Source organism: Hemiscyllium ocellatum, chromosome 25, assembly GCF_020745735.1.
Source record: "Hemiscyllium ocellatum isolate sHemOce1 chromosome 25, sHemOce1.pat.X.cur, whole genome shotgun sequence".
Lineage (NCBI taxonomy): Eukaryota > Metazoa > Chordata > Chondrichthyes > Orectolobiformes > Hemiscylliidae > Hemiscyllium > Hemiscyllium ocellatum.
The window spans coordinates 22,558,678-22,630,766 of record NC_083425.1 but is presented as its reverse complement, the minus strand read 5'-3'; the positions used below and the strand labels follow the sequence as shown (position 1 = coordinate 22,630,766).

General features: G+C 40.1%; 1 protein-coding gene across 1 annotated transcript; it reads left to right on the top strand.

Moving 5' to 3' along the window:
• Positions 1-18,093: 18,093 nt before the first annotated feature.
• On the top strand, positions 18,094-62,314 carry fscn2b (fascin actin-bundling protein 2b, retinal). The gene is made up of 5 exons (XM_060844510.1): positions 18,094-19,545; positions 46,322-46,478; positions 48,689-48,810; positions 52,902-53,069; positions 61,944-62,314. Exons 1-5 carry the CDS (start codon positions 18,723-18,725, stop codon positions 62,147-62,149), a joined length of 1,476 nt encoding a protein of 491 aa, XP_060700493.1. The 5' UTR covers positions 18,094-18,722; the 3' UTR covers positions 62,150-62,314.
• Positions 62,315-72,089: the final 9,775 nt, after the last annotated feature.

The following is a 72,089-nucleotide window of genomic DNA, read 5'->3' as shown; positions in this document are numbered from 1 at the left end:
TGATGAAGAGAGTGAATATTGACTATGTCAGATGGAGATGCCAATCAAGCAGGCTGCTTTATCCTGAATGGTGTAGAACTTCTTGAGTATTGTTGAGGCTGTACCCATCCAGAAAAGTGGAGAGTGTGCTATCACATTGTTGATTTTAGCTTTGTAGATGATGGTTGGGCATTGAGGATCAGGAGGTAAGTTAATTGCTATGGAAATCCCAGCATCTGACCTGCTCTTGTAGCCACTGTATTTATATGTCTGATCCAGTTCAGTTCCTAGTCAGTGGTAACCCCCAGAATATTGGTCGTGGGGAATTTTGTGACAGTAATGCCATTGAATGTCATGACGAAATGATTAAGTTCTCTCTCATTGGAAATAGTCATTGCCTAGCACTTGTGCAACGTAAATGCTACTTGTCATTTATCAGCCCGAGTCTGGAAATTGTCCTGTTTTGCTGCATATGGATAAATGCCTTCTCAGTGTCATAAATGGTGCTAACTACTGCGCAGTCATCAGCAAACATCCTTTTATTATGTTTCAAAAAGATACTTTATTTATAAAAAAAACTTAATATATATGTATATAGTCACAAATGCATTCGGTTCTGTACAATAGCAAATGAAGAAAGCAAGCAAATATTGGAGGTTGACTATAACCAACAAACATACCAAAGGCAACTCTGACTTGTAGAAGATTATATTGACATGCATTTGAGGCATCAGGAGAGTCCGATAACGGATTTCCATCTAACTTCAGCTGGAAGATCTCAGACAGTGGTCAGCAGCCACCCCAAGTTTTAGTGCCTGGCTCAGCGTGTAATCCGGGTCCTTGAAATTTGCCAGTCTGCAACATTCAGTCGGGGTCAATTCTTTATTCTGGAAGACTAACAAGTTTAGGGCAGTCCAAAGAGCGTCTTTCACTGAATTGATGATCCTCCAAACACTGTTGATGTTTGTCTCAGTGTGCATTCCAGGGAACAAGCTATAGAGCACAGAGTCCTGTGTCATGGAGTTGCTCAGGACAAGCCTCGACAAAACTACTCCATCTCTCTTCAGACTTCCTTTGCAAAGGCACATTCCAACAGAAGATGTGTGACAGTCTCAATGTTCTTGCAGCTGCTTCAAGGGCAGCGTACATGAAAGATATCATAGGTAGTACCCTTCTCACCACCAGCCAAGTGACGTCTTGATGCATGTTAGTAAGTTCTGATGATGAGGCATTCTGCCAGATGACATTGACAGTCTGCTCAGGGAATAATCCGACAGGATCCACCCTCTCCTTTCCTGCAGGGTCTCAAGGACACTGTGTGCTGGCCACTTCCTGATGGAATGTGGTCAGAGGTAGTTTCCTTTACAAATTTCCCCACGAAGGACAGGTGATACATGGATCCTTCCGCAGCAGCGAGGCGAGTCCCCATCCTTCACAACACCGGGGACAGGTAGAACCTCAGTACATAGTGATACTTGATACTTGCATACTGAGGGTCTACACACAGCTTGATATAGCCACACACAAAAGTGGCCATCAGGATGAGGACAAGGTTAGGTGGTTCTTTCTCCCCTTATCCAGAATTTTGTGCATGGAGTCCCTGCAGACACGGTTCATCTTCGATCTCCAGCTGAAGTGGAAAAAGTCTTGAGTGACTGCAATGGTACAGTTTCGAGGAATGGGCCAGACCTATGCCACATACAACAGATGACCTTACACCTGATGACCACAATGGAGAGGGAGTGGCTCTCCCAAAAGATCAGATTCTGCTTCAGCGTGGCGATACACTCCCAGTTCCTTCGGGTAATCTGTCCTGATAGTAAGGGGATAAAGGATCAGTAAGATGATTAAAAAGTTTATTTGTCAAAATGAACTGAAATAAGGCATCTACAGGTGGCATCTTTGCTTTTATGGGTCTTACAACAATCATAAGCAGTATACTATCTGACTTAAATGAAGCAGCTACGTGGAAATGTGGTAGAATGCTGCATGGTGATTTACTCTCAATTTTTTTTATTCTTCCTTAGTGAAAATGTTTAGGCAGATCTTACCAGGATAAAGCAAGAAATGGAATTCCACCTAATGGATAATTCCAGCATAAAGCAAATACTTTTTGCATCAGTGTCAATTTACTTAGCAAAATGAGTAACAAGTGTAATTTCACCCATACAGTGATACAATCAAGATCATGAACTCATGAATTCATGGGTATGAATCCAAAACCTGCTCTGTGCATACCACTTACCATTCTCAATGTTCTATAAGATAAACAATTGCATTGGCAAATCTCCATTGGTTTCAACGATTTCTTAATCTTTGGTTCCCACATTGTGAGTCATAACTCTCATTGGGATCACAGGAACAGTCACTGGAAACGTAAGTTCCCACTCATCTGAGGCTATGCCCAATAGCAGGACCAAGGGCCTGTAGTATTTGGCTCTGCCCTTAGCCCATTCATTTCTTGGCCTCTCCTCCCCCCACATCCCATCTCAGTCTGGGCCATAAATTTCCCTCTACTGAATCTTGAAACCTGGTCCTGATGATGAATCAAATGCCTTTGCATCAGATCTGCACTTATTTATTTATGCCCAAACCTTAGGAGCGTGGAGTGATTTAAGCCCCAAAGTCAGTCAACACAAGTCCCACAGCCTGTGCTTCTAATCCTTCCTGGCCAAGGTCCATGAGCTGAAGTGGCTCAAATGAAACAGTGGGTAAGTGAAATAATGGTTACGTAAAAAAATGGATACATAAAAAAGCATCAATTTACATGCTTACATGGTCTATAGCACACAATTTTAGAAATTTTATGCTGAATGTTACTTTGCTGTTTTATGTTCTTTTGCTGTTGTTGGTATCTTGAGACATGTTAAAATGGGGCCAGAAGAGGAAAAATAGTTTGGTCAGCATTGTTCAAAACTTAGTCAATTTTGTATCGTATATGTATCACTAACGTCATGTGGAATACTAAAAAGATATGCATGCAAATTGAGCAATGATTCTGAGACATTTGAGAATGTTGTTTTTATGCTTTGTGCAATTGACTGTAGAACTTGGCGGTACTTCAGGCCAGAGGATAAATTGGAATCAATTGGAAGCTCTTCCTTTCTGAACCGGCCTACAATTCCATCCTTCTGGCTTTTTCCTTCTATTGGATACCAGATGTTTGATTATATTTAAACAATTCTCATCTATTGACTAAATCACATTATGCTAATCAGCCTTAAGCAGCTAACGTGTAAATCTGAGGTGGAAGGTAACAGATGGAATCCAAATCCCTCATGAGATAGTAGAAACATTAAAGATACTGGTTACATAGCTCAGTCAGCCAACATTTTAACTATATTCATTTCAAACAGTTTTCCCTTCCCAAAGCATCAATATCACAGAATTTTTATACCCCTTTTGTAATTTTGCTTAATATTACTTAATTTTCGGCAAAATAATTCATTAATTGTATTGCAACCTCTTCACTCATCCCATATATCCAGATGGAACACTTCTTAAAAAAAACAAGACCAACCCTGCTGTCACTGCAATTAACATAACTTTTATTATGAGTGTCAAGTCAGCCATGATCCTGTTGAATAGCTGAGCTGGCTTGTAGGGCCGAACAGCCTATGCTTGTTTCTCTTTCTTATGGTTATTAATGTCGCACCTCCAAAAGCAGGGTCTCCCAAGTTAGCAACAAAATTTTCACTGATTGCATCACTAACAGCAGTTCCTTCAGCTAAGTTTTATGCGGAAGGAAAATGGGATAGGGAAAATTGCATACTAACATTGGCTTCAACAGTACTGTCTGGACCCTTGTTCCTCCCAGTCCTGTAGGAAAATTAGTTTAGAAGAAATTCACTTTTTCAAGACAGATGTTTCTTAGGCTGCAACAATCTTATCAAAATGCTAGTCAAGCCAACCCAAAGCCTGCCAGTCAATGCTAACCAATATTCCTAAGAAGCCCTCAAATAGATATAAGGCTCATTGTTAGCATATACAAGGAATATAATGACTGTTTATTTAAGGTGGCCACCCTAAATACCTTAAAATTCTTTAATGCCTCTATAGTGTCGGGCATATTTCACATGGAGCATAAATTTGCAAAATTAATTGTTGGTTTTCCAAATTTCTATTTGGTAGTAATGTCTATCATTTTCTGCCCTGAGTATTTTCATGCATTTTGTAATGTCACATAAATTGACTTTGCTTTCATCTTATAATTTGATTACCTTTTAGAAATGTATCGATGTTAAAAACAATTACAAATCTGAAATGCATTTTAACATTAAAGTCGTTTATATCTGTTTTGCATTTTACGAAACAACATGAAATTTAGTCCACTGAAGTGTACAGAAATTTGAAATTGTTAGGAGGAAGCATTTTTTAATGTGGACAATGCCCGAGCTCATTGTTCAAATTTGAAAATGTGAAAATTTTAATACAGACATTGAATTATACAACAAGAACATGTCAGGTACAAGGGAAGTACATCATAACTGATTTGCTATCTCAAGTGTTGGTGGATTGAAATATCAGCACCTTTGGCAGTGAAAAAGATCAATTGAATTTTTAAACCTGGTCCTACTTATACATATCATCAAGTTAAACTCAATCTGAATGTAAGGCTGTCATACTTAAACTTTGTAATTTAAAGTCAATCATGTTAATTTAAAAAACACTGCAATCAAAACTCATTACAATTGCAATTTAAAATAACTAAGTAAGTTTTGTTGTAATGGTTTGTAAATTTAACTCTGGTAGACTATTAAAGCAATTCCCCAGTGAGAAACAATGCTTGCAGAGAATGCTGTTGAAAAATTGCAATGCTTTGTTTTCCATGCATTATTTAAATTTAGAAAATTACAATTCATTAACAGTTCCTGGGAGAAATTACATAATTTTAAAATTAAAAGAGTTCTTAAAGTGAAACTTTATAAAATTACTGTCTTTTTAATTCAAGGTAAAATGGAGCAGTGAAGAGAGTCGCATGAACTGTTCTGAATTCTGCCCAGCAACAAGTCTGGAGTTCTGGTTATTAAAAGCAAGGCACAGACTGTTCACACCTAAAAAGTAAGAGCAGCTGTGGGTTAACTAGGCAGACCTTCTGGCTAAAATTTTAGAGTCAAAAAGGCAGTGATAACACTTCACAACTTCAAGACAACATAAAGAGTGCAAAGGCCAATGGCATACTTTTGAAATGTGCAGGCTAGAGTTCACTACAAGCTTCTTAGATTTCTCAGTAGACAGTTTTTACTTCGATAAATCTGTGGTAAGTTCTAGAATTACCCTCTTTGTTCTTGAAATTATTTTGAGTTATATCTTTCCCAGTCTTTGCAATATCATTGTGTGTATTAATGTTTTAACATTTTTACTTTACCTTTCTGATATGTGGAATTTATGTGTTTTGCTTAAACTTGCATTGACGATGAAGATCCTCATATAAATTGAATGTTTTTAATTTTTGGATTAATGCATTTATTTATCATTCCAATTTCTTACCTATTCTTCATTGAGAGTGTCCACTCCAGCAAATAAACATTTTTTATATTCTGAATAAAATGTTTTCATTAGTTTAGGGGATGAAGGCATTATAGACAAGCCCGGAGTTTATTGACCATCCTAATTGTCTTTGAGAAGGTGGTAGTGAGCTGCCTTCTTGAACCACTGCATATGGTATAAGTACACCCACAATGCAATTAGGGTGGGAGTTCCAGGATTTTGACCCAATGACAGCGTAGTTCTAAGTTAAGCTTATATGTGGCTTGGAGGAGAGCTTGCAGATGAGGCTGTTAACAGGCATCTACCATCCTGCTTCTTCAACGTTGTAGAGTTTGGGTTTGGAAGGCTCAAATGAGCCTTGGTGAGCTACTACAATGCGTCCCTGTGGATGGTATATACTGTTGCCATTGCACACCAGTGGTGAAGGAAATGTTGAAAATAGTAGATGAGATGTCAGTAAAGTAGACTGCTTTATCTCAAATGGTGTCAACCTTCTTGAGTATTGTTAGAGCTACACTCATCCAGGCAAGTGGAGAGTAACCCATCACAGTCCTGACTGTATTGTATCGATGGTGGACAGGCTGTGAGGAGCCAAGAAGTGCATCACTTGCCACGGTATTCCTAACCTCTGACCTTCCCTTGTTTCTATGACTGGTCCAGTTCAATTTCTGGTCAATGGTAGCCCATGACCTTGTTAATAGGGGATTCAGCGATGGTAATGTCATTAAAGTAAGTTTGGAGATGATACTATATAGTATCTTTAAAATAATAAAATAACCAAAGCACTTCACAGCAACATTACAGGGCAAAATTTGCATCAAGTCATATAAAGTCGTCTTTGGACAGAGACAAAAGCTTGAAATGAAAGTGAGATTGTAAGAAGTATGTTATATGAGGAAGGAGAGAAACAGAAACTGATATGCTTAATGCTGTGGTTACATTCATGGAACGTGCAACTTGAAATGAAATACATAGTGTAAATCAGATTTCCCTTTTCAACCAATGTATAGACTGGGTGACCACTTCGCAAAACTTCTACATTCTGTGCACAAAAAGACCCTGAGCTTCTAGTTGCCTGCTACTTCAATAGACTGCCTGTTCCCTGGCTAACACCTCTGTCTCAGGCTTGCTGCAGTACTCCAGCAAAACTCAGTGTAAGCTGGAAGAACAGCATCTCATTTTCTGCTTCGGAACCCTGCAGCCTCCTGGACTCAATACCGGGTTCAAAGATTTGAGGGGTTGAGTCACCTTTTCCGATGTCCTTACCCAACCCCCACATACCAGGCCTTGTTATCGCATTGACTAAGGGTCAGCTTTGACAAAGGGTCAGTTAGACTCGAAACATCAGCTCTTTTCTCTCCTTACAGATGCTGCCAGACCTGCTGAGATTTTCCAGCATTTTCTCTTTTGGCTTGTTATCGCATGGTCTGCTATTACACACAACCCATTGTTAGCCATTAATTGTTCCCATTCATAGCTATTCATTCTCCCAGGCTGATCGTTATCCACTCCTTCATCTGTCCAACTGTTCTTCTCTCTTTTGGGCTCTATGTTTACTCTTTACAGCCTGCTTTCACCCTAACTTCTGCATAAAAAAAACGAACTTTTTCCTCGCTACCATCAGTTCTGAAGATGGGTCATTGGATCCAAAATGTTAACTTAGATTTCTGTCCACAGTTGCTGCCAGACTTGCTGAGCTTTTCCGGCAATTTCTGTTTTTGTTTTTGATTTCCAGCATCCGCACTTCTTTCAATTTTTATTTTATAAAGACTGTGTAGTTCAGTTCTGTGGGACCTTTATCATCAGAAAAAGGTTGAAACATTGTAGCTTGTAAGTTGAAATTTCATCTTTCTAAATTCCTTTATACATGAATAAAATAACATTTAAAGTAAAGTAACTTTAAAAATTCGAAAAGAAATATGCTGACTCTCTACTTTTCCTTGACTCTTATCTTTCCCACTTCCTGGTCATTAGAAATAATTTTTGCTGACTCTTCCACTCATTGACCCTTCCTACTGCCAATCTTTCCTCCTATTAACCTTCTGTCTCCCCCAGCCTCCCTCTCCTCATGCTATCCTCTTGCTGAACTTCCCTATCTCTCCCATACTTTCCTCTTGCTGCACTTCCTTCTTACTGCTTCCATCTTGTCAACTGTTGTGATGTGCAGTGAGTGGTGGGGGAAAGCTTTGTGCTGCCAGGTGGCATAGTGATCAAGGGGGCTTTCAATATGCAGGTGGACAGGGAAAATCAGGTCAGTAGTAGATTGCAAGAAAAGGAATTTGTGGAATGTCTACAAGCTGACTTTTTAGAGCAGCAGGTCAGGCAGCAACCAAAGATGCTGCCTGACCTGCTGTGCTTTTCCAGCAACACATTTTCAGCTCTGATCTCCAGCATCTGCAGTCCTCACTTTCTCCTAGAAGACTTTTTAGAGCAGCCTGTTTTGGAGCCCATAAGGGAACTGGCAATAATGGATTTAGTGTTGTACAATGAAGCAGACTTGATAAGGGAGCTTAAGGTGAAGGAATCCTTAGGAGGCAGTGATCCATAATATGATTACGCTGCAATTTGAAAGGGAGAAAATAGAATTGAGCAAACGGTATTCCAGCTGAATAAACGCAACTGCAGAGGCATGAGGGAGGAGCTACGTAAAATTGACGGGAGAGGGCCTAGTAGGAAAGATATTGGATCAGCAATGGCAGGAGTTTCTGGGAGCAATTCAGGAAACACAGCAGAGATTCATCCTGAGGAAAAAGAAGCATGGTACAGGGAGGATGAGGCAACTACGGCTGACTAGTGAAGTCTGGTATAGCATAAAAGCAAAAGAGAAAGCAAATAATGTGGCAAAGGACACGAGAAAACAAGAGGATTGGGAAGCTTATGAAGACCAACAGAGGGCAACAAAAAAAGAAATAAAGAGGGTGAAGATTAAATATGAGGGTAAGCTAGCCAGGAATATAAAGACTGTAAGAGTATAAAAGGGCAAAAGAGAGGCAAAAGTGGGCACTGGGCCACTGGAAAATGATGCTGGAGAGATAATGGTGAGGAACATGGAATTGGCTGATAAACTGAATAATTACTTTGCGTCAGTCTTCATATTGGAAGACACAAGTAATATCTCAAAAATTGAAGAGAGTGAGAGGGCAGAGCTGAATATGATGGTCATCACCAAGAAGAAGGTGCTTGAAAAACTGAATGGCCTGAAGGTGGATAAATCACCTGGACCAGATGGACTACATCCCAGAGTTCTATGGTAGATAGCTAAAAAGATTATGAAGGCGTTATGAATCTCTTGTATCAGGGAGGGTCCCAAGGACAGTAATGTGACACCCCTGTTTAAAAAGGGAGTGTAGCAAAAGACAGAAAATTACAGATGATTAGCCTAACCTCGGTTGTGGGTAAGATCCTAGAACCCATTGTGAAGGATGAGATTTCTGAATACTTGAAAGTGTATAGTAAAATAGGGCAAAGTCCACATTGTTTCATCAAGGGGAGGTCATGCCTGACAAATCTGCTAGAATTCTTTGAGGAAGTGATGAGCATGTTAGATGAAGGAGAGCCAATGGATGTTATCTACCTGACTTCAAGGTGCCACACAGGAGGCTGCTGAGTAAAATAGGGCTCATGGTGCCAGAGGCAAAGTACTAGCATGGATAGAAGCTTGGCTGTCTGACAGAAGCAGACAGTGAGGATAAATGAGTCCTTCTCAGGATGGCAGCTGGTGACAAGTGGTGTTCCACAAGGCTCAGTGTTGCGACCACAACTTTTCACTTTATATATTAACGATCTAGATGGAGGAACTGAGGGCATTCTGGCTATGTTTGCAGATGATACAAAGATAAGTAGATGGATAAGTAGCATTGAGGAGCTGGGGGGACTGCAGAAGGATTTGGACAGGTTAGGACAGTGGGCAAAGAAGTGGCAGATGGAGTACAACTTGGGAAAGTGTGAGGTCATGCACTTTGGTAAGAAGACTAGAGGCGTGGACTATTTTCTAAAAGGGGAGAAAATTCAGAGGTCTGAAGTGCAAAGAGACTTGAGAATTTTAGTCCTGGATTATCCCAAGGTAAACATGCAGGTTGAGATAATAGGAAGGCAAATGCAATGCTGACATTTATTTTGAGAGGATTTGAATATAAAGCAGGGATATACTTCTGAGGCTCTATAAGGCTCTGGTCAGACTACATTTGGAGTATTGTGTGCAGTTTTGGGCCCCATACCTCAGGATGGATATATTGGTACTGGAGTGGGTTCAGAGAAGGTTCACAAGAATTGTTCCAGGAATGAAAAGCTTAACATATGAGGAACGTTTGAGGACTCAGGGTTTACACTGTATGGAGTTTCCATTGGTAGGAGATACTGAGACCTGAGGGTACAGCCTTAGAGTAAAGGGAAGACCTTTTAGAATGTAGATAAAGGGAAACTTCTTCAGCCAGAGAGTGGTGAATCTATGGAATTCATTGCCATTGAAGGCTGTGGGGGCCAAGTCATTGAATATGTTTAAGATGGAGATAGATATGTTCTTGAGTATCAAGGATTAAGAAGAGAAAATAAGACAATGGGGTAAAGAAACTTATCAGCCATGATTGATGAAGCAGACATGATGGGCTGAATGGCTTAATTTCTACTCCTGTGTCTTATGGTCTTATGGGTAAGCCACAAACTGGTGAGGTGGCAAGTCAGTAGCAGACAGCAGGACTGCTGAAAATAGATGAGAAGACAAGAAATGAGGATGAGACATAGCGACTACATAGGCAGATAGTCCCGTTGAGCAAGTGGGTGAAAACTTGGTAGATGAAATCTAAAGTAAGGAAGTGTAAGCTTATGCACTTTGCTAGGAAAGATAGAAATGCTGAATTTATTTAAATGGAGGAGGATTACAGAAAGCTGCAGCACAGAGGAATTTGGGATCCTCGTGCATGAATCGCCAATAGCTAATATCCAAGTTCAGCAGGTAATAAGGAAGGTAAATGAACCATTGGCCTTCATTTCAGAGATGATGGAGTATAAAAATAGGACAGTCTTGCTAAAACTATACAAGGCACTAGGTGTCAACACTTGGAATGTTGTGAACAGTTTCGGTCCCTTTATCTAAGCAAAGATATTCTGGCATTGGAGGCAGACCAGAGAAGGTTCACTCAGCTGATTCTGAATTTCGAGGCATTTTCTTATGAGGAGGTTGCATGGGTTGGGCATATACTCATTGAAGTTCAGAAGAATGAGAGGTGACCATATCAAAACATGTTAGATTCTTAGGTGCTTGACAGTGTAGATGGGAGAGGTTATGTCCTCTTGTGAAACAGTTTAGGACCAGGGGAATAGTCTGAATAAGAATTCAACCATTTAAGACCAAGCTGAGGAGGACCTTTTTCCTCTGAGGATTGTGAATCTTTGGAATTCTTTGTGGCAGAGAACTGATGAAACTGGGTCAGTATGTATATTTAATGCTGAGATAATAAACAAGTTAGTCAAAGGAGAGCCAGTGGTCATGATCGATTTGGATTTCCAGAAGACCTTTAACAAGGTGCCACAGAGGAGGCTGTAAAGAAGATAAGAGCCCATGGTTTTAGGGGCAATATGCTGGCATGGATAGAGGATTGGCTGATTGGCAGAAGGCAGAAAGTATGAAAATAGGGGTCGTTTTCAGAATGGCAGCCAGTGACTAGTGGAGTTCCACAAGGGTCCATGTTGGGAACACAACTATTAATTTTATATCTTAACAATCTGGACAAAGGAACTGAGGAGCTGGGGAAGATACAGAAGGAGTTGGGTGGGCTAGGAAAGTGGGAAAAGAAGTTGCAGATGGAATACAATGTGGAAAAGTGTGAGGTTATATACTTTTGTAGGAAGAATAGAGGCTATTTTCTAAATGGGAAAAGGCTTTGGAAATCTGAAGCACAAAGGGACTTGGGAGCCCACTTCAGGATTCTCTTACGATTAATATGCAGGTTCACTTGGCAGATGTGAAGACAAATTAAATGTTAACATTCATTTCAAAAGGGTTACAATACAAGAAGTATATTGCTGAGGCTGTGATAAGGCTCTGGTCAGACTGCATTTGGAATATTGTGAACAGTCTTGGACCCACATGTAAGGAAGCATGTGCTGGCATTGGAGGGGATCCAGAGGAGATTAACAAGAGTGATCCCGGGGATGAAGGGCTTGTCATATGAGGTGCAGTTGAGGACCCTGAGTCTGTACCCAATGGAGTTTGGAACAATGGTGGAGGTATCTGAATGAAACTTGCAGAATACCGAGATGCCTGGATAGAGAGGATGTGGAGAAGATGTTTACATTAGTAGGCAAAATTGGGACCTGTGATTACAGCCTCAGAGTGAAAGGATGACCCTTTAGAACTGAGATGAGGAGGAATTCTTTTCAGGCAAAAGGTAGTTAATTTGTGGAACTCATTGCGACAGAGGACTGCGGAGGCCACATCATTGAGTGTATTTAAGACAGAAATAGATAAGTTCTTGATGTGTAAGGGGTTTTGGGGTGAGGGCAGAAAAATGGGGTTGAGAAACCTATCAGCCATGACCGAGTGGCGGAGCAGACTCAATGGGCTGAATGGCTTAATTCTGCTCCTATGTTTTATGGTCTTATGAAGGTAGAGACTTTTTTTTAATCAGTGAGGGAATCAAAGGTTAAGGGGAAAGGCAATAAAGTGAAGTTGAGGATTATTGAATCACCCACGATCTCATTAAGTGGCAGAATGGCCTATTTCTGCTCCTACATCTTATGCTCTTTTGCCCAGACTGCTTTGCATTAACATATATCATGTCCATCATCTGGGAATGTAACTCCCAGGAGACAGTTTAGAATTTTGTCACATATCTCTTCCCTAAAAAGATCTTTTTGATTGCTTAACACTCTTCCATGTGAAATATCCCACAATCTCTGAAGACTGTGTGGAACCCACACAAATTTCCCAGATTGTTACTGAATTGCATTCCATCACTGGCTCGTATATCCATTCTTAAAATTAACCAAAATTTGCCTTACTTATTGAACTTTTTCCATAACTAATGCAGGATTCTACCCTGTTGCGCACGACAGTACAAACACTATTAGCTCACTGATATTAAGGCGGAACAGCTTCAAATAAGGACTTACTACATGTACATTCATGGAAGGAATCCAAGGTCTTAGGACCTTAGGTAGCTGAAACATCCATGGTGAAAAAGCAGAGATGGTCAAGGTGTTAGAATTTGAAAAGGCAGATATTTCGTTGAATTTTGGGATGGAGTGGATTAGAGATGGGAAAATGAAAGATCATGGAGGGATCTGAAAACAAGAAGAGAATTTTATTGAAATTTTGTTTGATTGGGAATCAATGTAGATCAGCAAGCACAAGGGTGATGGATTAATAGGTATTCAGAATCAGAAGATGGAAAGGTTAACTATAAGAATTTCGCAGTACCCTGTATTCCCATCTAGAAGTAAAAGCTCACGATTGAATATTTCTGCAGTGACTCAAGCAGGGATAGGGATGGCTGACCTCACGGAGCTGAAAGTTAACTGTCCTGATGAGGAGGAGGAAATGGTTTGTAGATATTTGTAATCAGCCTGCTCAGAGATGTTATGACACACCTCCAGAGTTGTTAGGACTTGAACCTGGGCCTCTTGCTTCAAAGGTAGGAACACTACCACTTTGCCACACGAGCCCTTAAATTATCATTTCTGATATTTTCTAATCAGTTGGTTCAGAGATGCTATTACAAACCTCTGGAAGAGGTGGGACTTGAACCTTAATCTCCTGGTACTGAGGTGGGAACACTACCACTGCACCTCAAGGGCCCCACTAAGGATGTGATATGTATGTTTATCCTCAATCCTTTAATTCCCTCTGTAACAAAAATCTTTCACTGTCAGGTTTGAATTAATGTAATATCAATATCTTTTTGTGGGAGAGAGCTATAAAATTTACTTTCCTATCCACCAACTTGAACTATATAGATTCACTGTAAGTGATCCTTAATAATAATCACATGAATTTTCACTGTAGTTTCAAAACATTTATCGTGGCTCTCCTATCTGGAATTTACTGTGTGTTCATGCTCCTTACTGTAATATATATGTGTATGGATTAAAGCATGTAGGTCAGCTGATTTTCTTACAGCCATTCCATTAACAAACAATTCTTGTACATCAGCCCTTGACTCTAACAATTCTTTATCCTGCAAATGTCTAACAAGTGAATGATTAAATGTTTGGAGTGACCTTGAGAATAAATGTTTGCAAACTATCTCATATATTAGCGATAACAAACATCCAGCTCATGGACCCAATCTAAAGCTGTGCACTACCTCTGTATTACTATGAGGTACCTCTTCCACAGCATTGGGCTGCTGACTCGTTTGTTGTTACAATGTAGTATATCAGGGAAGTGGAGGGTAGAGAAGAGAAATTGGAAAGTAAAAACAGCGTAACAGCATTCACAAAATGTTTCTTTTGGTTGGACTCAACTCAAGAATCCAGAGGAAGCTTTCATGGTTTAATTGAATTTTGGATTTGAACTCATCTTCAATAGACTAAAAGACATCAATTTTTTTTTGTAAATTGATATCTGGTAAATCATTACTTATCTGAATCAAAATCAATTTTACAAGGCAGAAAAGATTTTGACTGAAATATTGAGCAGAATTTTCCCATTTGTATGCAGTTTTTTTCAAATGGTCTGCCCATGGACAATGTCGATATTTTTCATGCAACCCTTCACTCTTTCTCTCATGAATAATGCAACTGATCTCCTCTGCACTTGTCTCATGGATTCACGCAACAAGAGAGCTGAAAGTGCTGACTGGGGCTTTACAATGTTTGTGCTGCTGGTACCATGTTTAAAGCCCAGTTGCACAGCTCTTAAGGCACTTCAAGCAAGACTGCCCCAACACTATGGTGCTTCACTGTTATTACTGAGGCTATGGTTTGGAAGGGGAAGCTAGCAGCCCACCTCAGCAACAGGCACTTGGAGGGGCTGATGGATCTGGTGATGGAGAGGAGGCTCTTCCTTTTTACAGCTGGCTGACAAATGAGGCCACACCATCTGATTTGACCAACCTGGAGCCAGATAGTGGCCTGGTTAGTGCAATGTCTCAGGTTAAAAGAAACGTCCATCAGTGCAGGAAGAAAATCAATGATCATTTGTGCTCTGGAAGGGTATGTGCCACCACTTTTACCTCACACTCACAGGGCCATCACTCACTCGCAAATTGGCTGCAAGCGTCAGGATTGCATCCATAGTGCTCACACAATAACTCTCACCCCACCCCCCCACCTCCTCCTCCCAAGTCACTAACCCTTCCTCCCTTCAGTATCTCCTGAACTCATTAGAGATATCTCGCCATTTCTCCTCATGCATCACTGCTAAACATTATTCCATCCACTCTCATCAGACTCAGTCCCTCTCCTTGTCTCATTGCAGGGGCCCATCCTCCAAGTATGTCTCCATACTTGACCTGCAGGATTGACTGTGGCAAGCCCCTGGATTGGAATTGAATGAGCCTGACAGTGGTGTTACTCTCTGATTGACCATAGTCTCTCTTGAGCCCTTCCTGATGAAGGGCTTATGCTCGAAACGTCGAATTCTCTATTCCTGAGATGCTGCCTGGCCTGCTGTGCTTTGACCAGCAAAACATTTGCAGCCATAGTCTCTCTTGACCCCACTAAGGACTGTACCCCTTTGTTTTTCACACATTGTCACTTGGTTGAAGCACATGCAGTATGTTTTCTGCATGAGCTGCTGGCACAAGCTGTTGGTGTGGCCTTGCTGTACAGCAAAATGTCCATCCCCTTAACTGTTCAGTAGTTGGAGCCATAACAAGCTGCTGCCTCACCCTCTGTGCTAAAAACAATGCAAGCAACAAAAGCTGGCAGCCTCTAAGTAAGCACAAAGCGAATAAACTCAAAAAAATGAAGCTAAGAATTGTAGTTGTATCCTGTGTAGAAGCATGAAATATGTATGTGTCCCTGTATGCAAAGCAAACTGGCTGAAGCATGTAAATCACAATATCAGTGACCTTCACATTAAAGTCCTGAATGGCTGAAATGTGAGTTGGTCCTAGAACAGACATAATGATGTAATGAGGCTGATGGTTTGCCAGTGCCAACTTACATGGATGAAGAATGCAAGGACATGTGTCAATGGTACATGAAGGGACACTGTGGTCAGGACATGTTCGAAGAAAGCCCAGAGAAGCAACCAGCAAGCTACTGCCGGCTGGTTACCACTGCAAATTTTATGTTAGAAATTTGTATCATCTAATTTCTCGAAGGAGGGGTATTGGGAGCTGTGTAGAAATTAGTTGAATTTGCATGGAAATAAGGTAGTCGTTATTTATTAGCAAACCCTGAACCTGCCATTTAAATTTTATGGAAAATATGGGATTTTTTTTCATGGCAGCGAGAAAGTTTCATTTTTGCTGTATTTTTCCAGTTGCCCATAGAGTGGAAAATTGTCCATTATCTTTCATTTATTTGCTGTGCTAACAAACATATCTTGCATAACTTAATGAATTGAGGAAAAAGTCTTGGAATTAGTCAGGTGAAAATGAGGCAGATCCTCCAATGTATGGGGGAGCCATTTCTCCAGATGATTGGGCAGTTACAATGAAAATGATCCCCTGCCATCCTTGTCACAGGATGAATGAGTAGGCTTGAATTTTATTTTAATTGGTGATTTTGTCAATTGCCAATATTGATAATCTGAATTTTACCAAGAGATAATCAACAGCAAAATGAAGGTACTTTATTTTATCCATAAACTTTTCTGACTGAACTGCTAGAACTTGCATTTGTTTACAGGATGCTTTTCACAACCTTAAATGCTCCACAGTTTTAAACTGGGCTGGATCCTCATTAATGGCCAGTCTGTTGTCTCATTGTTGCATCATCAGGAAATCCTTCTTGTTGCTGAATGCACGTTCAGCTGTGTAAAGTTAAGAAAGAACTTGAGTACACAGTTTGAAACTGACACCACTCCAGTCAAATCAGTATTATACACTGACTGACATCACATTCTGCCTCCTCTGCACGCTTACATTGTAGACTCCTAGTGCTGACAGGATTGTCCCTACCCAAAATGGCATTCAACTCAGCCTGCATCAGAAATGGACATACATAACAGGATTACCATTTTGAATGTGTTTAAAAGTACAGGTACGATATACAAAATCAAAATTTATAGCAATGGAAGTTCCATGGATTAAGACCCAAAAGTAAATGTAATGAAAAATTAAAGACTGCATTTTAAAGAAGGAACTTGTCAAAATTTTACCACAGTCCTCTGAAGGGTGTGTTCAGTTTAGAATGAGAGAGCTACCATACTTAGACAGCAGTAACTGTTGAATATTGCCAGATAGGTGGAACATCATTTTCGCTCCACACTACCTCCATCACCACAAAAATGGAGTATCTTCTTTATTATGAAGTGCCTCAACCATAGCCAGGTTGCGAACTGAGAAAATGCATCTTTATAAAACCTGCACACCTGCATTAGTTATAAGAGAGGTTAGAACTTGGAACTACAGATATGGAAAATGAACATTTTACTATTGATGTCTCAAGATTGGGAGACAAATAAATTGAAAATCTGCAGATTGATGTCTGTCAGTGATAGTCAGCATGTGTTGGGGCTGTTTGTGACTAATGCAATAAAGAATCTTCCTCTCCCTTTCTAAGCTTTGGAATAGACTTGTATTTCTCCATTACTGTCTATCATTTGTGTATCTCTTTAAAATGTCAGTCTTCCCTTTGTTTCCAAATCAATAGGTGATCCCGCAAGGCTGTTCAATGTTGCATGTTCATGATCTAAGAATGACAGTAGAATGACTCCATCACAATGAAACTGAAAGAAAATTAAATTGTAACTCAAAATATCACCATGCTTATGACCAGAAGCTTGAACAAAAATAGTTACCACTTATAGTGAATATTATGAATTTATGCAGAATCCACCCTTGATTCCCACTATTCTTGGAACTTAAACAATAAAACTTTTGTTTGGAGCTGAAATTTTCTTCAGTGTTTGTTAATAGTTTGAAGCTGAGAAGAGAAATTGATATGTGTATTGCATTCATAACTTGCCATAAAAATGCAGTTGATTTTGTGCCAGAGTTTGCTTGTGTCTGTCAGCCTTTGTTCACAGGAAAATTTTGAAGTCTCTCAGTATACTTTGATGTGCATGTAAATTAGAATTTCAGACATGAGCTAGGAACAGTAGTGATACACAGGGCATATTCTGCCATGTTCTTGAATTGACTCCTGATTATACACCTATGAGTTAATGTTCCACTTTTTTTTGTAATGTATCTTTTTTACCAGGGAAATGCACAACTAAAGGTAGAATTAGTGCAGCTGGAGTAAGATATTTTGGAATAAGAAAGGATCAAAGGATTAAAGACGAGAAATAGAGGCCCTGGGATAATGGTAAATAGGATTAAACTGTAAAACGCGAGAAGGCTGCAGGTGACAGGGGGAGAGGAATCAGAGAACAGAGTAATTTTACACTCCCGCAAAAAGAAAGAGGACACCTCAACAACCCGCTTACACGGAAGGCTATCACATGTCATCTGGTTTTTCGCCTGAAATACCGCACGAGAATTCAGAGCGACAGGTAGGTGGTGAGCTAAGCAGATCGATGTATCTGAGAGACTGGGCACGCTGGTGTACAAAAGTGAACTGAAAAAGAATTATAGAAGGAAGGATATTACAACCGATTAACTACGTTTGAAGAAACGTGTCCACTGGAACGCGAAGGAAGGAAAAGAAACACACAAAAGGACCACTGTTCCACATAAAAACCCCTTTGTTGTGCTGGCAAGCTCTGCTATTAATTACAAAGCATTGGCAGTTTATTAAAATCTGAGAGCCTATAATCCACAGCATGAACGATTAGAGCAGCCTGCAGCATCTGGGACAAGTACAAAAAAAAGTGGACAAGTACAAAAAAAAAGCCAATCTGAAGTACGAAGTCTTCAGAACATGACAATTATTTTCTGACGTACCTCTGGATGATTGCAATTAAAAGATTTACCAAAGCATTGTGGAGGTAAGTGAAGAGGTTTGGGAACTGGGACATTGAAGCTGACGTCAGTGTCTGCTTCTCGTGGATTTAGGTGTTTTAGATATTTGGTCCACTTCAAATCTGTCAGGAGCAGATCTAAACAAAAGTGCCTCTATTGCTTCCAGTTCAGAGTTATTGCAAAAATAAACATTCGGAAGTTTCACAGTGAGAAGGAAATCAACCTGAAAGAACAAAAATGCCCACAAACGGTACCCACCAAGCTTTACGGATCCAGTTTGGCTTAATCAATTGTAGCAATAAGTACCTTACAGCAGAGGCATTTGGTTTCAAAGTCAATGCATCTGGTGTCAGTCTGAAGAAGAAGCAAATCTGGATGCTGGAACAGGATGAAGGGAACAACTCAGTGGTCTTTTTCAAGAGCCACCTTGGGCGGTACCTGTTGGCTAATAAGGATGGCAATGTGTCATGTGAGGCAGAGAAACCGGACACTGACTGCAGATTCACCGTTATTGCACATGCCGATGGCAGATGGACTCTGCAGTCTGAACCTCACAAACGGTACTTTGGTGGATCTGAAGACCATCTCTCATGCTTTGCACAGACTATTACTGAGTCTGAGCTTTGGTCCATCCACCTCGCCAGCCACCCTCAAGCCAACCTTCTAAGTGTCAGTCGCAAAAGATACGCCCATCTGTCAGCCCGAGAAGATGAGCTGTCAGCTGACAGTGTCATTCCTTGGGGCGTGGATGCTCTCATCACCTTGATTTACCAAGAGAAGAAGTACAGCATCCAAACCTGTGACAATAGGTTTCTCAGAAATGATGGAAAGCTGATTAAGAAACGTGATCAGGGCACTGGCTACACTTTGGAATTTAAAGCTGGGAAGATCGCCTTCAAAGATCATGAAGGAAAATACTTGAGTGCAATGGGACCAACTGGTATGCTAAGATCCGGACGAAATTCCAAGCCTGGTAAAGATGACCTCTTTGATTTGGAGCAGAGTCATCCTCAAGTGATCTTACGAGCTTCAAATGGCCGCCTGGTGTCCATCAGACAAGGTGAGGAGCTTGGGCAGAGTGGTAATGTCCCTGAGGAGGCTATGGTTCAAATCCCATCTGCTTCAGAGGTGTGTAATAGCATCTCTGAACAGGTTGACTAGAAAATATCTCAACTGCAGCTAAAATCATTAAATTTTAGATTGCATGTTTAGAAGGGAATATTATTCTTCTTATGAATTTATTTGTGAAAGTTAGTACTTAATCAATCATTGCAGTATATAAGGAGAAATGGGAGATGTTGAAATGTTTCTAATAACGCCCTAGGAAATGGAGTCTTTTAATTCCAATTAAATATTTTGAAAAGTAATGCAACCTATTTGTCAAGTTAAATGTTGTAGACTTATACAGGCAAACAAAAAAAACAATTTTGGAATGCACTCTGTTTCTAGAAATCCATGCTTAAAATTTACTCTTTTACATGATGCAGTAGGTTCTACTTTTTCTTCTTGATTTACTGGAGCTAACCTTTGTTAGAAGCTTTAAAGAAGGTCTCTGAAGTCTGGTAGACCATTAACTGGTCTCAGGAATTTTCTTCACTATGCTATTCTGAATAGATTCTGTATGTTGTAGAGGTTCTGATAAGGCGTATTCCAATGACAATAAACATTTAACAGAGTCATGTATTGTCACATTTAGGCTTGCCTGGATTAGAGTGGTACTGGAAAAGCACAGCAGGTCAGGCAGTATCCGAGGAGCAGGCAAAAGCCCTTCTTCAGGAAAGAGGCTTGCAGCCATTGACTGGAATGTGAAATTGCACATTTTCTGGCAGTGAATTAATTCTCACTTTTTAAACAAATTTTGTAAACCTTGATCTATTCATTAAAAATATGTTGGACACAATGGTAAAACTTGCATGATAGCATAGTTGGGATGCCTGAATACTGTTGAATCTTGACTGATGAATGCCCAATCCTCCAAGTGTGCAGCAGCCAGTATGTACTCCATTTCTAATACTCATATACAATAAATAGTAACCAAGGCAAGGTTTTGGAGGAAGACTACTCTGTCTGGAGGTAGGCCACAGCATCAACAATTCCACAGATATCAATTGTTTAATGAGATTAACATTGTATGAAATTTAAACAAGGCTTATGCAGCATAAATAGCATTTCACTGAAAATCGACTTCAGCAATTCAAACAGCTCTTTCCCTACATGTAGTTTCCCCTTCTAAAGCAACTTTATCATGACAAAATTTGTGGTTGAAAATATAAAGGAGCAGTTTCTGTCTTTGATTCCATTTAATTACATGGTCTCAGTAGGAGGACTCTTTATTAATTTCGTTCTGGCTATACCAGCACCATTAGTAAGCCACTGAGAACTTTCTCCAAGAAGAGATATCAGAAAGTGCAATAGATTGACCGGACAAATTGACTTTGCTGGAGATCTCTTGGAAGTATCACTATGGCAAAATCTGATCTTCTCTTCAGACCACAATCCTATCAAGGTCCCCTAGGTGGACCCTCTACTCCTGTTAAAATGATAGGTACACCTGTTTTATGAAGTGTATCCTATTAAACCCATGATAGATTGTTCTGATAGATGGCAAACTGGTAATCCCTGCTGTTGGTCTCTCCTGACCTCTATTATACCAATGAGCTTGTTTATTGGTCAGGGGGGCCTCACATGTTCCAAAATATCCTATAATTACTGTGCAGGGCCTTCAGCCCTCTATATCTGGGCATCAGCCAAATTTTCAATGCTCTCTTCACATTCTTGACCAATTTTTATCATCTTTAGGTAGTGGAATTCAATTCAATTTAGCTCATGCAAGCAGGGATGGATTTAATTCAGGAATGAACATTATAGTATTTGTGACACACCTTGTTATTACATTATTTGAAACTCTGGGCTGAATCTTATGATTTTTTGGCAAAGAGAAAATTGCATTGAGTTTTTTGGATGATTGTTCACTGTGAGGCCTAATTAGTTTGCTCATCATATCTTACCAAACATACCTTATTAATTACTTACCCTGCCTCTATAGCATCCCTCATGTCTGATTCCAGCCCCATCCTAACACCTGCCGATCCCAGAACAACCTGCCATTGCACAGGTATCCCAGAATTAACTGGTGTTCCTTAAGCCCATGCCATCCATAAAAGCCAGTGCACCAGACAAGCACTGTCTTTCAGAGTTCCTGACATTTGACCCAGACATGGCAGACTTGGAGAAATCAGTGTTCCAACGTGCTGGCAGGGATCTGGAGGTCCTACTGGATAGGATGATGCAGAAACAGGATTTACATGGAAACAGAGAAGATAAGGAGCAAAAATAGGCCATTCAACCCCTCGACCCTGCTCCCCATTCAATATGATCATAGCTGATCATCAGGAGCTCAATATCCTAACTCGTGCCCCAATGTCCTGAGATCCCTTGAGCCACAAGAGGAATATTTAACTCCTTTTTGAAACACAATGTTTAGGCCTCAACCTTAGTGGTAGTGAATTCCAGACTCACCACTCCCTGGGTGAGGAAATGTTTTCTCACCTCAGTCCTAGATGATTTGCCCCTTATACTTAAACAATGACTCCTGGTTCTGGAGACCCCCAACATCCTTCCTGCATCTAACCTGTCTAGTCATTGACTCATACAATTGGCCATTATGTCTAGCCAACCAACAAACACAAAACTGTACTAATTTACCTGCACTTGGTTCATAGCTACTATGCCCTGTTATTTTAAGTGCTTATCCAGATGCTTTTTAAACATTGTGAGAGTACCTCCCTCCACCATGCTCTCAGGCAGCAGATTGCACATTTCAACCACCCTCTAATCCTATTTGAATTTTATAGGTTTCTAGTCCTTCATCTTTCAAAACTCCATTGTATATAAAGATAACTGACTCGATCTCTCCTCATACAGCAATCCCTCCACCCTAGGAATCAATTTAGCAAACTCTCCTTAAAACAGGAGACTAAAACATTCCAGGTATGGCCTCATCAATGCCCTGTATCAAGACTGCAACACATCCTTGTTCCTGTATCAGAATCCTTTCCCTTCATTTCTGGAATGAAGTGCTTATGCCCAAAACATCGATTTGGATGCTGCCTGACCTGCTGTGCTTTTCCAGCACCACACTCTCGACTCTGATATCCAGCATCTGCAGTCCTCACTTTCTCCCCATTACCAATGTCATAGTCACTGGTCTATAATTCTTTGCTTTCTCTCAATCTCTCTTTTTAAATAATGGGATTACAGTAACTGCCCTCCAACCTGTATGAACTGTTCCAAAATTTAAAGAATCTTGGAAGGTGACCACCAATGCATCCAATATTCATAGGACTACTTCCTTAAGTACACTTAAGGACTTTTCTCTTCATCCAGGACCAGCAGTGAAGAACACAACTCAGAACATGCCAGCCCAGTCCAATACACACTTAAACTGGATGGCAGGCTACCCGACATGTGGCCCCTCGTCCCTTTTAGAACATAGAATATAGAACAGTATAGCACAGGAACAGGCTGGTCAGTGTGCCATGACTGTGCTGACCATAATGCCATTCTAATCTAATCCCATCAGCCTGCCCACACTCCATGTCCTCCTGTCCTTTTGGTTATGTTTCTGTCTAAATGCCTCTTAAGCTTTATGATCGTATCTGTTTCTACCACCTTCCCTGACAGCGCATTCGAGGGACCTACTGCTTTCTGTGTCAAAAAACTTTCCTCACACATCTCCTTTAAGCATTGCTCGTCTCGCCTTAAACGTATGTCCTCTAGTATTTGACATTTCCACCCTGGGAAAAAGACTCTGACTATCCACGCTATCCATGCCTCACATAATTTTATATCTTTCTATCAGGACCTCCCTCAGCCTCTGATGCTCTGCCAAAAACAATCCAAGTTTGCCCAACCTCTCTTACAGCTAATAAATCCTGATCACCACGTCAAGATTTCTTGACATCTAGCTTGTTTGACTTAAGTTTAAGTTAAGAAGCTGATTATTAACTAGGCATGTTTCTGCCATTAACAAGGCATTTAGAGTCATAGAGTCATAGAGATGTACAGCATGGAAACAGACCCTTCGGTCCAACCTGTCCATGCCGACCAGATCTCCCACCCCAATCTTAGTTGCACCTGCCATCACCCAGCCCATAAACCTCTAAACCCTTCCTATTCATGTACCCATCCAAATGCCTTTTAAATGTTGCAATTGTACTAGCCTCCACCACTTCCTCTGGCAACTCATTCCATACACGTACCACCCTCTGCGTGAAAAAGTTGCCACTTAGGTCTCTTTGATGTCTTTCCCCTCTCACCCTAAATCTATGCAATCTAGTTCTGGATTCCCCCACTCCAGGGAAAAGACTTTGTCTATTTATCCTATCCATGCCCTTCATGTTTTTTTATAAACCTCTATAGGTCACCCCTCAGCCTCCAATGGTCCAGGGAAAACAACCCCACCCTATTCAAACTCTCCCAAGAGCTCAATTTCTCCAACTTTGGCAACATCCTTGTAAATCTTTTCAAGTTTCAGAACATCTTCTGATAGGAGGGAGACTAGAATTGCACGCAATATTCCAAACGTGGCCTAACCAATGTCCTGTACATCCGCAACATGACCTCCCAACTCCTGCACTCAATACGCTGACCAATAATGGAAAGCATACCAAACGCCTTCTTCACTATCCTTCCTACCTGTGACTCTATTTTCAAGGAGCTATGAACCTGCCCTCCAAGGTCTCTTTGTTCAGCAATATTCCCTAGAACCTTACCATTAAATGGATATGTCCTGCTAAGATTTGCTTTCCCAAAAAGCAGTACATCCCATTTATCTAAATTAAATTCCATCTGCTGTCCTCAGCCCATTGGTCCATCTGATCAAGATCCCATTGTAATCTGAGGTAATCTTCTTCGCTGTCCACTACACCTCCAATTTTGGTGTCATCTACAAACTTACTAACTATATCTCCTATACTCACACCCAAATCATTTATTTTAATGATGAAACGCAGTGAAGCCAGCACCAATCCTTATGGTACATTACTGGTCACAGGCCTTCAGTCTGAAAAACAACCCTCCACCACCACCCTCTGTCTTCTACCTTTCAGCCGGTTCTGTATCCAAATGGCTTGTTCTCCCTGTGTCCATGAGATCTAACCTTGCTAACCAGTCTCCCATGGGAACCTTGTTGTACGCCTTCCTGAAGTCTATATAGATCATGTTCACTGCTCTACCGTCATCAATCCTCCTTGTTACTTCATCAAAAAACTCAATCAAGTTTGCGAGACATGACTTCCCATGCATAAAGCCATGCTGACTATCCATAATCAGTCCTGCCTTTCCGAATACATGTTCATCCTGTCTCTCAGGACTCCCTCCAACAACTTGCCTACCACCGACATCAGGCTCACTGGTCTATTGTTCCCTGGCTTGTCCTTACCACCTTTCTTAAATAGTGGTACCTTATTAACCAACCTCAAGTCATCCGGCACCTCACCTGTGACTGTCAATGATACAAATGTCTTAACAAGTGGTTCAACAATCACTTCCCTACCTTCCCAAAGAGTTCTAGGGTAGACCTGATCAGGTCTTGGGGATTTATCCACTTTTGTGTTTCAAGACATCCAGCACTTAGTCCTCTGTAATATGGACATATTTCAAGATGTCACCAACTATTTCTCTACATTCTATACCTTCCATGTCTTTTTCTCAGCAAACGCTGATGCAAAATATTCATTTAGTATCTCCCCCATTTCCTGCGGCTCCACACAGAGGCTGCCTTGCTGATATTTGAGGGCCCCTTTTCTCTCCCTAGTTACCCTTTTATCCTTAATGTAAGAACCTTTGGATTCTCCTTAACTCTATTTGCCAAAGCTATCTCATGTCCCCTTTTTGCTCTCCTGATATCTCTCTTAAGTATACTCCTACTGCCTTTATACTCTTCGAAGGATTCACTCGATCTATCCTGTCTATACCTGACATATGCTTCCTTCTTTTTCTTAACCAAACCCTCAGTTTCTTTTGTCGTCCAGCATTCCCTATACCTACCAGCCTTTCTTTCACCCTGACAGGAATATACTTTCTCTGGACTCTCGTTGTCTCATTTCTGAAGGCTTCCCATTCTCCAGCCATCCCTTTACCTGCGAACATCTACCCACAATCAGCTTTTGAAAGTTCTTGCCTAATACCATCAAAATTAGCCTTTCTCCAATTTAGAACTTCAACTCTTAAATCTGGTCTATTTTTTTCCACCAATATATTTGAACTAATAGAATTATGGTCGCTGGCCCCAAAGTGCTCCCCACTGACACCTCAGTCACCTGCCCTGATTTATTTCCAAAGAGTAGGTCAAGTTTTGCACCTTTTCTTATAGGTACATCCACGTACTGAATCATAAACTTTTCTTGTACACACTTAACAAATTCCTCTCCATCTAAACCCTTAACACTATGGCAGTCCCAGTGTATATTTGGAAAGTTAAAATCCCCTGCCACAACCACCCTATTATTCTTACAGATAAATGAAATCTCGGTACAAATTTATTTCTCAATTTCCCTCTGACTGTTAGGGGGTCTATAATACAATCCCAATAAGGTGATCATCCCTATCTTATTTCTCAGTTCCACCCAAAAACCTTCCCTGGATGTATTTCTGGGAATATCCTCCCTGAATACGGCTGTAATCCTGTCCCTTATCAAAAACACTACATCCCCTCCTGTCTTGCCTCCCTTTCTGTCCTTCCTGTAGCATTTGTATCCTGGAATATTAAGCTGCCAGTCCTATCCATCCCTGAGCCATGCTTCTGTAATTGCTAAGATATCCCAGTCCCATGTTCCTACCCATGCCCTGAGTTCATCTGCCTTCCCTGTTAGGCTTCTTGCATTGAAATAAATGCAGTTTAATTTATTAGTCCTACCTTGTTTTCTGCTTTGTCCCTGCCTGCCCTGACTGTTTGACTCACTTCTTTTATAAACTGTACCAGTCTCAGACCGATCTCTTTCCTCACTATCTCCCTGGGTCCAAACCCCACCCCCAAACCTTGCTAGTTTAAATCCTCCTGAGCTGCTTTAGCTAATCTCCCTGCCAATATATTAGTCCTCTTCCAATTCAGGTACAATCCATCTTTCTTGTCCAGGTCAGTTCTACCCCAAAAGAGATTCCAATGATCCAAAAATGTGAATCCTTCTCCCATACACCAGCTCCTCAGCCACGCATTCATCTGCTCTATCCTCCTATTCCTACTCTCATTAGCTCATAGCACCAGGGTTAATCCGGATATTACTACTCTCAAGGACTTCCTTTTTAAATTCCTGCCTAACTCTCTATGTTCTCCCTTCAGAATCTCATCCTTTTCCTTTCCTATGTTGTTGGTTCCAATGTGTACAATGACCTCCTGCTAGGCCATCTCCCTCTTGATGAACATTCTGCACCCTCTCTGAGACATCCTTGGTCCTGGCACCAGGGAGGCAAAACACCATTCTGATTTTTCGCTGCGGGCCATCGAAACGTCTGTCAGTGCCTCAGATTCGAGAGTCCTCTAACACAATTGATGTATTGATTCACTTCCGGTCCCAGGCCTTTTACTCCATCTTGGTGGGTGGCACGGTGGCACAGTGGTTAGCACTGCTGTCTCACAGCGCCTGAGACCCGGGTTCAATTCCCGACTCAGGCGACTGACTGGAGTTTGCACGTTCTCCCCGTGTCTGCGTGGGTTTCCTCCGGGTGCTCCGGTTCCCTCCCACAGTCCAAAGATGTGCGGGTCAGGTGAATTGGCCATGCTAAATTGCCTGTAGTGTTAGGTAAGGGGTAAATGTAGGGGTATGGGTGGGTTGCGCTTCGGCGGGTCGGTGTGGACTTGTTGGGCCGAAGGGCCTGTTTCCACACTGTAAGTAATCTAATCTATGGTAGATCTTAGTGACTTCTCAGTGCAAATATGACTGACACTAATACAACAATCTGGCTTTCATTTCTCATAGCTTTGACTTGCATAGCTATGACTTCTGGACAGAGGGAAATGGGTCTGGGTGGGTTACTCTTCAAAGTGTCGGTGTGGACTTGATGGGACGAAGTGCCTGTTTCCACACGGTTGGGAATCTAATCTGGTTATAGAGGAACTACCTGCTCCCAGGTTAAGCACTTCCACCCAGAGAATAAAGCTCCTCTACTCCAAATCAACAATGTGCCCAATCCAAGTGCAAAAGAGTACCCCTACAACACTAGAATCTTCCAGTCTTCCTCATACTAGAGAGCAAGCATTTAGGGGAAGAATGGGACATTCAAAAGAAATGTGAGAGGCAATTTTATTTAAATAGAGAATGATAGGTGCCGAGAATGTGCTGCTCGAGGTGGTAGTGGAGGCAGATACGATTAGGGGTGTTTAAGGGACTTTTAGATAAGAACATGAATAAGCAAGGAATGGAGGGCTGTGGACCCTGGGTCAGCAGAAGGGATCAGTTTAACTTGGTGTCATTTTTGGAACAACATCACGGGATGAAGGGCCTGTTCTTGTACTGTACTATTCTAAACTCAACGTTCGAAGCAATGTTGCCAATCAATGCCACATTAGGGGCGAGTCAGTGCTATCAGCTCATGACTTGTAGATTTGTTGACCAAGGCTGCCCAAATCATTTGATACAGTTCTACAGAATGCACAATCATAATAGGTTTTCAGTTAAATTGAAGTAAGATTGTAAAACATTTTCTAAAAATGATTAGTAATATCTTCTCCAGTTATTTTTGCATCATTATGCAGGGAATTTTTATCAACTGAAATATGAAAAACTGTTGCAACTGCAAGGGACATTTTGGACATTTTCGAGGTTGCTAACATGAAGAAAACAGCAGCTTTCAGTTTAAAGGGACAGACAGCATTTTACAGGAATAATCCATACTTTAATTACTGAAGAGGCTTCATATTTAGTCACTGATCCATTACAAAGGGGTTTTCCATACACCATAAATGTAGAAGTCAACTAGGTCATGTCGATATTTTTCCCTTTTTTAATCCCTCGCCTGCAGCCATCTACACCTGTTCACATCTTGTAGTTAAAATCCTCCCAGAGCATCAAAGCAATTGTAATGGTTGAATCAGCAATGGCAGACACAAAGGTTCTACTCTCAGTGATTCTACATCAGAAGGAAATTTCTGTCAGGCTTTTCACTGCTGTGTGGAATTTGGAGTTGAAACCAATTGTTGGAGACAAGAAGGGGAGCTTTACTGTGGATCAAAAGAATAAAAGTTAACCTGGGAGTATTTGCTGTTCGTATTGGTTTCCAACAGTACAAAGTTTTATGGTCCAAACAGTGACAACCCTGTCATCTGGTTTGATATGTTTTTCAAGTTATTTCCACCCAGGAAGTGAAATGAATACACAGACTTTCTAATTTTAATGACAAACTCATTTAACTAACTAATTGCACTTCATACTGGAAATTGTCCTGAGACTTTAATCATAATCAAGCCTAATGCTGCCTCAATTTTATATTGACATATGTGTATTTTGCAACAGGGATCACAGCAGAGGGAGGCTAGGTGTAACTTTCATATTGTCAGTTTACTGGAATCATCCCACACAGTAAACCTGCTTTCTGTATGCTTCCTTCAGTACATTGTAGAAGCAAGAGAGGACGTAATTGTCTCCATGTGGGCGGTACTTTTCTAAGCATTGGTAGATTATTCCAGAGAGCAGATCTGTGGCGTTGAGAGCAACAAACGTATTAATGATAAATTCTCCACAATATTTAGAACAGGGTTAACCTGTTGATCTTGCAATTGAGATGTATGGAGCTTGGCCTCAATGAAAAAGACTAGCAAAATAGTATTCGAGGAGAAAGTGAGGTCTGCAGATGCTGGAGATCAGAGCTGAAAATGTGTTGCTGGAAAAGCGCAGCAGGTCAGGCAGCATCCAAGGAACAGGAAATTGGACGTTTCGGGCATCATTCCTGATGAAGGGCTTATGCCCAAAACGTCGAACTTCCTGTTCCTTGGATGCTGCCTGACCTGCTGCGCTTTTCCAGCAACACATTTTCAGCTAGCAAAATAGTATTGTTTGAAATTTGAAATAAAACTAAATTGGAAGAGAGCTAGCCATTGAACACAGATTACCTGGTGCTTCTGTGATTTTTTTCAACTCTAATATTACAGCCTATTTTTAAAATTGATAAATAGAATTGGGAATTTATAATGGGACAGTCACTTTTGACCATCTAAAGTCCCTGAGAAGAAGTCAGAACTTTCCATTTTAAATCATTTTCTTAATCTAATATGCCTCAGTGCCTTTTGATGTGGAGATCTGGCACCATTTAAGATTTTCTGTGATTTTTCATCAATGTAAGGTAAATTAGAACACTAGCAATGAATGCATCCATCCTAGGTTGTTTTATGACTTTGAAAAATGTGTCAACTCTGGAACAAACGAATTACAAAAATCCATTGCCATTTATCTCACCAATGCCTCCAAATGTAGAATTTGACTTTCTTGTAGATCAGACATTCTACCCTCTATTTAAAGAAATATAGCATCCACAGCAACTTGAAGTGTCAGCCAATGGTTAGGAAAGCTTAAATTTTGCCTGCAAGGAAAATCTATCCTTTCATTATTACATTCACCCATTCATTATCATATCTAATGTTTCTCATTTGCAATTTTATATTGTTACTGGCCTAAGAAAGAAGCCATACTTACATAGAACCTCATCAAAGACCTCACATCTCAAACTACAAATATAATAAATTACTTTGCTGTACAGTTGGTCTTAAGATGTAATAGCTGTGGACAGAAAGTTGCCAAAAGCAGCAATAAAGTGAAAGAGCAATTCATTTGTCTTTAATAATGTTATTTGAGGAAAGAATGTTGAGTGAGATATCAGAAAAGCTGATTTTAAATAATATCATTACATCACAGTTCATCGAGAAAGTGACACCTCAAGCAATGCAACACTGCAGTTCTGCATTAAGATGTTGACCTAAATTATGCTGTGGATGTCCTAGCATTAATATGGTGGCCAAATAGTCAATTTTCTGTGTTGTATCATTCTATGAGTGAAGCTTGAAGCCATGACTTCCTAATTAGGGTTGCAAGTGTCACACTCTGCACAAATTGATACTTCTAGTGTAATATTAGTAGATGGTTCCACGATAAAGGAGATCAAAATAAGCTCTGTGGGCGGCACGGTGGCACAGTGGTTAGCACTGCTGCCTCACAGCGCCTGAGACCCGGGTTCAATTCCTGACTCAGGCGACTGACTGTGTGGAGTTTGTGCGTTCTCCCCGTGTCTGTGTGGGTTTCCTTTGGGTGCTCCGGTTTCCTCCCACAGTCCAAAGATGTGCGGGTCAGGTGAATTGGCCATGCTAAATTGCCCGTAGTGTTAGGTAAGGGGTAATATGTAGGGGTATGGGTGGGTTGCGCTTTGGCAGGTCGGTGTGGACTTGTTGGGCCGAAGGGCCTGTTTCCACACTGTAAGTAATCTAATCTAAACAAGCTATACATTTAAGGAGAAATGAGCTAATTGATTCGAAAGGCAGAGACTGGGAAAATTGGATCAGGCTGGTGCTTCCTAAGTGCCTCTTTGGTCCTCTTAACGAAAGATTAGGAACCCTACCTCACATAGTGACCAACTGAGAGATCCGATGGGCAACTTACTTTGGTAGAAGATTCTATTTTTTACCCAGTCTGTTCAGGCAGTCTGTGGGTCACATGATTTTCTGATTTCTGCTCCCCTCCCCACCACCACCACCACCACCAAAAATCACAACCTATTTGGAGCCATTGGGAGGCTGGTCAGCAGAATTACAAATGTTAAATTACCTTGGAGCTCATTTCTGCATCAGGAGTGAGCATTAACTCAAGCTTTGTTTCAGGATTCCATTTCAAATTTGTCACTCTAGTTTTGCACTCGTAAAAATGTTTAATTAGAATTTGCTATCTTCATCTAATTCTCTTTACTTTTCTCTTTGTCAAGCAGTACCTTGTCAATGGGTTTTATGAAGGTCTGTGTGGACTGTATCCACTGCATGTCCCATTTTCCACACTTGTTACCTCCTCCAATTACACAGGTTTGCCAAGCACAATCATCCTTTTTGAAATACATGCTGGCCATATCAAATTAGTTTCTCTAGTTCATGTAGATACATTTTAATTTTACCTTTTATTTAAAACTCTACAAGTTTCTCTACCACAGATGTTAAATTAATCAGTCTATGATTAGTTCTACCTTAAAATTTATAAAATGTTGGCTGCACTCTGTTTCCTCTGCAATAGAGGCATCACTAAATAGAGATGTGAAATATAATTTTAGGCCTTTCTAATTGACTCACTCATTTCCCTTCAGAATTCTATCATGCTTCCCTTTCGGCCAAAGCACTGCCTTCCCTTAGAATGACTATCATCTATTCATCAGAGAATCTACCAGCCCATTTTCAACCACTTTAGAACTCACTTCCTCCACAATAACCATTAGCAAATTCTAATGTAATCATTAAACTCAATCATCTCCCATGTTACTTTTCATAATTCTCTCTTTAATACTATTCTTATAAAACACCACTTTTTTGTAAAAATAATACTTATTTCCTTTCAAACATTCTTATCCTACTAATGTTCCCTTTTTCTCACTTTTCTCAATTTAAAAAACAATTATTGCTATTGTGCATATAGACCTCGTAGGTCATCTTCAATTTTAAATGGTTTCTAATCTTATTTTTCATCCATGGTATTGTGAATGACTAACAGTTTCCATAATTTTTAGTGGTATGTATTAACTCATGGCTTCCCATTGTTGTTCGACAGATATGTGTGCTAATCTCACTAACCCTATTTTGGCTAGCTCACTCCTCACCTTTTTAAAATCTGTGCTAATGCTGACCTTTTCCTTTCTAAGTAAAATCTTACATTGTGTAAACTTAAGATCACTATTCTCAAGGTGCTCAACCCTATTCAGCTTAACTCACTAACCTGTTTCATTGTATTTTCTGAATTGTTGTTACTATACACCTCTGGAGCAAGCAGGATTGGAACTGAGGCCTCCTGGTTCAAAGTGGAGCACCACAAGAGCACTCAACTAAATCTGCTTCATTACTCACTAGATATCTAACCATAGTTGTGCCCTTGTAGACCTATGAACATGACTTACCAGCAAGACCAATTTTGTACAATATATACCAGGTGTTGAGTTGTGACAGATTCACCCTTAATATATTATTTCACAAATATATCTGCTTGCAAGTTTGTAGAACTAATGTTAGGAATAAGTAGTGCAAAAAGGGATAGTTCGTTGTTTAAAATTATGTTGCATCATCTTGACAAATGGTATTTTAAGATTAACAAAATAAGTCCAATGTTTTTTTTCCAAAAATTAAACAAAGTCAGAAAATGCTGAAATGCACAATAGATCTGACAGCATCTTTAAAGAGAAACAACTGACAAAGCCTGATCAAAGGTTTTTCACACAAAATATGAAGATGTCTTTTCTCCTAACATGCTGTCTGAACTGTGGTGGCTTTCAAGCACATTATTTTAAATCAAATGAGATCTCGATGTTCTTTTCCACCTTTGTTCATGTAGGCCTTTATAAAATCTTCTCCACCTGTCTCTTCATGCCAGTAGACTTGTTAACAATGCGATTTGAGTTTTAATTATTTACTGAAATATGGAGGACAGGCAGTCAGTCCACTTGGCATTTACATACACCTGTAGGAAGACAGAAAGCAGTCCATACTCTCAGCAACATACCCAATTCTTCACAGACCTTCAGCTCACTCTGAAGGGATTTTGTTTGGATACCTTTTCTCCTTGAATCCTTCACTGTTATGCCATAACAGTGGGGCTAATTCATCTCTGCCACCTGCTGATCTGTGATAGTTGTTGAAGATTTAAGAAAAGGGAAATTTGCATGGCCAGAGTGTTTGTTGAATAATAATTTGTTATATTAGAAAAGAAAAATTCTGCTCTATGCCCTATATATTGGGCTGAGCAGCTTTTTAAAAGATGACAACATCTTGTGATCTAAAAGTCAAGAATAATGAGGGGCTGTCAGGGTAGTGGAGTTAAGGCCACAATTAGGTCATCCATGATCTTATTTGAAAGCCTGAGCATGCTCAGTGTGCTGAATAGCCTGCATCTGCTCATATTCCTTATATCCCTTCCTGCTGTGATTCATAGAAATGCTAGACACAAACATTCACTGGCATTTCTTCCACCTAATGTTACAGAGGTGCAAATGACAAGAAATATGGAATGAGTGGGAAGACCATCTCTTGGAAAGCTGTCCACCTCCCCTGTGTGTACCTCCCACAGATCCTAATGTACAGTTACTTTGAGCTTTAGCGAATGCAGCAAATGCTGAAACCATCTAGGAACTCTCACATCATCACAGCATGAGTTGCAACTGCCCTGTCATTATAATGCTTTTACACTGTACAAAATATAAAATTGTACACATATAATGTAGCGTACACAGTAAGTCTAACTATTCATCCCGCTGTGACGCACATTTTCACAAAAAGTGGGAAAGGATTTATCAAATGCTTTCTGTATTTCTCAACTGGTCCCTTCCATCCTTGATTCCTCAGATCAACTTTCCCTAAGGTGCCTCTTGTCTTCATGTTTATTTGGGAAATGCATTGTCATTTGAGGGCCAAAGGAAAAAGTAAATGAGCTATCACAAATCTTCATTCCCAGCGTGGAGTTGTATTGATAGAGTTCAGTGGATCAGGGAATCGAGCCTACAGTACTATGGTCCTGTTTCCCATTTCTTGTGAACGTCATTTTATTTTGTTCATGCTTTTACATCATCTTGCTATTTTGTTTTAAAAGGTTCAAATAATAGTCTAAAACAAGGATAACTCCTGTTGGTTTTGATTTTTATGCTTTTCATACTATTCCTTTGGAGAATACAGTGGGGCCATGGGTAGATTACCAAGCTGATTAAGAGTCTGACAGGCCTTGATGTGAACATTCCTTCCAATGGGACATGCACTGTTGTCTCTCCAATGTGGACTACTTGAGCACAAATCATTCTGGACTTTGGAATTTTCTGGATATTAAAATGACATTAGAATGTCTAAATACAAGTGTAAGAACTTGCAAAGAAAGACATTTACCTGAAACATGATTTGGAGATGTACAACATCTTGTGATCTAAAAGTCAAGAATAATGAGGGGCTGTCAGGGTAGTGGGGTATACAAAGTTAAAAATCACTCAACACCAGGTTATAGTCCAACAGGTTTAATTGGAAGCCCACTAGCTTTCGGAGCAACGCTCCTTCATCAGGTGATAGGGAATGAGCCCTCCACTATCACCTGATGAAGGAGCGTCACTCCGAAAGCTAGTGTGCTTCCAATTAAACCTGTTGGACTACAACCTGGTGTTGTGTGATTTTTACCTGAAACATGTAACAGTGATAAAACACCATTTATCTAAAAACTGCATTACTCGTGTTTCTTCTCCCAAGGAACTATATTAAATGATGCTGTGAGTTGCTTGGCTTTGTTCAAAACATTAGAGCTTAAAAAAACACTGATTCTCTGTGCATCAGAACAGAATTCTGGACTGGTGAGGTTGCAGTGAATTGAGAAATGTAAAAGTAAAATCCAAGAGTACTGTTGTGAACATGCAAAAGTTCAATACTTAACCAATACTCAAAATTACACTTTTTCATACATATTAGCATAAAAACAACACTCATTCATTAAATAGTTTAACAGGCCTACAACCAGATTCATAATGAGAAAATTTATATAACTTTGAAAGATTAGAAATCCATTGCATTTTATGCAACAATTACCCCCATTAATGGCTGTAGAATTCTAATTTTTTTTTTCTGTTTCAGTGTATCCAATACAAAGTTGTTATTAGTCCTTACTTCTGGCATTATTCTAACTTAATTTGGTCATAACAGTCCCTCATGAACTTTTCAATATTAGTTTATTTACAAACTAAGTCAGAGATTAGGAGCCATGGTTGAGGCAGAATGGGTTCATTTGTCCCAATGGACACTGGTGGAACAAATTAGTGATTTCTACAGAGACGAGCATTCTGGTTCACGGAAGAAAAATAATAAAAGGAAGACTTACATTTATATAGTACCTTTTACAACTACCAGATGTTGCAATGTTTTTTTCAAAATAATTGAAGAACTGTTCTGAAGTGCAGTCCCTGTTGTAATGTAAGGAATGCAGCAGCTGATTGCAAGTTCCTACAAACAGCAATGTAATAATTACCACTTTTCTTTTTGTATGATGTTATTTCAGAGATAAATTTTGGTCAGGGCTTTGGGAAAACTCCCCTGCTTCGAAATAGAGTTGTCGAATCACTTACATTTACCTGGTGTCTCAGTTTGACTTCTCCTGAAAAGTTAGTACCTCCAACAGTGTAGCACACTTTCTGAATTGCACTAGAATGTCATTCTTGACTTCATTGTTCAAGATCTGAACTGGGATTTAAGCCCATAACTTAATGCTTCATAGAGGGAACAATACCCACTGAGTCACAGTGGATGATGATGAATGCTAAACCATTTTGTGATCACCTACAGTCTTTTGAGAACATGGATTTTTGCAGTCCAATGTCACTGAGTGCTTTTTTTAAGTAAATGGTACTCTGTGTTGCTGATCTTCCACATTCTGTCTGATAGCATTTAGGTCTGTGCCAATTAAATTACAAAAACCGATGATTAAAAGAGAATTGCTCTTTAGAAATTTATAGAATGGTTTGTTTTTGCTCCTTTAAAAACCACTGCTTGACTTTGCAGCACCCTCCTCCTCTTGTCACGCACTGTAATTCATCACACTGCTCCTGGCTAATGCTCGAGCCTTGGTCTGATGTGCAGAGAACAGGTTTGAAGGAAACAATAATATTCACATGTGCTACCGTGTGATAGTTGGAGAGCTTCATCACTTGCTTCTTCTCCATAGGATGGCAATATCTAATCTCCACAGATAATAAAAACAAGTTTAAAATTTCATTTCCTTTACTTTTTGAAGAAAGCAGATAATACAGTACAAATTACTGTCAGTGATGTTCATTGTACAAATGTTCAGTATGCTCATTCAAGCTTGTTCTCTCCAATATTTTAACCTGTTAATGCCCATGTTAGAACACCACAGAGAAAAAAATTGTTTTTAAGTAGATATATAGTAGAGCCTCATGTTGATCTGTAATGTAGTGTGTTAGAATGTGGATTCAATTTTCCTTTAAGAATTGCAAAATTATATCCATAGGATATTGAAGCATGACAAAAACAAATGGCTTTCCCTGTTAATATGATTAAACCCTTCTCAACAAGAATCATCTAACAATTACACTGAGGAAGTATTGTAACACTTGGCTGGAAGAACCTCTGAACAAGAGGAATTTTTTACATCATACACCTCAGAATCTTTGGGGATCTCCGAATGTTGAATTATTTATCAGTATAACTGTTTGATGAAAACCTATTCCCAAAGCTTTCTTATATCCAGAAAATCCTACAGTCACAGGGACTGGACATTTTCATTCACAGATACAGGCCATTCAGCCCCTTAGTCTGATCTGCAATTCAGATAGATCTTGGCTGATTTGTACCTCAATTCCATCTTGTTGCCTTTGCTGCACAGTCTTTGCCTTTTTCTCACAAAACTCTTATCAGTTGTCTTAAACATTACAATTAATCCAGCATCCATAGGTTTTTTTAATGAGAAGTGTTCCATATTTTTACTGCCTGTTGTGAGACATGTGACCTGATTTCCTATCTTTTGCATTGCCTAGCACTAATTTTAGGACCAAGCCCTTTCTTCCTGATTCCCCAGCAAAGGAAATCATTTCTCTGTATTTACTCTTTTCTATCCTTTTATAATTTTAAGCACCTTGATGAGATCATCTTCAATGTTTTTACAATTGTAAAAATGTACAAAATGTAATTGTACAAACTACATTTTTGCAATCTTCCCTCTTAATTTAATCTTTTAAACATTGGCGTAACTGCTAACTTTGCATTATGCCCCCTGTGAAGTTAATATGTATTCCTAAAGATTCAGTGCCAATAATTAAACAGCATAACCCAGTTCAGTATGATTGAAACATCACTTCCTTGAAATAAAGACCTTTTTGATTACCTTTTGGTTTCACTCAAGTGTACACATTGTCACCCAAATTCCTCTGCTCTTGGGCTTCCACCATTGGAAAACTACATCCAATTGTCTTTCTCGGATCAAAGTGAATGACCCTTACACAGAACTGTATCTGGTGTAGTTGTTTTATGTCACTTAATGTATAACCTTTGTAACCTCCAGCATCATCGATACAATGCCTCCTCATCTAGTATCATCTTCAAAATTGAATAAATAACTCTCTATTCCTTCATCTGATTAAGGTATTCATATATGATCAAACTCTGAGGCCCTAATACAGGTCTTAGGAAACACCACTTGTCATTTTACACCAATCAGCATATAATGCTTTTATCCCTACTCCTGTCCCATATCGCTAAACCAATTACAGTCATATCACAAGGTTAACTCTGACTTCACATCGCTAATAATCTCTTAAACAGAATTTTAGCAAATGCCCATTAGAAGCCCATGTAGATGACAAACTGTAGGAGGAAATGGAGCTGACTTTACTGGATTCAAAACAATGTGATGGGCCCCAAACTCAGGACAATTGAACTGAAGTTGAGTCAAGACAATTTTCAAATGCTTCTGGTAGCCACCTAGTCTGTATTTGCAAATGAAGGCCCTAATATCTGCTTTAGTTATCTTCACAGACATTGTACGGGGATGAGCAGATCTGGTAACCAGCCAATTTGTAGGGTTCTTAGCTGACTGCTGTGGACTTGGCAACTCCCAACAACAAAAAGAAGCTTTTTAAAGAAAGATGTTAAAATGAAAACCTCTGTGGAAGGAAAACAACTCTTGCTAGCCTGCACAACACAGATGAACATTCTTGCCACCTAGCCAAGTTACAAATTGTTGATCCAAAGCTGCACACGTAGAATTTGACAATGTGTCAGTTTGGGTGAAACAATACATTACTCTTTTCATTTAGTTTAGTTCTTATCATTAACCACAAGTTACAAAAGTAGCTACAGTATTATGATTTTTGAAACAAAAACAGAAAGCTGTTGTTGAATGGTCAAGGTTATTCTGTTTAAAGGGCTTGGAACTGCAGTTGCAAATTGCTGAATTTGTAAGTTTGAACACAGGCAGATCCGCCAACCACATAGACGATGACTTCTGTCGACACTCAACCAGACTTGCCACCGGAATAAAGCCAGTATTTAGTTCAGGGTGGGAGGAGAAGATGGGGAGCAGATCAAGCTAATCACTGTAGGTAGCTTATGTCCAGCCCTAATTGCTCAGGGATTATTTCCCTGAATCAGAGTACCTTGAACAGCAGTTATATTCTTCATTTTGTTTTACATCAACAAACAAATTTTTCAGCAAGCTACTTGTCATACATGAGTTATGATGCCTTCCTCATCCATTAAAATACACTTAGCACCCCAGTGCTCCCCATTGCCCATACAATCAGCCATCTTCCCTCCCACAAAATCACTACTTGATGACATGCATCTTCGACCTATTCACCTGTAGATTATCAAGTATTTTTCCAGCAAACATTCTTTCATTTGGTGTGCATTGCATTGACTGTAATTTTGGCTGTGTAACATTTATGTTCTATTTTCATTGTAAGTGTTTGCTGGATTTTCCTGAGGTGTGGCATATGGAGAAATTAGTTTTCAGATTAGCTAACCTATGACCATTCAGGAGATTTCCAGTCTAAAAGGCTTTCCAGCAATACGCTGATTTATAGGCCAACTATTTCCATTGCGCCTTCTATTAGAAAGTAGATAATCTATTCCCATGACGAAGATGATTATAATTTTGCACTGCACATCAGATTCTGTCTGAAGGTAATGGGCTTACAAGCATTGGCACGCAATGTAGAATAAATGAGACAACTTCCTGCTCATAGTATTAATGTAAGGATTAACAACCCTCTACCTCATTAACTATTTACATCATCTCTGTTTAACCCTTAAAAGATTGGCCAAAGAGAAAAGACTGTTGTATCTATCAAAACCAACCTTAATCATTGTAATAAATTCAAACATCAGTGGATAAAATACTCTGTTTATTACTCTACACATGCTCAAGGGGTATTTCTGATCATTTAAATGTCAAGCACTTAGTAATTAACTGAAGGCAAATATTTACAAATATACACATTGTTGGAATAATTTACCAAGCAAATTAACAGGGGAAGAAAAAATACTGGATTTACTTATAATTCTGTCAGATCTCAAATTGAGAAAAGAAAGACTTACATGTAATAGTGGCTTTTACAGACAACAAATGACCCAAGGTACCTCACAGTCAATTAGACTATTTTGCAATGTAGTCACTGTTGTAGTGTCATAAAGTGACATCACAAATAGTAATGGGTAAATGATGAGTTAATATTTTTTGTGATGTTGACTGGCCCGGACACCAAAGGTAACTCCTATGCTTTTCTTCAAAACACTGCCACAGAATTTTTTGCATAGACCTGAGAGGACAGATATTTAACATCTCATCCAAATGACAATGCAGCATTCCCTTAGAATTGTACTGGAGAATCAGCCTAGAAAGCTCTGCTAAGATCCTAGAGTTTGTCTTGAACCCATAGCCATCTGACTCAGTTGAAAGAGTGCTGCCTGCTAAGCCACAGTCAACACAAAGAGTGATCAGAAGAAAGTGAGGACTGCAGATGCTAGAGATCAGAGTCAAAAGGTGTGGTGCAGGAAAAGCACAGCAGGTCAAGTAGCATCTGAGGAGGAGGAGAGTCCATGTTTCGGCCTAAGCCCTTCATCAGGAAAGAGTGATCATGTTGAATTTTTCCAAGTTCATTGCCCCTCCAGGGTAAGGTCAGGGTGAGCCTTCTCCACCATCCAGATCCAGATTCTGATCAATCTTCTTGGGCTATGCCTTACTAAAGAGGTAGAGTGAATTCCCAGCAGCATCTCTGCTCAGCATTAGGAGATTGTCACTGAATTGAAGAAAAATGCAATGATCCTGCATCAGGACAGTCTTTGTCATGGCAACAGAATATCTAACATTAAAGAGTGCACAGGTCCTCTGACTTGCTTATTAAAATAAAATAAGTGGCTTGAAACAACACAGTTTTCTTTGTGTCTTACAATCAAATATTGGGGACAATTCTACAAGTCTGCACTGCAGACAGTATGGACTGAGACTGAAGCTGAAAGGTGCAACATAAACAAACAATCGAGTGATCATGTAGAAATCTTGGATTTGCCCAGAACAAAACACACTTGTAAAATTGCCGACAGAAAGTCTCCTTATAATGATCTCAACAACCAGCTGTTAAATATTTTCAGTTAGTCGTGGCCCAACGCTCTTCAGTCAGTGGTTTTACCACTTGTGCTTTATGAATTATGTGATGGAATGATTGGAACAACAACAATTAATCTTCCCCTAGATCCACTATTTATCAGACTGTTTCCTTTCATTGTTTTCCATGGTTCTGTTTCTAACATCTGAGGAAACAGCAAACAAGTTATTAGCAACTATTATAAGCACTGGCCTACTATTCCCACCATACTGTGCTTTAAACGGCATTTTACTAAAAATATGACACAATGCAATATACTATATATTTTTTTCAATGATTTTGAACAGTAAGTCACTGAAACTCTGTCTAAATTTGTTCTCCACTCAGGTAGAAATAACATCAGAATGCAATGATTCTTTTTTGATTTACACACCGAATTTAGTTTCCTTTTACTCAACCACCTTCTTAAATACACAACAAATAATGTTTTCTCTATTGCAATTATGTTGGGACAGGGTGGTCCAGCAATGGCTGTGAACAGGACTGCAGATACTTCCACTGACAATAAGTACCCCTCAGGGCCATGGACCAAGTGCTGGTAATTTAGGATTAGGTTGATGATCTAGTGTTTCTAACATATCGGTGTAGACCTGATGGGCCAAAGAGCCTCTTCTACACTGTATGATTGGCTAAAAAGATCTATAATTTAAGGCAAAGTGCAAAAAGAGAGTTTTCCCATTGAATTGGGCAGAAAAAAATGTTCATAAGACCTTGCACTGAAATATGCAGTGGCAATGGTTGGAGTTAGAATTTTGCATCATAGATTGCTTTCTGCTCGGAGGTTCATTGATTCAAAAATTGCTTTAGATTTCTACTCCAAATTTCCCTGTTTCTTTCCTGAAGTTCCAAAGGTGTAGGCTCATTGTTACGTTACAGTTCCATAGATAGTGCTAGGCTCCATGTACCCATGCAAAGCATTTCATTTTAAAAATATCTGTGATCATCTACAAATACCCTCACATTTACGTCCAGAAGAGATTGCTGGATGGATTAGGAATCATATGCCTTTCATGTCCTCATGGCATTACAAAGCAGCTCACAATCAATGAAGGGTTCCAGTTTCCTCCCACAGCCCAAAGGTGTGCAGCTTAGGTGGTTTGGCAATGGTTAGTTGCCTATAGTGTTCAGGAATGTGTAGGTTAGGTGGGTGGGAAATGCAGGGATATAGGGTGGGTGTGGGGGTTGGGTTAGTGTGGACTCAATGGGCCAAATGGCCTGCTTCCACACTGCAGCGATTCTATGATACTGTGATTCTATGACTTGTGAAGCATATTAACTGTTGGAATGAATGGGAATATGCCAGTTGTTGTAAACAGAGTTTATTTGATCCTTACTGCCGTAATCACCATGTTTTATGATGAGAGAGGTGTGTGCTTTCTTCCCCTCAGTGTGTGTACCAATTAAATAATTCTAGCAGCAAACTTTTGTCAGTTTTAAGACAAAGTTATTTATTATCACAAACTTATCACCAATCATTCACTTACTCATCTTACACACACTGTCACGCACACAAAATCAGAAAAAAGTGGCAGAGAAAATATAGCTTCACCTTATAGTAATCTCATTCTCTGTCAGGGCAAGCCTGCAGTTTCTTTGTAAAGGTAATATTTTAATATTGAAGTGAAGATCTATTGAAGCAAAGGATTCTCAGTAAGCAATTAGATCTCTTTTACAGGATAAAAACAAGGACTGCAGATGCTGGAAATCAAGGTCTAGATTAGAGTGGTGCTGGAAAAGCACAGCAGGTCAGGCAGCATCTAAGGAGCAGGAAAATCAACATTTCGGGCAAAAGCCCTTCATCAGGAATAGAGGCAGGGTGCCTGCAGAGTGGAGAGATAAATGAGAGGGGCGTGGGGGTGGGGAGTAAGTAGCATAGAGTACAATGGGTGAATGGGGATGGGGATGGAGGTGATAGGTCAGAGAGGAGGGTGGGGGAAGGTAACAAAGAGTACAATGGGTGAATGGGGGTGGGGATGAAGGTGATAAGTCAGAGAGGAGGGTGAAGTGGATAGGTGGAAAGGAAGATAGGCAGGTAGGACAGGTCATGAGGGCGGTGCTGAGCTGCAGCCAGGTTTACAAGCGAGCTGGGACCGGTTAAAGGGAAGTACTTCTCTGTGTTAGGATCTCCCACTTTCAATGTTTAACTGTTTAAGAAGTCTCACTTCCAAATACAATATTTCCTGTTGTTAGAGAGTGAGAGTGGAGTCAGTTCAGTTTTAATGTATATGCATTTTATGGAGACAACAGGCCATTTAAATCATCAACTGCCTCTACTGAAATGGAATTTTGACTGTGTAGTGTGTGCAACCTTGTGTTTGCTAAAAGCAGCTCTGCACTTTATGAATTTGTTTGGATCATAGGATACACCTCTGGAGAATTATGATACCCCTTTTGATATAACACTGGAACATCTTTGGTGGGCGGTGGGGGTTGTATCAGGTACCCTTTGGGATTTTTAGAAATATACTTGAATGTGCCCAGAAAGTATATATGCCCTTGGGACTGTCCAACTGCCACAGAACTGTTGAAGTTGTCAGAGAAATGTCAAATTATCAAAAAAAAATCAAACCTGTCAAGTGATTTAGCTCTGCTAGGTTTTGGCTTTCAAAATATCAAGAGATTTTGAAGAAAGCTTTTTCCATTTGTCTGTTGACATGAACTTGAAGATGGCATTAATTGAAGGGTGTTCAAGGGATTTCATTGTTTTTGTCAATGTGGATGTACTTTTTAAAATTGTGACAAGAGTAATGGGCACAGTATATTCTGTTAGCAGGTTCCCGAGGTTTTCCCTTGGTGGGTACAAGGGTGGGGTACTGGATAAGCTGCATGGAGGGAGGAAGGGAAGGGTAAGGGTTGGCAGATGGGGACTATGATTTGGCATGTTGGCACTAAGGTAGCATGGAGTTATTAATGGAGATAGAGATGGGGATGGACTGGGAGCATGGATTGGATTGGAGGTTTGGAGAACATGGAAGACATGTATTGGAGCATAAGCTTGCATGTAGGGTAGGAGGGAATTGTGGGTATAGGGGATTGGGACATGAGATGTCATGAATGACATGCATAAGGCAAAGGGACTGCACGGGAGAAGGTGACAGATGGATGTGGACTGGAGGGCTGTTTTGGTTTTATTACTGTAGTATTAATCTTTCCATACTGTGCTGATGAATGGATGCTGGCCTGATATATGCTCATATCTGTAGAACTGCACACTTTTCCAGGTTTGCCCTCACAGGTAAATTCCAAACCAAAATGCTGAGCAGTCTTTCCCAAATTGAGGTCATGGATCTGGGAATTTTCCTTTCAAACGCAGACTGAAAACATAGCTGTCTCATCAAGTGACCTTTGACAATTTCAAAGTCCTTTTCCAAATAAGGGACTGGTTACATTGAGTACATATTCTGGCTGTAGGTTTAACATCTTGAGAATTTGAAATAGCCAGAATTTCCGCCTTTGAATAATCCATTCAGTTTGATAATACCCTTTGGTTTGGTTTCAGAGAGTGGCATTGTTTCAACAGCATTCTGAAATGTTCCTTTTGATCTCCCTTGAGGCAGGGGAGTGGTATACAATGCACAAAGGGAATGAGGTGACCATCAGGCAGAGACTGGGGCATGGCACAGTCAATCTGTACATGAGAAGGTCCCACAAATGAGAATGGGATGAGCAGAGAAACTACTTTCTGATGTTGACCAGGAAAATGCTTCTGCTCTTCTTTGAATAGGATGTTTAACACTTGCCTGACAGAACTTTACTTTGACCATGTATAGCACAAAGATAGCACTGCTAGTGCATCAGCCATTCCTGCAGTAGCGATGATTTCCTTTAGATTATTTTCTATGGAGTGGATTACACATCTACAAACTTCAGAGGTAAGGGTGCCACCACTGAGCCTGGAGTTAGATACAAGGGCTCACCTCTTATACATTCCCATCACCATTCAGTTCTGGTGAAGTTAAAGCATCTAAATCCCAGAAGTAGAATGTGATGAGCAGCTGACATTGAAACTCTTCACTTTATGTTAACGTTCAAGATTAATTTCTCCTCCTCCTGTGTTTCTTTTTCAAAAAATCATTTATTTGAAGAAAGATTCACACTTTCTATTTCCCTGATTGATTAATTAGGCTGTACCAGAGAGTGTGTAACTTCAGCTTGGAGGCTTGTTTAGCTCAGTTGGCTGAATGACTGGTTTGCCATGTAGAATTTTATTTCATTTATTCAATCATAGGATGTGACTGTCTCTGGCTGACCAACGTTTATTGTCCATCCATAGTTGCCCGTGGTGGTGAGCTGTTGGCCACGTGCTGTAGGTTGCCACACAATGCCCTTAGTGAAGGAATTCCAGGATTTTGACCCAGCAACAGCGATATACGGTTGTATGGTGGCTCAGTGGCTAGCACTGCTGCCTCACAGCATCAGGGACCCAGGTTCAATTCCATCTTGGGCAATTGTCTGTGAGGATTTTGCACATTCTCCCCATGTCTGTATGGGTTTTCTCCCACAGTCCAAAAATGTGCAGGTTAGATGGTTTGGCCATGTTAAATTGTCCATAGTATCCAAGGATGTGCATATCAGGTTCATTAGCCATGGGAAATACGGGTATAGGATTGGGGGTGGGGGGCAGTGGGTGGGTCTGGTTGGGATGCTCTTCAGAGGCTCAGTATGGACTCAATGGCTGCTTCCAGACTGTAGGGATTCTTTGATTCAATATTTCCAAATCAGGATGGTGAGTGGCTTGGAGAGGAACTTGCAGGTGGTAATGTTTCCTCTCTATCTGATGCCCTTGTCCTTCTAAATGGAAGCGGTCATGGGTTTGGAGGATGCTTTCTAAAGATCTTTGGTGAACTTCTATTGTGCATCTTGGAGGTGGTATACGCTGAGCGTTGGTGGTGGAGGAAGTGGATGCTTGTTGATATGGTGCCAATAAAGGCCTGGATGGTATAAAGCTTCTTGAGTGGTGTTGGAGCTGCACCCATCCAGGCAAGTGGGGAGTATTCCATTAGATACCTGCCTTATACAGTAGACGGAGGACAGGCTTTGAGAAGTCAGTGAAGGATACAAAAAGAGAGAAAGTATACATTTATACCTCCCAAGCTAGATTTGATATTTTCAAACCAATCACTGATAATGTTGCTCTGAAGAATGCGAATAAAATTGTTTAACAAATCAATTATTTAACCTTTTACATTGATTTTTATAGCATGCCACTGTTCATGGTACAAGTGCACCTTATATTTTTTCTGGTTCTTCCAAGATATGCGTCAATTCCTTTCTCTCATAAAGTGTATTCTTAAATGTATCTGCTGTAATCACCTTTTGTTAGTTACGATCCCACAACACTAAATGGTTGTGACCAAGCAAATGTCCAGGAAAAAGATGAACCAGTTTTTTCACATGTCAGCTGTCGGAAATTTCTAACCAGATCATTATTTTAATCACATTGTATTTTTCTTTCTGGTCAGGTATCAATATCTCAGCCAATCAGGATGAAGAAACAGATCAGGAAACTTATCAAATGGAAATAAACACAGAAACTAAAAAATGCATCTTACGTGCACATACAGGGCATTTCTGGACATTGGTGAATCATGGAGGAATCCAATGCACTGCTTCTGAAATGCAAGTCATTCAAAATACATTTTTTGTTATAGTGTAAAGTATTATAAACTTAGACTGGTCACTATTGTATTGCTCAGTTAGATCACAAAACCCATTGACAGTGTCCACCTCTACATTTGAACCAGCCATTGACACACCATCCCAAATATTAACTCTCAAAGCCTTGCCAGGAGCATCGAAACCCCAGCTGGAATACTTCTTGGGATAGATTGCGTAACTGAGAAACCAGCATAAATGCTATGGAGTTTTGCCATTGGAATTTTAACTTCAAAGTATGCACATTATAGATCAAGTGAATGGCAGGTGTCTTTTCCCTAGGGAATTTCAAGATTATTTTTAAAGTGAGAGGAGAAAGATTTAAAAAGGGCATGATGGCAACACTTTTACTCAAGAGAGTGGTTCATACGTGGAATGAACTTCCAGAGGAAGTGGCAGATGTGCATACAGTCACAAAGTTTAAAAGATATTTAGATAAGTACATGAATAAGAAAGGTTTGGAGGGTCATAGACCAAGCACAAGCAGGTAGCATATGGTCAATTGGCCCAAAGGGTCTGTTCCTGTGCTGTATGATTCTATGACTCTGTGTTCCCAATGGGGAAATCTGGTCTGTGGGACTGGCCAATCCCCAGCCCTGGGGAGGGATGGGTAATCAGACAGAGAAGAGCTTGAGGAGCAGGAAGAGGTGACTCCTGTTTCTCATGGCCCACAAAGTTGCAACTTCATGCCTTGCTTCAGCCGCTGGGTTTCACAAGGCCTGCAAAACCTGTCAAGGCTGCAAAGCAGGTTAAATCAGAGCCTCCCACCTTGACTAAAGTATTTAAAATGCCCTCACTTGCTGCCAATGAGGTGCCAGCCTCCTGCTCTATGTTAGGAAAATGTGGAAGCTGGAAAGATGGAGTCAGCTCTCTGATGCACTGAGAATTTTGTTCCTTTTAGCGCACCCACTCACCCAAACCCCCTAACAACAAGAGCTCACTAAAAGCTTGAGAGGCTAAATGGCCTACTTCTGCTCGCAATTTGGTGTGTGTACTTGTGCGATCTGTCAAATGATCAAAGAACTTCACATCTGGCAGGTGTTTGAAGTCAGAAATAATGGCAACATAGAGTCATAGAGGTGTACAGCATGGAAACAGACTCTTGGGTCCAACCTGTCCATGCCGACCAGATATCCCAATCCAATCTAGTCCCACCTGCCAGCACCTGACCCATATCCCTCCAAATCCTTCCTATTCATCTACCCATCCAAATACCTCTTAAATGTTGCAATTGTACCAGCCTCCACCGCATTCTCTGGTGTTTGAGTGAAATGATTCAAGAGGGCAGTGCAGTAGTGATTCTACCATCAACCTCCATAAGTGGGCAAACGGTTATGTAGAGTCAGAGGAGGCAAGTTCCAAGCAGAATCATATTGTTAAAGGAGCGTCGCTTTGATCAAAGATATTCAGAATGAGGTTTACAGGATTACTGACCACCAGTGGAGCTGAAGAAAGAATGGACACATAACATGCAGTAGTCTACACAGTAGAGAACATGAGCAATGGAATTCTGGTGTATCTATGGATTTGCAAAGGGAACATGAAGTGAGGCCTGGAAAGAGCTAATTGGAGAAGTCAATCCTAATTGCTGGAGGTGTAAATTAAAGTTACTAATGATATAGGAGTGGAAGAAAGAGAGCCAATCAGTAAAATAAAATATTTCCTTTGTACAACACCTTTCACAAATTCAGAACAGGAATGGAAGTAATAATTGTTAATCAGTGATAATAAAAATCAGAGAGATATAGAACAGGCAGGTAATGCCTATTTTACTTAACAACCTAAATTCTAAATGAACTCCAAGCATGAATTATGTCCCAAACTGCATTTATGTTATTGCCATAATCACTATGCATTTTGTCATTTTGTTTCCAAACCCTGTAAACAAATTATCACCCACTTGTCATCGAAATCATTCCCACAGTGTCATTCCACTATCTCACCAGGCTTGAATCACACAATGTTTATTGTGTTACAGTTATTACATGTGTAATGTTACATATAATTATAATGTGGGCTGGTCACAGTGTAGAGTTTGTAATATGCACCTTACTTAACTTTAATGAATACTATCCATGTACACAGAAATGGTGTACATTTTAGCTTCAGTGAGAGATGACGGCTGAGAAGATGACCAATTCTCTGAACAGATTATTTTCCTCTTTCTAATGCAGAGATGCCAACTGTATGTTTGAAATTGAATGGCGTGGACGAAGAATAGCAATCAAGGCTAACAATGGCAAATATATTTGTACAAAGAAAAATGGGCATCTTGCATCAGTGAGTGATTCAGTTGGTGAGTTAATCCAGATTGAAAGAAACTTTAAAAAGCTGAGCTGCAGATGGATGGGTTTAATTGTGTTATTTTCAGTAACTACCATGTACCAATGCCAAATAATTCTTAGTCATGCCTATTGGGATTAAACTATTCACATTAAAGGGTTTTATGCAACAAAATTATTTTAGTGATTGTAACAAGGCCAGCCAGGTAGACCTCATAGAATATGAGTTCCCTGATTGGACCAGGTTAACAGCCCCAATCAGGGTGCGCTATTTGACAGATAAAAACAGGAATTCTGAGAGCAGACTCTGAGTAAACTAGACCAGTGTCAAGCATTATGCATATTTAAATACAGAGTGATTTGGTGATCGGCTACCGGCCTCTGTGGAATTATTTCAGTGGCAATGAAAGAAAATAATATATTCCTGAAGAAATTCGCTTTTAAGCATTTCTGGCATCAAGCCATTATTTGGGAAGCTTGACCTTCAATCCTGCCATCGAAGACTGGTCCAGGATATGGAAAGAATGCGTTATTTTTCCTATGTAAATAACATTGCAGCAGATGAAAAGCAATGAGTAATTCTCCTGACAGCTTGTGGGCCGACAGCTTTTTCGATTATTAGGAGCCTAACACATCCTGAGGCACCAGATGCTAAAACCTTTCAACAGTTGATGGATTTAGTTAAAAATATTATGACCCCAAGCCTCCTCTAATTCTGAGATGCTATTGGTTTTACTTGGCAGCTCAGGAACCAAGGGAATCCATGTTGGGATTTTTGATGAGGTTAAGTTGGCTGGCAGAGGAATGTGACTTTGGTTTAACCCTTAGTGAGATGCAGAGAGACCGTTTGGTATGTGGGATAAATGCTGTATCTATGCAAAAGCACCTACTAGCTGAAGCCCAACTGAATATCAAGTGAGCACAGCATCTGGCTTTGTCATTGGAAAATGCAGCAAGTGGAGTATATAATTTACAAGGTATTCCAACGGAAGTGGACACCCTCACCTTTTCGACTGAGCTTGGGGAACACTATTTGAGTGAAGCGAATTGCATAGCCTCACTCAGCACATATCCTGAACAGAGGAACTATCGGTTAGCCCACAGCAAAACCCCAAAACAAAGCTAAACCTCAGCCAGATGGTTAACATTTTCTTCAGGATCTGCACCTGACAGCCATTGTAGTTGCTGCTGGTACGTGAACAAAGACAGCGGAAGAGTCCCAGTTGCCCTGAATTGATTAAGAGAACTCCTTGGCCACCATCCAGAAGAATGCATACCCTGGAAGGTCCACCTACAGCTGGTTAGGAACAGTGAAATTGCTTAGCAACATCCAGATCAGAACCAATTGAAACAAACATCTGGTTAAATGGTCACCTGCTTCTAATGGAGGTTGATACCAGCATGGTATCAGTGACTGCAGAACCAGTCTTTAACAAAATTCGCTATGGACTCCAACCCTTAAAATTACATAAGACCTCAGCTAGACTGAGAACCTATACCAGGGAACTTTTACATATTAAGTTCCAGTCTCATTTGAAAAGTAGCTGGTTCAGTTACCACTCGTCAGGTGCTTTACTCGTTTATTCCAAAGGTCGTAAGACACCTGAGTTGACTCTTCTCGTGATCGCAAGAGGCGGGCTATGGTTTGGTACATATGGTCTGTATCTGAGGCTGAGTCGGAGGAACCATTTACACTGTGAAACACCCCAGAAAAGGCCACAAGAGAAAGAATAGGCCTACATCCCCAGACTTAGAGGAGGAGGAAGGATGTTGTGATTGTAACAAGTTCAGCCAGTTGGACCTCACAGAATATGAGTTCCCTGATTGGGGCTGTTAACCTGGTAGGTCAGGGAATCTTGACTGACAGATATAAACACGCATGTCAGAGGATCTGTTCATTCCGAGAGCTGGCTCTGAGGAAGCTGGATCAGTGTCAAGTGCTACGCGCATGTAAATAGAGGTTGACTTGGTGACAGTTATTTCAGTTAAGACTTGAACAGGTCATTTCCTCATTCAAATGATAGGCCAGGAATTCATGAAAATGCAAACATATTGGGCACTAACAGTGCAATTTCAGGGGAAAACATTTAATGAGGTGCTACAATAAGAATTCCAAATCCAATTTAAACCCACTTAGTTCATCCCTTATTATTAGAACCAAGTTATCATTCACAATCTGAAATTCCAGAAGAAATTGTTTTTTGGGTGATGCGCAAGATATGTTGACCACATCTAACCTACAACAATATTCATATAACAATCATATTGCTACTAGGTTTCACACGTGATTGCTCTTAATTAAGTTTCAAAATCATCACCTCTAACATGTGTTTCAAAGTATGAAGATTAGAAACTCAATAACTTGAATGTTTTAGAATGTGACTTATACTTTAACAATAGAATTGTTTATCAAGAAACAAGGGATAGCAATAATAGGTTTTGTAAATTAATATACAAATAACTTACATTAAATATGTACAATTTAAACTTCATTTGAGATTTAATTGCAGGGAACTATAAAAATACATACAGAGGAATTTTGATTGTTAAAAGACCGTTCTAAACTTCATAGAGTCATAGAGATGTACAGCATGGAAACAGACCCTTCAGTCCAACCCAACTGTGCCGACCAGATATCCCAACCCAATCTAGCCCCACTTGCCAGCACCCAACCCATATCCCTCCAAACCCTTCCTATTCATATACCCATCCAAATGCCTCTTAAATGTTGCAATTGTACCAGCCTCCACCACATCCTCTGGCAGCTCATCCGATATACATACCACCGTCTGCGTGAAAAAGTTGTCCCGAGGTCTCTTTTATATCTTTCCCCTCTAACCCTAAACCTATGCCCTCTAGTTATGGACTTCCCAACCCCACGGAAAAGACTTTGTCTATTTATCCTATCCATGCCCCTCATCATTTTGTAAACCTCTATAAGGTCACCCCTCAGCCTCCGATGCTCCAGGGAAAACAGTCTCAGCCTATTCAGACTCTCCTTGTAGCTCAGATCCTCCAATCTTGGCAACATTCTTGTAAATCTTTCCTGAACCCTTTCAAGTTTCACAACATCGTTCCGATAGGAAGGAGACCAGAATTGCATGCAATATTCCAACAGTGGCCGAACCAATGTCCTGTACAGCCGCAACATGACCTCCCAACTCCTGTACTCAATACTCTGACCAATAAAGGAAAGTATACCAAACGCCTTCTTCACTAGCCTATCTACCTGCGACTCCACTTTCACGGAGCTATGAACCTGCACTCCAAGTGTTCATTAACACTCCCTAGGACCTTACCATTAGGTGTATAAGTCCTGCTAAGCTTTACTTTCCCAAAATGCAGCACCTCGCATTTATCTGAATTAAACTCCATCTGCCACTTCTCAGCCCATTGGCCCATCTGGTCAAGATCCTGTTGTAATCTGAGGTAACCCTCTTCACTGTCCAATACACCTCCAATTTTGGTGTCATCTGCAAACTTACTAACTGTACCTCTTATGCCCGCATCCAAATCATTTATGTAAATATCAAAAAGTAGAGGACCCAGCACTGATCCTTGTGGCATTCCACTGGTCACAGGCCTCCAGTCTGAAAAACAACCCTCCACCACCACCCTCTGTCTTCTACCTTTGAGCCAGTTCTGTATCCAAATGGCTAGTTCTCTCTGTATTCCATGAGATCTAACCTTGCTAATCAGTCTCCCATGGGGAACCTTGTCGAATGCCTTACTGAAGTCCATATAGATCACATCATAATTGAACATTGTTAGCTTGTGAGACCAATTCAAGCAATCAGTGACAAATGTTTGTGCCTGCATATGAATTTCTTGCCTGATAGTTTAATAAAGACATGAGACGACTTCAGATTAACAACTTTGCTGATATACGAAACTGAGAAATTTGAAATGATTGGTAATGCATTTGTTAACATAAACAGCACAATTTGATTTCCTTTTGCATTCTTGTTGTAATGCCGAAATTGATTCAGGATGAAAAGACAAAGGGCAGGAAAATGTCCCCAGAATGATGATTGCATTTCATCACAACTGAAGCTGAGAACTGAGTCAAAATTAAGGTGATATTTCTTTCTTGATGTTGCTTTAGGGGAAGACGAAGAGTTTACATTGAGGCTCATTAATAGGCCCATCCTAGTACTAAGAGGAGACCATGGATTTGTCTGTCACCACAAAAGCTCCAGCACACTTGATGCCAATCGGTCAGTTTATGATGTCTTTCACCTCGTGTTTGAGAATGGAGCTTATCACATTAAAGGTGAGAGCGTGGACTCTGCATATTAATGGATTTTTCAGTTTTAAAGCATTGAATAACTCATTGTTTTTTTGGAGCCTCTTGACCCTTTGGTTTGGCCTCAAGAACAGTCGCTATAACATACTTTAATGTGCTAACATGCTGAGGATAAATTTCATCACCATCAGATAAATTGTTGTGCACAATTTTTCACTGAAACAAAGATATAATGTTAAAAGGCAGAGTCATCAGGTATCTTGCTCGCTTATTCCAAAGGTGGTAGGACACCTGAGCTGACTCTTCACATGAAGGCCCATCATATCTTCTTGCAATCAGGCAGCTTAGAGGCTAACAATGGGCTGTTCTGTAAAATCATGTCCCCAGGATAGAATGTCCAGTCAGCGAGAGCTACCAGCCAATCAGAGGCTCTCAGCTGTCAGCCTTGGCAGCTTCATGGTGGGGAGTTGGGGGGGGGGGGGGTGGGGTGGGGGCGCGGGTGAAGATCATGACTGCTGCAGGAAGAACAACATGTTTTATGGGGCTGGGTTTCGGGGGTTGGGGATAACAGGCAAATGGGGGTGGTCAGTAAATTCATAGGTATGTGTGTGTCAGGGGGGTTGGTGGTTGGCTGTCAGTGATACTATCTGCATAGTATCCAGTCCCTTCATCATTCCCAATTTAGTGCAGGTCAAGGGACTTTATCCTGCAACTAGTAAACTACCCACAATGCTTCACTAGTCAAGTGGGCTATCTCTTATTTGTACTGTCTGGACCAGACATAATTCCAGCCCAGGCAGGAAAAGGTTCTCACATGATCCTTAAATAATCATTAATTGCTATTTAAAGCCCTCAGTAGGTGATGTGATAGGAAGGTCACACATCAACCTTCTTGTTCAGAACTTAATTCTTGGAAGATGGCAGAGTCCACCAGCTAATTAAGTTGCTTTCCTGCTGCAGGCCTGTCACTCTGAGACCTGAAGGGTCATTATGTAGGGTGCTACTAAAATCTTAAAGGACCACTTATCTTGAGAGATTCCCTTCAAAGTTGGTTGAGGTGTATAAAGCTATCGGGGCATGGACAGGATGGATGTTCTCCTTAGTTGAAGGGTCATTAATGAGGAGACATAATTTTATGGTGAAGGGCTGGAGGTTTAGAGGGGATTTGAGGAAAAATGAGAGTGTTTTGGGTGTCTGCAATGCACTGCCTGGGAGGGTAATAGAGACAGGAAACCTCACAACCTTTAAAAAGTATTCAGATGAGCATACTCATCCAATGTCATTACATTCAATGCTATTGGCCAAGTGCTGGAAAGTGAGATTAATGTGGATAGATTGATTCAGACATGATGGGCCGAAGGGCCTCTTCCATGCTATATGACTTACTGACCCTATGAGTTTCAAACATTGCTCTCATTTTTAGTCATAGATTTTGTCAGGATTGCAATATTATTTTAGAATTAACTGGCTGTCAGTTCCAATCTAGTCCAATGTGCAATAAGCTGACAGAGTGTTTATTTAAATTGTGTTAATTTAGATAGCTTTCATAAATCAGAAATACCCTTTTCGTCATGCACCAACAATGAATGTAATTATATAGAATATCCTGTCTAAAACATCAAATTTAAGGAACATGTGACTCTCTTAGGTACATGTTGTGTATGTACGTATTTATATTTCAAAATAAATTTCTTATAAATTTCTGTCTTTTGATTGAGATATTAAGTAAAGCCCCATCTATCTTCTGGAGTAAATGTAAAACATCCCATGGCACTATTTTGAAGACCAGGAGAATTATCCTTGGTGTCATGTCCTATATTAATCCCTCCATTAATATCAAAAAAACAAAGTTAAAAATCACACAACACCAGGTTATAGTCCAACAGTTTTATTTGGAAGCACTAGCTTTCAGGGCACTGCTCCTTCATTAGGTAGCTGTGGAATTTATAGCATTCTGTGTGTTATGATCCTGTTCCACAGCTACCTGATGAAGGAGCAGTGCTCTGAAAGCTAGTGCTTCCAAACAAACCTGTTGGAGTATAACCTAATGTATGATTTTTAACTTTGACCACCCCAGTCCAACACTGGCACCTCCACATCAAACAAAATAAATTCACTGATCATTATCACATTGCCGTTTTTAAGAGTTTGCTGTGTGCAAAGTTGACCATTACATTTCCTGCATTAAACAATAACTACACTCCCAAAGTACTTAATTGGTTATAAAGCACTTTGAAACATTTTGATTGTCATGAGAAGAACAATGTAAACACTTCTTTCTTTCTTTCAATCTTGTGTCTTGACTGCAGAGAGAGTGATGAATGTCTTTACCTGTAGAAGCCTTCATTTCTCACTTGTTACCCTGAAGGACAGTTAATTGACTGACTAGCATTGTACTAGCAATGGGTTTGAAGGATCCAATGGAGTAAAGTTTTAATGCAGGAGTGATCTTCATATCTGTGACTTGTCTGCAGATTTATTTTTGAGGCCCCAAAGGTAATTCTCATCTTATGCACCCAGTAAGGATTTAGCCAGTAATTACAGATACTTGGAAAAGGAGAGATACAGATTTAATGTACAAATACAATCACACTTCCAACCCTGAGCCAGAAAGGTAATGATTCAAATCACAGTCCAAGACTTGAGCACATTAACGGGCCAAGGTAGTGGTGCATTGTGTGAAATGCTGGTTTGGATGGGATATTAAACAGTATCCCTGATATAGATTTTCACCTAGAGTGGATTAATTCTTATATCTCCATGGCAGCAGTAGATTGGGAAAATTTAAGGGGGCAGGCTTCATTCAGCTGTCAGGCAGCAAGGTGCTCAGAGCAAAGTCCATTGTAAAAATGTTGAATGAGCCCAGGGCCATCCTCCAATTTGCAGGAAAGTAACAGAGAGTATTTTTTTGAGCATCTCATGGAAGGGAATGAGGGGAGTTTAGATCAGGGAGGACCATGACTTTTCCTTTGCGGAAGATTTCCTGTTCAAATGCAATCAGGATGCATAAATTCATGAGGAACTATTTTGCACATTCAGATTTAAAATGATGCTTAGGGGTTGAGATATAAGCGTGCAGGTATATTGTTCTCTTTTAAATGACTGCTTGTCTGCTATCCCCCAGGCTGGTAGTATTAACCTTGATCTTCTTCATCATTTCACACGGACATAAAAATATTCTACTGCATTACTTAATGAGAAGCAAAGAGTTTTCTTAGTGAGCTGATCAATCCACAATCCTTAACCAACATTAAACCAATTATTCACATACAATTGCATTTGTCAAATTTTGCTATGCACAATTGACTGTCACGCCGACCTACAGAAAAATTACAGTGAGATTTTGGAACAAAAAAAAATTCATTGTATAGGAATTATTTCAAAATATCTTGAGGACATGATAAGGTGCTATATAAATGTGAGCTCTGTTTTTTTGTCAGAATTTGATAAGCTTGCTGCCATCATTTGCTTATCCATTATAAATACAGGGAGGCACTGGCATTAAACACACAGGGATTTCATGCCAAGCAGGGTCTCCCAGTCACATTAGGTGTAATAAACATAAGACTGGGAGATGGTGAGAAACTGAAATAAAACACTGCAAACTTTGAAAATCTGTTCATATTCTGTAAGTTAATGAATTGTTCTACCCTGGAATAATTAGGGCAATTTATTCACAAAATGTGATGATGCACAGAAATTATTCATCCTTCTTTATAATTCAAAAGGGCTGTATAAGTTTCAAAATCCTGAAATACTGCAAGATTGAAAGAAAGCCACCAAACACAACATCAGGTTGTCCAACTACACACAACCATGAAACTGCACAGGAAGCTTTAATGGCTCAATCAGCATACTCACTTTCCAATGTGAATTATATGGACTTGGAAGGTTCCAATTTTTATCTGATTCAACTAATCCCAGGCAATTTGATTGAAGAATAAATAATTTGAGGTTATAACTGGGAGTGTTGCGACTGTCCTTAATACCCTGAGACCTGGCTGGACCCAGCAGAGTCATAGAGATGTACAGCACGGAAACGGACCCTCCAGTACAACTCGTCCATGCCGACCAGATATCCCAACCCAATCTAGTCCCACCTGCCAGCATTCGATCCACATCCCTCCAAATCCTTCCTATTCATGTATCCATCCAAATGCCTTTTAAATGTTGCAAATGTACCCGCCTCCACCACTTCCTCTGGCAGCCCATTCCACACATGCCCACCATCTGCATGAAAATGTTGCCCCTTAGGTCTCTTTTATACCTTTCCCCTCTCACCCTAAACATATACCCACTAGTTCTGGACTCCCCCAACCCAGGGAAAAGACCTTCTCTATTTACCCTATCCATGCCCCTCATGATTTTATAAACCTCTATTAGGTCACCCCTCAGCCTCTGACACTCCAGGAAAAACAGTCCCACCTTATTCAACCACTCCCTACAGCTTAAATCCTCCAACTCTGGCACTATCCTTGTAAATCTTTTCTGAACCCTTTCAAGTTTCACAACATCCTTCCAATAGGGAGGAGACTAGAATATTTGAAAAGTGGCCTAACCAATGTCCTGTACAGCCACAATGTGACCTCCCAATTCCTGTACAAAACACTCTGACCAATAAAGGAAAGCATACCAAATGCCTTAATTCACATCCTATCTATCTGCGACTCTACTTTCAAGGAGCTATGAATCTGCACTCCAAGGTCTCTTTGTTCAGCAACACTCCCTAGGACCTTACCATTAAGTGTATATGTCCTGCTAAGATTTGCTTTCCCAAATGTAGCACCTCGCATTTATCTAAATTAAATTCCATCTGCCACTCCTCGGCCCATTGGCCCATCTGATCAAGATCCTGTTGTAAACTGAGGTAACCTTCTTCGCAGTACACTGCACCTCCAATTTTGGTGTCATCTGCAAACTTACTAGCTATACCTCTTACGCTCACAACCAAATCATTGATATAAATGACGAAAAGTAGTGCACCCAGCACCGATCCTTGTGGCACTTTAATGATCACAGGCCTCCAGTCTGAAAAACAACCTTTCACCACCACCCTCTGTTTTCTATCTTTGAGCCAATTCTGTGTCCAATTGGCTAGTTCTCCCTGTATTCCATGAGATCCAACCTTGCTAACCAATCTCCCATGGGGAACCTTGTTGAATGCCTTACTGAAGTCCATATAGATCATGTCTACCACTCTGCTCTCATCAATCCTCTTTGTTACTTCTTCAAAAAACTCAATTAAGCATGATTTCCAAGGCACAAAGCCTTGACGACTATCCCTAATCAGTCCTTACCTTTCCAAATACGTGTACATCCTGTCCCTCAGGATTCCCTCCAACACCTTGCCCACCACTGATGTCAGGCTCACTGGTCTATAGATCCCTGACTTATCCTTACCATCTTTCTTAAATAGTGGCATCACATTAGCCAACCTCCAATCTTTTGGCATCTCACCTGTGACAATCGATAATACAAATGTCTCAGCAAGGGGCCCAGCAATCACTTCCCTAGCTTCCCACAAAGTTCTTGGGTACACCTGAGCAGGTCCTGTATTTCAAGACATCCAGCATGTCCTCCTCCACTGTCCTTTTCCACAGTAAACACTGATGCAAAACACTCGTTTAGTTTCTCCCCCATCTCCTGCTGCTCCACACAAAGGCCGCCTTGCTAATCTTTAAGGGGCCCTATTCGCTCCCTTGTTACCCGTTCATCCTTGTAAAAATCCTTTGGATTTCCCTTACCCGGATTTGACAAAACTTTCTCATGTCCCCCTTTTGCCCTGTTGATTTCCCTCTTAAGTATACTGTTCTGCCTATATCTGACATATGCTTCCTTGTTTTTCTTAACCAAACCCTCAATTTCTTTACTCATCCAGCATTCTCTATAACTACCACCCTTTCATCCTAACAGGAATAATCGTCTCTGGACTCTGGTTATCTCTTTTCTGAAGGCTTCCCATTTTCCAGCTGTTCTTTTACCTGCGAACAGCTGCTCCAAATCAGTTTTTGTAAGTTTGCCTAATACCATCAAAATTGGCCTTTCCCCAATTTAGAAATTCAACTTTTAGATTTGGTCTACCCTTTTCCATCACTATTTTAAAACTGATAGAATTTCGCTGGCCCCAAAATGCTCCTCCACTGACACCTCAGTCATCTGACCTGACTTATTTCCCAAGAGTGGGTCAGATTTTGCACCTTCTCTAGTAGGTACATTCACATACTGAATCAGAAAATGTTCTTGTACATGCTTAACAAATTCCTCTCCATGTAAATCCTTAACACTGTAGCAGTCCCAGTCTATGATTGGAAAGTTAAAATCCCCTATTATAACCACCCTATTGTTCTTACAGATAACTGAGACCTCTTTTCAAAATTGTTTCTCAATTTCCCTTTGACTATTAGGGGGTCTATAATACAATCCCAATAAGGTGATCATCCCTTTCTTATTTCTCAGTTAAACCCAAATAACTTCCCTGGATGTATTTCTGGGAATATCCTCCCTCAACACAGCTGTAATGCTATCCCTTATCAAAAATGCCACTCTCCCTCCTCTCTTGCCTCCATTTCTGTCCTTCCTGTAGCATTTGTATCCTGGAACATTAAGCTGCCATTTCTGTCCATCCCTGAGCCACGTTTCTGTAATTGCTAAGATATCCCAGCCCCATGTTCTTAACCATGCCCTGACTTCATCTGAAATAAATGCAGATTAATTTATCAGTCCTACCTGGTTTTCTGCTTTATCCCTGCCTGCCCTGACTATTGAGTCGCTTCTTTTCTCAACTGTACCAATCTCAGATTAACCTCTTTCCTCACTATATCCCTGGGTCCAACCCCCCACCTTACTAGTTTAAATCCACCCGAGCAACTCTAGCAAATCTCCCTGCCAGTATATTAGTCCCCTTCCAATCTGTCCTTCTTGTACAGGTCACAGATCTAATGATCCAAAAATGTGCATCCTTCTCCCTTACACCAGCTCCTCAGCCATTAATTAATCTGCTCTATCCTCCTATTCCTACCCTCACTAGTTCATAGCACTGGGAGTAATCCAGATATTACTACTCTCGAAGACCTCCATTTTAAATTCCTGCCTAACTGTCTATATTCTCTCTTCAGAATCTCAACCTTTTCCCTTCCTATGTTGTTGGTTCCAATGCGTACAATGACCTCCTGCTGGGCTCTCCTCCCCCCCGCCCCCTTGAGAACATTCTGCACCCTCTCTGAGACATCCTTGATCCTGGCACCAGGGAGGCAACACACCATTCTGATTTTTCACTGCTTGCCACAGAAACATCTATCAGTGCCTTGGACTAGAAAGTCCACTAATACAATCGATCTCTTGGAATCCGACGCAGCCGTCATTGCATTAGAGCCAGTCTCGATACCAGAAACTTGGCTGTTCATGCTACATTCCCTTGAGAATCCATCACCCCCTACATTTTCCAAAACAACATACTTGTTTGAAATGGGAATAGACACAGAAGACTCCTGCACTACCTGCCTATCTCACTTACCTTTCCTGGAATTACCCCATCTGTGTGACTGTATCTGTGACTTTTCTCCCTTTCGATAACTGCCATTGGTCACACTTTCTTGCTCTTGTAAATTCCTCATTGTCTCTCACTATCAATCCAACTGATCCATTCGATCTGATAGGATTCACAATCAACAGCATTTGTTGCAGATATAATCCTCAGTGATACGTAAACTCTCCCTAAACTCCCACATTTAACAAGAAGAGCACATCACTCTACTAATAGCTATTTTTGCTTCTTCCAATCTACAGACCCAGAAAATAACATCATCTTATTCCTCTGCAAAACACTACTCCAGATTAAATTAATACTTATGGATTATATTTTTAAGTTTAATTAAGAGACATATCTCAATAAAAACATATAATCAAGAAATAACCCACTCTACTCACTTCTGCAGACTTTCAGCAAGGCCCCAAAGCCACACTTAAAACTATTCACTTATCTCTCTCTGTACAGTGACCTCTCCCAAACAGGTTCCTCCAGGATCAGTTGTGAATTTCATTGTTTGTTAATTTCCTGTTGCACCCCAGCGATACATTAATTCAACAGCAAAGGTAGTAGCTGCACAGTTCAGTTAGCAGTGTGAGTTTCTCTTTTTTCTCTCTCTCTCTTTCTCTCTCCTGCACAGACCGTGTGCTGCCTTTGTCTGTTCCTAACGCTTTTAAAAGTACCATTGTTTTGACTTTTATTTACTCGAGTAGTTCAGAGAACATGAATTCAAATCCCACCATGGCAGTTTGAGAATTTTAATTCTGCTGAAAAATATATATCTGATGGCAGCAGAAAATGACCATGAAGCTGTTGAATTCAAAACACAACTGTTCACTAATGCCTTTCAGGAGGGAAACTTGCTATTCTTACCCACTCTGACACATACATCTCCAAAGTCCCATGCTGACATGGTGTGTGTCTCCTATGACTCCTAGCTGATTCTGCAGCAATTCAAGAAGATGGACTCTCACTACATTTTCAGGGAACAAGATGCCAGCATTGTTAGTGATGCCACACCTCAAGAATTGTTAATTTTAAAAGAATTAACTAATTGTTCCACTGCCTGGACTGATGAAGAAATAGAGAAGTCACATTCAGAGTGCCAAAATGTTTCACGAGTCATAGGTGTTAAAAAAAGAAAAAGTAAAGGAAACTAATCTAGAGAAATTTTAAACCACAAATTGACGTCACTATCCTCATACCAGAAAATTTGTAAGGAAAGCACAATGAGGAGTGACGTTGTGCAATTAATAAAGACATGAAGTCGGATTGTGTATTGAGGAGATCAATTTTTATGGTTGTCTTTATAATATTGTTTGATGGGCACTAGCTCTCTGTCCTCATATTCCTGAGCACATGTTCTTTCTTCACAGGCTCTGATGGCAAGTTCTGGTACACTTCCAGTACTGGGACAATCTGTACTGACAGTGTCATTCCTGAAGACTTTTACTTAGAATTCCGAGATCACGGTCGACTGGCTATCAAAGCAAAGAACAAAAAGTATCTGCGAGGAAATCAAGCAGGCACACTTAGGGCAGATGCTGATGAAGTGGACAATTCAACTTTATGGGAATATTAAAGGATAGAAGCAGCCTCAGTAGAACATAAGAACTCTAGCTGTATTCCTTGCCATCAACCTGAAGGACAGAGAAAACAAAAGTGGACGATTGTCTGCAGAGATTGATATTCAAATGTTGATTCATTCCCTTTGATAAAGCCAGCATTTCAATTTGTAATTGGTAATATGGAGCAACTTAAAATCTCACAATATAAATGTTTATCACTTTGATGAGGTATTGATAGCTGATACGTTTGATATCACTGTCTCATTCAAGGATGTTTATTTCTTGGACTTTGTTTTTTGATATTTAATACGGGATAAGATTTTTTTCAAACTTACACTAGTTTATGTTAACTGATTGTTTTGTAGTTATCAGCATTATTTGTAACACGATTATTTGACTATTGAATAGATATTGCAGCAGCATAGCACAGAAAGGTGAAATAAATTATGAATATTACTCATTTTATAAAATCCAACATGATTCAAATCCACTGTAACTGACAGAGAAGATTGTTTTACTTAATAATGATGGCAGATAAATTAAGTCTAAGACAAATAGAATCTAAATTGACTCAAAAATGTGATTTCTTTTTAAATAAAAATGCTTTAAAAAAAACTTTGCTTTGACACAGTATAAGCTTGCAATACAGAACTCAGCCAGCATTCCCAGTTCTGATGCTGATATTCATTTCAGCTGGAATGTACTTGTCTGTTGATCTCAGACTCATAGTTAAGTATCTCCCACATCCCCACTATACAAATTGCCACTTCAACCAGGTACTGGAGGATTGCCAGTGTCAATACAATCATACCATGTTAAGAATTTCTATTTCCAAGAAAGCAATGGGAGAAAACTATCAGGAGATTGAAAAAAAGAGTAACCACAGCTCATGGGATTAATCAAAATGATTAGAAATACTTTAAACATCTGGGGTCCAGCACACATTTCTTGAATATCTCAAGTTTATTTTCTACAACTCTATCATGGTTGCACTTTGTTGATAACATTTCTATTGTCCCCGATCACTAACACCAAAGCCACAGACAATTTCTCAGTGATATGACAACTCAGATTTATCTTTGATTGTGCTAGACAGATTTGGCTTACCACTTCACATATACATATCTGTGTGCAAGGTTTTTGTATATTTTCATTTGTAATTGTATATCTGGATTATTTATATAGTTAACCTAGTTTGATTTGTTTCATTTTACAGAAAACTTTGTAACTTGGATCTGTATTATTTGGATAAAACCTTTTTCCTGGTAAATGTGTTACTGTAAGTTAGGGCACACCATAGAAGAAATCTAAGCAGTGTCCTGTTTGAGAGTTAATGAGTACAGTCAATGCCAGTCATCCTGTGAAATGCTCCATTGTTACTTTGGGGTACTACTGCTTCAGTGTTTAGAGTAACTTGATCAAAAACCAAATTATGAAAACAAATATATTTATCATCATATTTATAATAAAATAGGAGCTGTGACTGAAAGTTTTAATAAAGAGTTCACTGGATCATTGCAATGCTTTTACTTTATACAACTAAAGGTTGATTTGCTGTGATCTGTGACGTTTCAGGTTATCGCACTGTTTGCAACTCCTTCCCCACTATACAGACATTTTTAACATCAGGTAATCAGCAGTGTATATAGTAGATGTACCAAAATTGTCACTGATGATTTGCTGACTGAGACAAGCACATTGACCACTCTCTCGTGCAAAATGGAATTTAGTGACAGCAATTCTTCCAACCTGTAGGTTTCCCAATGTCCAAGGCAAAATGAATGATCCATGTAAACATTTAGATTTCCAGATGTAATGAAATGGACTATATGAATGAGGAATCCCTTCATTAATAAACAAGTGAATAGTACCTGACAGCACATCATTATGCAGGTCAATTTTACATTAAGGCAATCCTGTGCCTGGGAAGAAGGTAGAAATGAATGATGGGCTCTCAGCAGGCTCATAAGTTCCCTTTGAAAACCTGTGGTGAGCAATTCAAAGCAGATAAAGAAAAGGCCATGCATTTATGATAGAACAGATGAAACCTTGGAATGTTTTAGTACCTTAAAGATATTGTTGCCATTTTTCTGATATTATAGCTGCAATCAGCTATAATTCCTGAAGAAGGGCTCATGCCCGAAATGTCGATTCTCCTGCTCCTTGGATGCTGCCTGACTTGCTGTGCTTTTCCAGCAACACATTTTCAGCTCTGATCTCCAGCATCTGCAGTCCTCACTTTCTCCACTGAGTCATGTAGTCCCGTTTCAGCAGTAGAGTAACAGGAACAGGAGAGAACACTTAACTCATAGTGTTTTTGTTGCTACTGGCTCTTCACTGCTCAAAACTCATCTTCATTGCAACATGAATCACATGGGACTTGTATCATGGTCGTAACTTCTCAAGATGTTAACTTCTAGGTTGGCAACACCACTGCATCTTGGAATTGCACAGACAGATCAAGGTATAACCATTTTAAAACCTAATATTCCTAACATCTCCCTGTCAGATTTGGAGATTTACAATCTACCCACAATCAGACCAGTCACTCTTATCATGGTCTAAAGATCTTCGTCTCATACTTTTGTCCCAGTAGACAACCTTTAACTTTTAATCAACCAATCCATCTAGGCTTGTTGTCAGGCAGAATTCAGAGCACATCAGCTAACTCCCTCTATTCCTTCAATGTATCTTCAGTTAAGGATACAATCTCAAAACATAAGAATATAATAAACTTCATATTTATAACAAAAATGGGATACCCATTGAAAACTCCAAGATTATGTGAGGGAATAGGTGCTAGCCATTGCTCAACATCACAGAAGTGAAGTTAGAAAGCCAGACGGGATAAAATGAATAGTTGCTAGTCAGAAAGTAATTTTTAAAATTTGTTCTAGGGATGTGAGCTTCATAGGTTGGGCCAGCATTTATCGTCCATCTCTAGTTGTCCTTGAGATGTTGATGGTGAGCTGCCTTCTTGAAATGCTGCAGTCCATTTGGTTTGGTAGACAGATATTGCCAACAGGGAGGAAATTCAGAACATTGACCAGCGACACTGAAGGAACAGAAATATATTTTCACATTAGGATGGTGAATAGCTTGGAGGGAGACTTGCACGTGGTGATGTGCCCTGCCCTTGCTCTTCTGGATGGAAGTGAACACAATTGAAAGGAGTTGTCAATGGCACATCCTGCTGTGACTATGTATGGAGGGAATGAATGCTTGTGAATGTGATATCAATCAAGTGGGCTGTTTCGTTCTGGACAGTGTCAACTTTCTTGAATGTTGTTGGAGCTGCACTCAGCCAGGCAAGTGGAGATATTACACTCCTGACTTGTACCTTGTGGATGGTGGATAGGCTTTGGTGAGTCAGGATATGAGTTATCTTCTGTAGAATTCATAGCTCTTAGAGCTGCAGTACTTACATGGCTAGTCTAGTGCAGTTTCTGGTCAATGGTAACCATTATTGATGTGACAGTGAAGGATTCAGCAATGGTAACACCAATGAAGTCAAAGGTTATCACCTATTGAAGATTGTAATTGTCTGGCATTTTTGTGGCAACATAAAAATGGCAACATATTGAGGGAATGGAGTGACTCAAAAGCAAAATATTATGAATTCAAAAAGCCTGAAATAAAAACAGAAAATGCACAGAAAATAAAACAACATTTATGGAAAGAAAAAGAGTTAAAGGGTGGAAATTTGTTGAGGTGGTGCAAGTGCTGCAAAGAGCAGGAAAGAGATCCACAATGTCTATTCCAGGGAAGGCCTGGCAAACTATATGCCAATCAAACATTGGCAAAACTAAGAGCACTATCAGATTTCCAGGCTCTGGGAAGACCCAGAAATCAGAAGAGTGACTTTGGGGAAAGAGGAGTGGCAGTCTTGAGATTCATGGACTGAAGGTTGGAAACAACAGCAGGGTAAAGGGTCTCAGCAGGCAACCCCCATCCTATTTCCAGTCCTTCGATCCGGTTACAATTATATCTCCCTTGTCCCAATCTCGGTGATGACTTGCTTTTACCACGAACACTGCATGAGTGACAGGGCCTCTTGGAACTGGGTTAATTCCAGTAATAGTGAACTAAGACTCTTAAGTGGACCTTAATTGGCCACAATAGGGCCTCAATTGAAAGCAGGATGGGAATATCAATGCTAGGACCTCACATCCAGGACCTATTTCTGATGCTGACAACATGGCAAGTTTTGGGCACACCACAACCCAACTCAATTAAATTCCCTTGTCAACTCCAAGCTCATCCTTTTGGAGAACGGGAGATGCTATTCAACATTTCAGCCTAATGTTCTTTCTTCAGGATTAAATTCAGTGACAGCAGTCCACAATCATAGGGTATTTTGATATGACAGTGTCTTGGATAGAGGCCATGAAGATAAACTCCAAAGAAAAGGTATTCCCACCTATATTTCCATATTCAGATTCTATTCCTTTTCAAAATGGACAATGTTGCTGGACTCATAAAGTAACTGGGGCTGATCACATGATTATATTTCCAGAAGCTTCTGAACACCACCCCCACCCCCCCACCCCACCCCCACACACACATTATATAGATATTTTAGCTAAAACTGACACAAAGGACTCGGAGATGGACTATTTGTTTCCAGGCAGCTCTGAACAAAGGGAAATATTAAGTAGTAATATTTCAATGGATCAGAATTTGTTGAATTGTTGACATATAGAATTCTGAGATTCGAAGTCATTTGCTGTGATGCCTGGAGAGCTGGAGCAGGATTCTAACCTGAGATGGCTGCCTAACCTTGGATACTTTGTTTCTTCCATTCCAAGTTGCTGTTGGAAAGAAGCCTTCGGTTTACCGATAAGATCGCTATCCACCGGGATGAAATCACCAAAGAAACTATTATTGGACACTGACATCCAGAAAGTTGTAAATCACATGACCAGACTTCAGTATTTCTGAAATTACAAAAACTTGTCATTTATAATGTATTTCTTCTCTTATCCTGTCTTCCTTAATTTCCTGAGTGCTTACATGTGTGGATGGAATAATGAAGCAGTGTTCCGCCTGTTTTCCTAATCAATGTGACCTTTGATTTCACCTTTTGTTGTGGGCTTCTTTCAAAACTGGGCATCAGAAACCAGGACCTTTGGCTCACCTCAGAAAAGAATTTGAATAGAAGAAGGGAGAAGAGTAAATTAAACAAAACTTTGCTGCCTCAGGCTCAAAAAAGGAACAACAAACTTTAAATTGCCCCTCTTCCACCATTTGCCTGGGACAGTCAGGGTCCTCTGAGAGTTCTAAAAGGTTTGTCTTGTTCATGGTAGAAAGCTATAAAATTAACCAATCTGGGAAAGAAAGTACCTGCATTTATTGAGTGTCATAAAGTCAGGACATCCTAAAATGCTTTTGAGCCATTAAGAGCAATTGAAGTATAGTTGCTTCTTTAATTTTGGAAAGGCAGCTAGTGAATTTGTGCATGGCAATTAAAACAAACAACCAGATCATCTGAGTTAGGTGCTGGTTGAGGGCTAAACGCTGGCTAGGATACCAAAAGAGCTTCTCTGTTGTTTGAAAAGTATTGTGGGATCCTTTACCTTTAGCAGAGCTGCAACTGTGGTTTAACATTTCTTCTGAAAAATGACACTACCAAGACTGCTGCTCACTTCAAAATAGGCATATCCCAAATAACCATTATAAATTCGTTGGAAATCCCAGACAGGCTAATTATGCTGAACACAAACAAATCTAGAGAGTAATTGATATTTATCCCAGGCAGACAGTCAGGAAGAGATTTATGCATCACTGACAACCATCACGAAGGAGTCATTAGACATTGAGAAGGTATCTCTAGATCAGAGCAGGCTAATGCGATAGCTATAATTAAAAGGGTGACAATTTAGAAATAGGCAGCTGCAGACACATCAGTCTTACTTCTATTCCAAGTAAAATAATAGAAATGATTATCAGGAACAAACTTGAAGATTATCTATATAACAGTAGCCTCATTCAAAGCGCTCAACACGGATCCTGTCTGACCAACCTCCCCCACAGCCATGAGGATGTGGTAACCCAAGTAGACTATTCTGTGACATGGTACCTCAACTTCCCATGAAAAGCTACTAATTAAATTGAAAGCTGTGAGTATTCAGGATAAACCCTGCAACAATGATTAAGAAATTGGAAGCTTTATGGCAATCATTGTTGATGAATAGCAAGTGGAATTATTCTCTTTCCACACAAGATAATGAATATATATTTGAAATTACTCAAACAAGCCAGCTAAAATATAGAAAACTCAGGCGACACTGCAAAAACATGTTGGCTCATGAGTGCATGGAGACTGTCATCACATCATGTAAGAACACGACAATAAATAGTGTTCATGGACATTTCATATTTAAAGGCACAAGTTGAATCATTAAAACATTGATGACATGCAATCTCTTCAATATCATAACTGACACCTCACTACGAACATAAATTATTTATTTGATTCTTTCTGAGCTCCTTCCTCGGATCCCACCATTCCTCCTGGTCTTGAATCATTTGGCAACTTGGATCACTTTTCATTGTGCTTCTGCGACAAGCTTATTTGTGTTAATTAGAAACTGTAGTTGCGCAAACATCAGGTCCTGAGGGATCCCTCTCAGTGTGTTCCTCTCAGTCAAAATATTCTAACAAGTTATTTTTTACTCTTCAAACAATTATGTATCTATTCTCATGGTTTAACCTTGATCCCCAAACTCACAGAGTTATAAAATTGTACAGTATGGAAACAGACCCTTCGGTCCAACTCATCTATACCGACCAGATATCCTAAATTAATCTAGTCACATTTACCAGCACTTGGCCCATTTCCCCCTGAAACCATCCAGATGCCTTTTAAATGTTGTAATTGTACCAGCCTCCACCACGTCCTCTGGCAGCTCATTCCATACATGTACCACCCTCTGTGTGAAAAGGTTGCCCCTTCGGTCTCTTTTATAACTTTTCCCCCTCACCCTAAACCTATGCCCTCTAGTTTTGGACTCCCCCACCCCAGGGAAAAGACTTTGTCTACTTACCCTATCCATGCCCCTTGTGATTTTATAAACCACTTCAAGCTTTAGCCTCTGAAGCTCCAGGAAAAATTTTAACTAAAGGTGTTTTGGAAGTCTAAGTATAGTGCACCAAGCATCAGCCTCACTCAGAGGTCGAAGCAGTTCATGCCTCTGATTAATGTTTACTTGATTATTATGTTGATAGTCATCACATTTAATAATGATATTTGAGGCCAGTATTTCATACAGAATTGTAAGACTTGCCTGCGTCCATTCAATTTCCTTTTCTAAATAATCTACATTCATACCTATTTCCATAATTGGTAGCTCCCCACTATTCAGTGAGTCCTTAAATGATTTTCAATGTTTTACCAATGTTCTCCTGAAGCTTATTCCTGAATTCAGGCACAAATAACTTCTCTTACTGGTAGTTTATCTGTCTGGAACCTCTCCGAGACTCCCTGCCTTTATTTAATTGGCGTTAATTTTATTTTGGTCAACTCTGTTCAGCAGAAATGGAAGAAACAATCATTCAGAATATTTTCTATAATAGTGCTGACAATTTCATTTACAGCTGTTCTTTTAAATCTCTCTAGCCTTTGGATCACCTTTTATGCGTGTTTCTGCCTTTCCTATGCTCATTCCAAAAACCCATTTCTTTCATACTGCACAATTTATTGAGTTGATTCTCCTCCCTGTAATTACCATTCAAAACTAATTATTCCATTTTTGGGTCACATGAGTCTGTTGATTTCTGCTCTGTATTTTTGTTTAAAAATGTTCCCCTGGCCATTTATTGAAATGTTATTGAACAAACTATTCATCAAATAGTAATCTGGTTACTTGGTGACCACTGACCTTTGACTGACAGCTTTGATTCCGTGGAATTTGTGAAGGAATAATGGACTGGAATTTGTGGAAAGTAGTGACACAAGGACCCTCGCCACTGACTGTGAGAGAGCTGCCAAGAAAATGTCAGATCAGTGCTGTGCAATGGGACAAAACCTAACAGTAATGCTTTTTACTGGGGATCCACACTGTGAAACTGACGGGGTGTCAAACAGCTGACTCCATGATAGGATTTTTACACCAAATGGGAAGCTACAAGGATTAAAATGGAATTACTTTTAAAAACAGAGCAAGTTAAGGCTTGGAGAAGCCTATGGGGTGCAAGGAGAAGTTATGTATTTTTTAAAAATTCACTACATAGAAATCAGGGCAGGAATACGCCATTCGGCCCTTTGAATCTGCTCTAACATTCACTGTAACCATGGGGGATTCCTATCTCTATGCCAAATTACCACTCTCTCCCCATACCACCCTCCCCTCCTCCCCACCCCACCCGATGCGTTTTGAAGTCTAAAACAAAATTCTCTCTTTCTTGAATACATTCAGTGATTTGGCCTCCGCAAGTTTCTGTGATCAGTAAGTTGCAGTTTCACTACCCTTTGAGTGAAGAAATGTTCCTGAATAATCTATCCTGTATTCTGAGACTGAGTCCCCTTGCTTCTAGACTCCCAGACAAGAAAATTATTCTCACTGCATCTAGTCTGTCCAGCTTGTTAGAATTTTATATGTTTATAAATAATCATTTTTAAAGTGATCTTAATAATTAACTATTCAATCATTTAACAGCTCTTTCTTTTCCTTCAGTTGCCAGTTCAAAGGCAAATCTACCACACAGCGCCATGACCATCACCACAGGTAAGGTAAGGTAAGGAGACAGGTCCTCAAAACACTAGCAGGCAAACACTATACTTACGGCACCAATCTGATCCATACCAGCCTTCCATCCAAGTGGCCTCCCAAGGGTTGTTGTGGCGATATGCATGTTAAAGTCCAGAGATATAAAGAGTGATGGTTGAGGCTCTAATTTTCTTTCCAGCACATGCTTAACCAAGTGTCTCTCTTGCTCTTTATCACCGTGCATAGTTTTGTCTGGAAGGATATACTACGCCATGCACACACCTTTCATGTCCATCAGTGTTGAAGTAGGACTTGAAACAGGAGTGTTTACTCTCAGCAGAGACATTACCCAATGCATCAAAAGACCTCTGTCGCAACACTTCATCATAATCAAGTTTGTTTTCTGCATCAGGTTTGTTGGTCTTTAGATTTTATAAACACCTTTGTTTGAAAGTCTACACATACTTGATATGACCAGGTATAGTTCTTGAAAGGGTTTCTAACAGTGATGTGATAGCAGGCAAGTCAAACCTCTCACTGATTCCATTGATAGCTAGCCTATTAGGCAACGTTCAACCAGTCCACGTTTGCAAAATCCCAGAATAAAGAAATCTACTGTTATATGTGACACCGTAATTCAGCAGAACTTGCTGAACAATCCAGAGTGTAATAATAACTACACCAATTAGCGCTTTCATTTAATCAGTCAAATGAGAATGGTAGATGTATGGCCTTTGTTGGAGTGCTGTCAGACTGCAATCTCAGCGTTTCCCTGTTGAGCTGCATATGCTTAACATCCTGAAGTTGCAGTCCATTTCAGAGGATTAGTGAGTGCTGTCGATGACTTGCCCACTTACATATGCAATGTATTTGGCATTTAATGCCCATCTATGACTTGGACGAGCCAGGTTTACAGAAGAGTCTGCAACTCACTCGAAATCGGCTGAAATCAGAATTGTCACAAAACGGCAGCAGAAATAAAGTAGACAGTGCATCACTTAATTCATAGTTATCTTAGCAGAAATCATCTGGTGTGTTTTTGCAGAGGCTTTGCAACAACTTTACAATACTCCTTCTTTAAATTGTGCACAATGTATTGTAACGTAGTGACTGGTTTAAATCAAATGCAGCAATGCAACATTCTCTGAGGTCCCCTTTTGTTGTATTTGGCACATTGTCTGCATAGTTTCCCTCAGATTGACTGGATTCATTGAACAGGAACAAACATTCTGCAAGCAAAGTCCAA

Bases quoted from the DNA above. Each gene is read 5' to 3' on its own strand.
- fscn2b (XM_060844510.1), top strand. From the start codon at position 18,723: ATGCCCACAAACGGTACCCACCAAGCTTTACGGATCCAGTTTGGCTTA. The intron at 19,546-46,321 runs GTGAGGAGCTTG...CTTTCTGGTCAG, and splicing joins CCTGGTGTCCATCAGACAAG to GTATCAATATCTCAGCCAAT. The intron at 46,479-48,688 runs GCAAGTCATTCA...TTTCTAATGCAG, and splicing joins CAATGCACTGCTTCTGAAAT to AGATGCCAACTGTATGTTTG.